This window comes from Crinia signifera, chromosome 12, assembly GCF_055691185.1.
Source record: "Crinia signifera chromosome 12, ASM5569118v1, whole genome shotgun sequence".
In the NCBI taxonomy this organism is placed as follows: Eukaryota; Metazoa; Chordata; class Amphibia; order Anura; family Myobatrachidae; genus Crinia; species Crinia signifera.
Genome location: NC_139228.1, coordinates 34,820,991 through 34,873,948, shown reverse-complemented (window position 1 = coordinate 34,873,948; position 52,958 = coordinate 34,820,991). Strand labels below are relative to the sequence as shown.

Genomic DNA, 52,958 nt, shown 5'->3' with positions numbered 1-52,958 from the left:
GTGCCTAGCTGCCGCAGTATACTGACCTGAATCTTACAAAATACTTACCTGATCACTGCCTGGATCTTGCTACTTCTTGCTTCTTGCTGTGACTTCCTGTGCTGTGTTGTGCTGCTGCAGTGTCATTGAGTATAGATAGAGAGATAGAGAGAGAGAGATAGAGAGAGATAGAGAGGGCTAGTGACAGAGAGTGCTATATTTTGTGCTGCTGCAGTGTGATAAAGTTATAGATAGAGAGATAGAGAGAGATAGAGAGATAGAGAGATAGTGACAGATTGTGCTATATATTTTTTATATAACTGACTGCTGCCCCCCCTTTTGTGCTGATCAGTATAAATTAACTGATCAGCAACTTTTTGGGGGCGCAGGGTTTTATTTTTATATAAATACCTGTCAGTGCTGCTGCTGCAGTGTCATAGAGTGAGAGATAGTGAGAGATAGAGAGAGATAGTGACAGAGAGTGCTATATTTTGTGTCTGCTGTCCCCCTTTTGTGCACCCCCAGCAACTTTTTGGGGGTGCAGGGGTTATTTTTTATATATATATTACTGTCAGTGCTGCTGCTGCAGTGTCATAGAGTGATAGATAGTGAGAGATAGAGAGATAGAGAGAGATAGAGAGAGATAGTGACAGAGAGTGATAGAGAGTGCTATATTTTGTGTCTGCTGCCCCCGCCTTTTGTGCTGATCACTATATCTGAGGTGATCAGCAACTTTTTGGGGGTGCAGAGGGTTTTTTTTTTATACAGTATATACCTGTCAGTTGCTGCCAGTTGCACTGTCAGTTGCACCAAAGGTTGTGCACCTGCTGCCCCTCACTGGTAATCAGTGTCGCATCACTGATCACCTTTTTTTTTTTTTTGAGGGTACTGTGGGGTCTTTTTTTAATTTTTTTTTTTACACACACTGTGATTTTGTGGGTGTCCTGTGGCCACTGTGCGCTGATTAGTGACGTACATCACTGATCAGCTTTTTCGGCACAGGGTTGATCTATTTTTTTTTTTTGATCAAATTCCTGTTGCCTTTGAGCGCTGTTCAGTGACGGACGTTACTGACCAACATCTGTGCTCAATTTTTGGCGCAGGACCTTTTTTTTTTTTTTTTTTTTAACCCCTTCAATTTTTTTTTTTTTTTTAACCCCATCAATTTTTTTTTTTTTTTATTGGAATCAAATTCCTGTATAAAGTATTTTTTTTTTTTCTGCACTACATACACACTACACACTACATACCCCCCTGGTTGAAATAAAGTTTGTACCCCCCCTACACTATACACGTGTTGAAACATTTCACTACCAGAAACACAAAAATAAAAATGGCATCCCAAATGTCATCCCAAATGTCATCCCAAATGTCATCCCAGTCATCCAGAAGAATGTATTCAGCGGAGGAGGCATATGCCATGCTTGCCTCTGACTCTGACACAGCCAGTGAGGCAAGCGGGGAATTTGAAGGATTCATCTTAAGCTCCTCTTCCTCCTCTAGTGATGAGGGACCCCCTCAAAGACGCCCCCGTAGAGCAGCTGAGACCCCCCCCCCCAATAATTGATCTCGTATGGACCCCACCACCAGACAATTTTGAGCCCCAGGTTCCTGAGTTTTTAGCCATGCCAGGAATCCAATTTGATTCCACAGGTCTCAGAGAAATTGACTTTTTCAAATTATTTTTCTCTGATGATTTTATAAATTTAATGGTGGACCAAACTAATTTATATGCCCAGCAGTTCATTGCTCAAAACCCCACGTCATCATTTGCTAGGTGGACCCCTGTAGATGCAGTAGAGATGATGACGTTTTGGGGTCTGGTGTTTCATATGGGCATAGTAAAAAAGCCAGAAATTAGGCAATATTGGAGTACAGATGTTCTGTACAGCACCCCATTTTACCGTATGGCCATGACTCGGGCTCGTTTTGAGATGATCCTTAAATTTTTGCATTACAATGATAATGCACAGTGCCCACCCAGAGATGATCCCACCTTTGACCGGCTATTCAAAGTCAGGCCGGTCATTGATCATTTCAGTGCCAAATTTGAAGAGATGTACATACCTGAAAAATTTATTTGTATCGACGAGTCCCTTATACATTTTAAAGGAAGGGTTAAATTCCGCCAGTACCTTCCCAGTAAGAGGGCAAGGTATGGCATAAAAATGTATAAGCTGTGTGAAAGCACCACAGGGTACACCCACAGGTTTAGGGTATATGAAGGGAAGGATTCAAGAATTGAACCGCCAGAATGCCCCCCCTCCCTCGTAGGTGTTAGTGGAAAAATTGTCTGGGATTTAGTGCACCCCTTCCTGGATAAAGGTTATCACCTCTATGTGGATAACTTTTACACTAGCATCCCCCTGTTTAAGGCCCTTGGTTCAAGAGGTACAGCAGCTTGCGGTACTGTGCGTAAGAACCAAAGAGGCCTCCCAAAAACGCACATTGCCCAAGTAATGAGAAGGGGTGAAAGCAGGGGAATATGCACCGAAAATATGTTGTTGGTCAAATATAAGGACAAGAGGGATGTCCTTATACTGACAACAATTCATGGAGACAGTACCACCTCCGTCCCTGTACGAGGTACCAGTACCCACACCTCAAAACCTAATTGTATCCTGGATTACAATAGGTACATGGGCGGAGTGGATCTTTCAGATCAGGTACTGAAGCCGTACAGTGCCCTGCGGAAAACAAAAATCTGGTACAAGAAGCTGGCCGTGTATATCATCCAGATGGCACTGTATAACGCTTACGTGCTATTCCGTTCTACCAGCCAGAGGGGGACATTTATGCACTTTCAAGAGGAAGTCATAAAGGGCCTAATATTTGGGAACCAGCAGGCAGAGGGCCCCAGTACTTCTAGTACTGGCCCCCGTATTGTACCAGGGCAGCATTTTCCTAACGAAATCCCCTCCACTGCAAGAAAGGGCAGGACACAAAAAAGGTGCAAAGTTTGCTATAAAAAGGGAATAAGAAAGGATACTATTTTCCACTGTGAAACTTGCCCCGACAAACCCGGCCTATGTATAAAGGAGTGTTTTAAAATATACCACACATCTATGGATTATTAGGTTCATCATTTCACCGTGCTTCGGGGGTCTTGCTAATGCCACATAGCACCCACCATTCATTCCACCAGAATCTGAGCTGCAAAATCCAAAAATCACTCCTTCCCTTCTGAGTCCTGCCATGCACCCAACTGGTATTTTTTGGTCACATATGAGGCATTGCCATACTCGGGAGAAATTGGGGCACAGATTTTGGGGTGCTTTTTCTCCTTCATACCTTCTGAAAATGAAAAATTTTGAGCCAGAACTGCATTTTTGTGTAAAAAAATGTAATTTTTCATTTTCACTGCCAAGTTGTATCAAAATTGGTGAAACCCCTGGGGGTTTGAAATGTACACTATACCCCTAGATGAATTCCCTGAGGGGTGTAGTTTGCAAAATGGGGTCACTTGTGGGGGGGTTCCACTGTATTGGTGTTTTGGGGGTCTTGCTAATGCGACATAGCACCCACCAACATTCCACCAGAATCTGTGCTGCAAAATCCAAATATCACTCCTTCCCTTCTGAGTCCTGGCACTTTTTGGTCACACATGAGGCATTGCCGTACTCGGGAGAAATTGGGGCACAGATTTTGGGGTGCTTTTTCTCCTTCATACCTTCTGAAAATGAAAAATTTTGAGCCAGAACTGCATTTTTGTGTAAAAAAATGTAATTTTTCATTTTCACTGCCCAGTTGTATCAAAATTGGTGAAACCCCTGGGGGTTTGAAATGTACACTATACCCCTAGATGAATTCCCTGAGGGGTGTAGTTTGCAAAATGGGGTCACTTGTGGGGGGCTTCCACTGTATTGGTGCTTTGGGGGTCTTGCTAATGCGACATAGCACCCACCAACATTCCACCAGAATCTGTGCTGCAAAATCCAAATATCACTCCTTTCCTTCTGAGTCCTGGCACTTTTTGGTCACACATGAGGCATTGCCGTACTCGGGAGAAATTGGGGCACAGATTTTGGGGTGCTTTTTCTCCTTCATACCTTCTGAAAATGAAAAATTTTGAGCCAGAACTGCATTTTTGTGTAAAAAAATGTAATTTTTCATTTTCACTGCCCAGTTGTATCAAAATTGGTGAAACCCCTGGGGGTTTGAAATGTACACTATACCCCTAGATGAATTCCCTGAGGGGTGTAGTTTGCAAAATGGGGTCACTTGTGGGGGGCTTCCACTGTATTGGTGCTTTGGGGGTCTTGCTAATGCGACATAGCACCCACCAACATTCCACCAGAATCTGAGCTGCAAAATCCAAAAATCACTCCTTCCCTTCTGAGTCCTGCCATGCACCCAAATGGTATTTTTTGGTCACATGTGAGACATTGCCGTACTCGGGAGAAATTGGGGCACAGATTTTGGGGTGCTTTTTCTCCTTCATTCCTTGTGAAAATGAAAAATTTTGAGCCAGAACTGCATTTTTGTGTAAAAAATGTAATTTTTCATTTGCACAGCCCAGTTGTATCAAAATTGGTGAAACCCCTGGGGGTTTGAAATGTACACTATACCCCTAGATGAATTCCCTGAGGGGTGTAGTTTGCAAAATGGGGTCACTTGTGGGGGGGTTCCACTGTATTGGTGCTTAGGGGGTCTTGCTAATGCGACATAGCACCCACCAACATTCCACCAGAATCTGAGCTGCAAAATCCAAAAATCACTCCTTCCCTTCTGAGTCCTGCCATGCACCCAAATGGTATTTTTTGGTCACATGTGAGACATTGCCGTACTCTGGAGAAATTGGGGCACAGATTTTGGGGTGCTTTTTCTCCTTCATTCCTTGTGAAAATGAAAAATTTTGAGCCAGAACTGCATTTTTGTGTAAAAAAATGTAATTTTTCATTTGCACAGCCCAGTTGTATCAAAATTGGTGAAACCCCTGGGGGTTTGAAATGTACACTATACCCCTAGATGAATTCCCTGAGGGGTGTAGTTTGCAAAATGGGGTCACTTGTGGGGGGGTTCCACTGTATTGGTGCTTGGGGGGTCTTGCTAATGCGACATAGCACCCACCAACATTCCACCAGAATCTGAGCTGCAAAATCCAAAAATCACTCCTTCCCTTCTGAGTCCTGCCATGCACCCAAATGGTATTTTTTGGTCACATGTGAGACATTGCCGTACTCGGGAGAAATTGGGGCACAGATTTTGGGGTGCTTTTTCTCCTTCATTCCTTGTGAAAATGAAAAATTTTGAGCCAGAACTGCATTTTTGTGTAAAAAATGTAATTTTTCATTTGCACAGCCCAGTTGTATCAAAATTGGTGAAACCCCTGGGGGTTTGAAATGTACACTATACCCCTAGATGAATTCCCTGAGGGGTGTAGTTTGCAAAATGGGGTCACTTGTGGGGGGGTTCCACTGTATTGGTGCTTGGGGGGTCTTGCTAATGCGACATAGCACCCACCAACATTCCACCAGAATCTGAGCTGCAAAATCCAAAAATCACTCCTTCCCTTCTGAGTCCTGCCATGCACCCAAATGGTATTTTTTGGTCACATGTGAGACATTGCCGTACTCGGGAGAAATTGGGGCACAGATTTTGGGGTGCTTTTTCTCCTTCATTCCTTGTGAAAATGAAAAATTTTGAGCCAGAACTGCATTTTTGTGTAAAAAAATGTAATTTTTCATTTGCACAGCCCAGTTGTATCAAAATTGGTGAAACCCCTGGGGGTTTGAAATGTACACTATACCCCTAGATGAATTCCCTGAGGGGTGTAGTTTGCAAAATGGGGTCACTTGTGGGGGGGTTCCACTGTATTGGTGCTTGGGGGGTCTTGCTAATGCGACATAGCACCCACCAACATTCCACCAGAATCTGAGCTGCAAAATCCAAAAATCACTCCTTCCCTTCTGAGTCCTGCCATGCACCCAAATGGTATTTTTTGGTCACATGTGAGACATTGCCGTACTCGGGAGAAATTGGGGCACAGATTTTGGGGTGCTTTTTCTCCTTCATTCCTTGTGAAAATGAAAAATTTTGAGCCAGAACTGCATTTTTGTGTAAAAAATGTAATTTTTCATTTGCACAGCCCAGTTGTATCAAAATTGGTGAAACCCCTGGGGGTTTGAAATGTACACTATACCCCTAGATGAATTCCCTGAGGGGTGTAGTTTGCAAAATGGGGTCACTTGTGGGGGGGTTCCACTGTATTGGTGCTTGGGGGGTCTTGCTATTGCGACATAGCACCCACCAACATTCCACCAGAATCTGAGCTGCAAAATCCAAAAATCACTCCTTCCCTTCTGAGTCCTGCCATGCACCCAAATGGTATTTTTTGGTCACATGTGAGGCATTGCCGTACTCGGGAGAAATTGGGGCACAGATTTTGGGGTGCTTTGTCTCCTTCATTCCTTGTGAAAATGAAAAATTTTGAGCCAGAACTGCATTTTTGTGTAAAAAATTTAATTTTTCATTTTCACTGCCCAGTTGTACCACAATTGGTGAAACCCCTGGGGGTTTGAAATGTACACTATACCCCTAGATGAATTCCCTGAGGGGTGTAGTTTGCAAAATGGGGTCACTTGTGGGGGGGTTTCTAAATTTTAGCATCTTATAGTGCCTAGAAACCTACATGGTGCCTAAAAAATAATCTCATAAAAAGGAGGCTCCAAAATCAAGTAGGTGCTCCTTCTATTATGAAGCCTGTGGTTTGGTCAACGTGTACACTAGGGCCACATATAGGATATTTATGAAAACAAAAGAATTGGGGGAATAAATTTTTAGTCACATTTCTCTAGTAAAATCTACTCTGTTCCTTAGAAAAATGTATTAAAATTGCAAATCTGCAAAAAAAAATGAAATTTTGAAATTTCACCTACACTTTGTTTTAATTCCTGTAAAACACCTAAAGGGTTAACAAACTTCCAAAATGCTGTTTTGAATACTGTGAGGGGTGCAGTTTTTGAAATGGCATCATTTATGGGGGTGTCTCACATACAAGTCCCTCAAAGTCACATCAGAACTGAACTGGTCCCTAAAAAAATCAGTGTTTGAAATTTTCTTGAAAATTTGAGAATTTGCTATTCATATTGTAAGCCTCCTAGTGTCCAAAAAAATTAAAAGGAAGTTGAAATAATGATGGAAACATAAAGTAGACATATGGTCTATGTTAGTTATTAACTATTTTGAGTGGTATGATTATTTGTCTCACAAGCAGAAAATTTAACATTTTGCAAATTGCTAAATTTTCCATTTTTTTACGACATTTTGGTATTTTTCACAAAAAAACACAGACTGTATCGACCAAAATTTACCACTAATTTGAAGTACAATGTGTCACGAAAAAACAATCTCAAAATCACTGGGATAAGTAAAAGCAAAAAAAAGTTATCCCCACTTAAGTGATACATGTCAGATTTGAAAAAAAGGGCTCTGTCAGGAAGGCAAAAACTGGCTCTGTCAGGAAGGGGTTAATACCACATTATTAAGGGATATAGTGTACTGATGATTACACTCCACATTAACTGATAAGATCTCTGTAACTGAGAAAGAGGGTATGTAGGTCACTCTGTGTCACAGGTGCCATCATACAGTATATCACTGCTAGTGTGCCTCAGCAGAATCATTTATTACAGCATATAGCGACTGACAATAAATATAAGCTTGCACAGTGAGGTGTTATAATTTGACTTATATCGGAGTGTCCTGTTATAAATTCAACATACAACTGACAATTGTTGATCAAAATAAATTATTTAATATCTTTGCAATGACTACACACAGATTTTCTTGTACATAACAAATTAGGTGAAGTTATACCTCTCCTCCCATTCCGCCAGACGGCCACTCTCTGTGAAGGGAAGGAAACAATAGGTTTCACGTTTTAATGACAAGATTCAAAATATACAAAGAAGAAACACAGAATGACCCTGCACGTGTGTTTTTAACAAGCGCTGTATTCACTATTGTCAATGTTCTATGTAGTTTGTCATATTTCGCAGTTTTAATACAGGCCAAATAAAAGGTATATTTTAGGTATGTGTTCTTTCTTTCACTGGTGCACCACACAGTGACAAACCATTTCCTGTCCTGTTTTGATAAATAACAGGTGTAGATAAGATCACCAACAGGTCAAACATGATATAGGGAGGAATTAATATCGCTTATAGAAGGTAATATTCAGGGGGGTAACTAGAACTTGTGGGCCCCATAGCAAAGTCTACATTCCCCTCCCCTTACCCTATTAACCCCCTGGAATGAGAGACAAAAAGAGTGAGAGTGGTGGAGCGTCATTGTCAGGGAGAGAGAGAGAGAGAGACAGTGTCAGTGAGAGAGATAGAGAGCAACAGTGTCAAGTAGAGAGAGACAGTGCCAGTGATATTAGAGAGCAATTGTGTCAGGGAGAGAGATAGAGAGAGTGCCGGTGTTATGGAGAGAGACAGGCAGTGACAGTATCAGTAAGAGCAATATAGAGAGAGAGTACCAGTGTCAGGGAGAGAGACAGGGAGTGACAGTATCAGTGAGTCAGATAGAAACAGTGTCAGGGAGAGAAATAGAAGAAGTGACAGAGTCAGGGAGAGAGTGTTGGGAAGAGAAAGCAACATTGTCAGTGAGAGAGATAGAGCGACAGTGTACGGGAGAGAAATAGAGGGAGCAACAGTGTCAGTGAGAGAGATAGAGCGAGTGTACGGGAGAGAAATAGAGGGAGCGACAGTGTCAGTGAGAGAGATAGAGCGAGTGTACGGGAGAGAAATAGAGGGAGCGACAGTGTCAGTGAGAGAGATAGAGCGAGTGTACGGGAGAGAAATAGAGGGAGCGACAGTGTCAGTGAGAGAGATAGAGCGACAGTGTACGGGAGAGAAATAGAGGGAGCAACAGTGTCCGTGAGAGAGAGAGAGAGAGCACGATAGTGTACGGGAGAGAAATAGAGGGAACGACAGTGTCAGTGAGAGAGATAGAGAGAGCACTTGCTGCACCCTCTGTATTTTTGCCACTAGAATACTAATAAATAAAAAATAAGAGGGTAAGGGTTTAATGCTTTAATGGGATTTAATGAAGATGAAGGCTTGTGTTTTGAGACTGAGGCGCTAATACAGCTATGCCCGCAGTTAACCGTAAATCGCAGATCCTGAAAATCCTACTTGGAATATTGTGGCTGGTATCAGATCCTCAGACCAACAGAATATTCCTTAGCAACATGAAATCCAGAAACACAGTGTGATGGTTACAGTCAGGCCTGGATGCGGGGTGGTCTAAGCACACAGCTGTACCTGGCTCCATTCTTCTAGGGGTCCCTGGTGAGCATCACAGATAGCCCAAGTTCTCATCTCACTGCTGCATGCAGAACACAGGAGGGTACAGGGCCTGTCTGGGAGAAGCTGTAGCGTTATTGCGGTGGTCACTGTACTAAAGCATGTTTATTGTAATGCACATGACATCATGACATTACACAGTGCAGCCCTACTGACAGAGTAGGGGACCAGCTGGCGGAACACTGTGCAGCCTAGAGGGATGATGTGGGGACTGACTGAAGGTAAGATGTGGGGGTTGCAGACAACTGGCAGCTGAGAGACACTGGGGAGAACCAGGATGGGGCCACCTAAAAAAATGGGTGTACTGGGACCCATGATTTCTGTTGGTGGTCCTGGCAACAGTACAAAAAACACGCTTGGTTTTTTTGCTGTAACTTGCTGATGACTGTTTAACCTAAGGATAATGATCTAGATAGAATATACAAGTTGTAACTTGTCTTTTCACATTCTCTCTACCAATATGCTTAACTAATCTATTATTAAGCAACCTATTCCTTTTTTACAGTTAGAATGTCATGTTTTGTAATGATTAAATTAAGATACAATTTATTGATTTAAAACATACTTACCTACCTGTCCCAAATATCGAGTCCCCCTCCCAGGCCCCCTAAAAGGGTGGGCAATCCTCCTGCATTTAGCAGTGACCTTACATTCTTTTGCAGAATTTTAGCCACATAGCGTGGCTAAAATTATGCATATTATGATGTTAAGCCACGCCCCCTCCACGCACACCCGCGAACCGTGGTATTTCCTACAATGAGGGCGGGGCTTGATGCAAAGCTCTGTCGCTGCCGACCCCAAGAGCGCAGCTGAAATGTCGGCAAGTATGATTTAAAATAATATCTATCTCTGTCTATGAGTTCAGTCTTAACTGAATTACAGGTCAAAATCGCAGTTATAGCTAATACAATGTAACTGTGGCTATATACATATATACACATACATACAGCATTGGGCCACCTATAAAGCCACAACTGAACAGGTGCCTTCACAAACAATGTAGATAGATATGGGCAGGTGCGGTACTCTGTCCATGTAAAAATATACTCAAACAAATGGCATACAAATATATATTGTGTCAGGGACACTAGGATTTCCCTCTTTAAACAATTAACAAAAGTTGAACATGGATTCAATTCCAGGTTTTGGTTGAGGCCAGGAATGAATTGTAGCCAAGTTGATCAGTAGTACCTCTAAGCTGCCTTTAAAAATGCTGTCTGTACACAGGGTGAATGCTCCTGATGCTGGATAAGCTGGTCAGGTAACAGGCTGGGAGGCTGGGGTTTTGCAAGGAGCCTGATGTTTGAATTTTGCCCTGTCTATATGAATGTTGTCACAATCTCTATTTATCTATCTTTAGCACCACCCACTCCTGAAGAGCCACAAATCATGGCATTTACTGTAATGGCAATGATACTTGATTATGTCAGGCTTCGCCCCTGCCACACCTGAAGTGCAGAAGAGAGTCTCCTCTCTGGACTTTTTGTGAAGGGGAGAATAAAGAAGTAGGCAAGTATGATAGAAGCAATCAAATATGATGGCAGATTTGACCAAACACAAGCACTGTGCAGCGTTTATTTTATTGTCTTGGAGGAGCCAGTAAATATCCCCTCTATTTAGAATGTGTTAGAATGTTTGGTACTTGTTTCCTAGCACGGCCACAATCGCGTCCATCGTGTACCTTAAAGTTAAGGTACACGATGGACGCGATGGACCCGATTTCCTTTGAAATCAGGTCCATTTTGCCCGCAAAGGCAAAATCGGGGGCATCGCGTCGGTCGCGTGCATTAACATGTCCCCCGACGCGACCGACGCGATGGACGCGATTTTGCCATAGGCTTCAATGTTAAAATATTTTTAACATTGAAATCGGGAGCATCGCGTCGGTCTTGTGCCATTATAATGGCACAAGATGAGATGGACTTGATTAAGTCCATTTTACATAGGAAACAATGTGAAATGGGCCAATATGACCCATTTCACATTGTATATGGCCCCGTCATGGTGTAAAAATAACGCAACCCCATTGTGAGCGCCACCCCACGATTGATGCCAACCCGAAGCGTGGCGGTGCGCGTCCTCCGACCTTTTCATACCCCTACTATCCACGTTGGCGTGGAGTTGAGAATACAAAGTGCGGCGAGCGCAGCGAGCCACCGAGCCGGAAGCGTGGCGAGCGGACGCGTATACCTGTGAAGTTATACGCGTCTGCTCGCCACGCTTCGGGCTCGCCACGCTTCTCACCTCCACGCCGACGTGGATAGTAGGGGTATGAAAAGGTCGGAGGACGCGCAACGGCCGCCCCTCGCGGGCTCGCCACGCTTCGGGTTGGCGTCAATCGTGGGGTGACGTTGAGGGGGTAAAATTGGGGGTCTGGGGAATACTTTACATTGAATCCAATGTAAAATAGGGTCCCAGGGGCCCTATTCACATTTGATTCAATGTAAAAATCGCGTTGATTGCGTCGGTCGCATCGCATGCGATTTGGTCGCATGCGATGCGACCGACGCAATTTTTCAGACACGATCACCCCGATACAAATCGGTGTGGCCGTGCTAGGAAACAAGTACCGAATGTTTGGATCAATAGCTAATTAACAGCCAGTCATTGGGCCCAAATAAGGTGTTAGTAATTCATTATTAATTAAAGTGAATAAAATGCCCTGCCCCAGCCAGAGCGCAACCATGTGCAGTGCACAGTCACTGTGTTCAATAGTAAATGACATCCATGAATCTCATGAATAAAGGCCCCCACACACTGAGCTGATTTTGTCCGATTCCGATGATTTTGACGGCCCAAATAGGGTCAGTTTGATGTTCCCTCAGGTGTGATGCTGTGGTCAGACCTGCTGGCTGTCCGACCATGTGACCTTGGACCTCCCGGCGGCGGGCCGGGCGGGGGGCAAGGTTGTATAAGATCCATGACAACAAATTGTGTCCCGGGCAGCTCGCGGGGTTTCGGCTGGCTGTACACTGCTGCGAGACTGGTTGAAAGAGCTTGGATCCGGCCCTGGCCATTGCTCTCCTTTGTGATAGTTTGCTATGTTAAAACATCAATAGTTGGTCTGATGTTCTAAAGTTGTCGAACAACAGGTTTTCTTTTTATTGTTTTGTCATCGGTTTTAAATATAGTAAATGGTCAGCTCGGATTCAAAATCAAAACCGATCATTAGTAAATTTACTCTACATTGTAATTTCCTAATTCAGAGTCGGACACAGATTTTAAACTTTATGCTAATGTGAGTTATCTGCACAGATTGAAGCCGGTGCTGCCCACTGTTTTTCTACCTGTTATCATCATTATTTACACATAAATACACCTTATGTTGGGTGCAAACGATACGTCTGAAATAGGCCACTTCCGTCCACACGCCTCAAACAAGCACGGAGGTCAGGCTACTTACCCGAGACACTCTATCTATCTATTTCTCAGACGAAGATGTCAGCATTAGTGCAGAGGACATTATCATTTAGTAATGTATTGCTGCACATTGGTTTATACGTCTACAGCAAAGAAAGATTTCTGGTGAATTTCACCACACATTCTTCTAGTCTGGAAAGATAAAGAAGTAGCTGATAAGAGTGCACTGCTTGCACTTATTCCAAGGTTAAATACCTCAATATGCCTTATCAGCAACTATTAAACATGTCATTATCAATAAGAACTTAAGGGGTGTACAGACGGTGCAAGGCATGGGTAATTTTGACATGGCCGATTTTGACTAATGTGTCCTACTATGGGGTGATTTTGGGGCATTTTCTAAGCGATTTAACTAGATCCCTTAGAAAATGCCCCTACATTGCTCCGTGTAGCCATAGCGATAGGTCCCAGATTATCTCCCACCAATCCCTGACCTTGCAAAACCTCTTAACCTATACTGTTCAATTTGAACCTTCACCTCTGTATTGTCCTATAATTTCCATGTGTCATGGCCTGACGGTGAGCTGGAGGCGGGCACGGCTACTGACCGCGTTGGTCACATCGGTCCCTGCGCCTTCTGGGTGTGCGGCTGATGGGGTCCGACAGGTGGACATCACAGGCGGCTTCCAGGGCTCTGGTGGGTCCATCAGCGGGTACAGCGCCTGCTCCCGGGACTGTGCGCCACCATCTTGGTCATGTCATGTGACTGGTGGCCAGGTTTTCTTATCCTCTCTGTCTGAAGTCTGAGCCCTATCCCTGCGGTGCAGGGGGATTAAAGATCAGCAGCAGGACTTCCTCTGGACTGGTGCAACTACTATGGGGTGTATTCAATGCCGCGGTGAGCGGCCAGCGAGGGGGTTAAACATCGAGGATTGCAGAAAACCAGCGATCCTCGCTGTTTAACCCCCGTGCCGGCCGCTCGCTCTATTCAATGTTCTGGGGAAATCCTCGCTGTCACAGGACGGCGAGAATTCCCCAAAACAGCAAGACCCACGGCTAATGCAGGAAACTCGCTGTATTTAGCCGCGAGTCTCGCTGGTTCAGGAGCCGCATACGCCAATTCCCCCTCACTCAAAAAATGGAGCGAGGGGAATTGGCGTATAAGGGGGCTGCGTTGAATACTGTCAGGGTGAGTGGTGACAGCGAGCAGGAAGCTCTGCTCACTGTCGCCACTCACCCACAGCATTGAATACCTGCCTATGTTGCAGGTTCATGTTGCTGCAAAAGCAAAAGTCTATTCTGTTCAGTCCAGCATGCTCCCAGAACCAGCCCAGTCTTATTCGGTCCTAGTCCAGTTCCAGCAAGGTTCCAGTCGTTTCCAGTACCACGATTCTCTGCCTGTGCCGGTCGCTGCTAGTTAGTATCCGTTCTGTTCCAGTCCAGCACTGGTCCAATTCCGATCTCCGGCCGGTCCTCTAGCCAGCTCCAGTCTTCTTTCTGCTAACGCCAGGTAGACGTAACCAGCTCCGGTCACCCGTGTCCCAGTGGTTCCCGGTTCTGTTCACCGCCAGACGGCTTTCAGTTCCTGTTCCTGGAGTCCTAGTTCCACCCTGATCTCTTTACTGTTAGTAGCTGTAAACAGGGAACAGCCTGAGTACTGCAACCTGTGGGTACAAGCAACACTGTCTCCACGCAGTGGCCCCACACAAGCTTGTACTTTTTTTTTTTTTTTTAAATACTTACAGCAATGTGGGTCCAGTATTTGTACCGGTGACAATATTATCAGCATTTCCATTTTACCACTACCTTTAATCTGATACATCCATGCAAGTTACCCAATACTTGCATCCTACTTCATAATGGGCCTGATTCTGGTTCACTCGCAAAAGCAAATTCTCTAAAGGACAAAACCATGTGCACTGCAGGGTGGGCAGATGTAACATGTGCAGAGAGCGTTAGATTTTGGGAGGTTCCCAAGCGGCTCACAGGCGACCGGCTGAGCATACACTGGTGCGAGAAATCGCAGTAGTGTATCATGCCCAGCTTAACTGTTTACATGTCACCTAACTCCTGGTTATGTCAAAGCTTTTTTTCCCCCTTTAATATTTAAAATGGTATTAACTGAATTCAGCATTTACATTTTCTAAGAACATTTGTTTGCACTGAACTAGAAGGAAAATGAACACAAAAATAAAGGTGCGTCTTTAGTGTTAATTACAGTTAAAACATAAACTGATAATTAACTGCCCTGCTATAATTACCAATAATTGGTCTGTTTCTACACCTGTATTCTTACGTTTGCTTTGAAGACATGGAAACAAAATGGATTTCTTTGAGCTGATGCCATGGGAACTATCCGTGGAGAAACAAAAGGTTTTCTACCCAATAAGGTAATTATACCATATTTCCCCATTCAGCTAATCCATGAACCAGGCCAAAACAAATTCACCCATAGGAACAATAAGATATCACATTGCTCCAAAGGCCCCAGTGCAAGAAGTAGGACAAGTTAAGGTGCATACACACAGGCCCTCACTCTGATTGGTTCGCTCCCCATTCGCACAGGGGAGCGATCTTGTGCAACTGTGCATGCACATAAACATCTATTCGCAAGTGCAACCTCTTATGGGGGCTTATGTGGGGTACACACCAGGACGGTATGGCCCAAAACAAGCCAATTTAGATACAATCTCAACTGATTGTATGTAAATCGGCCGTGTTTTGGGTCATTTCGCTGCCCTTTTGATGCAATCCCGATCCGATGCGCGGTCCCGCGGGTCGGTCGGTCTTTTCTGGGATCCTACCTGCTGCAGGTAGGATCTCAGAAACGACCATTGTAGCGGGTGGGGGGCGCGATCGGATTGCGATCACATTAGGGGCATTTTCGCGGCGGGTCGGCGGCTCCGTCAGCTCGTGAGCGGGTCGAACGTTCCTGTGTCGACCCGACAATTTTTCACACCCCCACCCCGGCCTTCTGGCTGGGGTCTCTTTAATTAGTATTTCTTTTCCCTTCTCACATTTGTCACTTTTCCATTAGTTTTGTCATTTCTTTTCCCTTCTCACATTTGTCACTTTTCCATTAGTTTTGTCATGTTTTTTCTGGGCTGTGTGTACGACCCTTATTGGCTACCCACTCCTCCTGTACCAAAGCTCTCTCCTTCGGGGGAGAGCTGCGGTCCCCGATGGAGACCCCGAGCCACAAGATGGAGGGAAGCTTATCGAGGGTATCTCCAAGCTTCGGCGCGGAGGACCCACCTGTCCTAACTCTTCCGGGGGTTGAGGGAAGAGGTTCTCTCTGAGCTTCGGCGAGGACCCACCGATCCCTATTTTCCCCTCTTCGGCCATTTGGCTGAGAGGGGTTAGGGGAGTAACGGGGCCTTTCTCCTTTGGAAGAGGGTCCATACATACGTACGCCCCCTATGCACAATTTAGGTCACTGCACTGGGTGTTGGGGCACCACTCAGCTCCACAATATTTATAAAAAAAAAATATGCTAGCGATATGGTTAACTATATTGACAGGTTCCTACAGCGTCACATTAGGAAGAAGTTGCACTGTTATATTAGTGTTACTGAGTGTTCTGGAGCAGTTTAGTTAATGCTATCCCGGGGGAAGCCATTATTATAATTATTTCTAGTGGGAATGTCCTGACTCCCACTAATAACAGCCCTCAGGCCAGGGTTGGAGAACAAGTGGGAAAAGCAGAAGCACACACTGAGGTAATAACGGGGGATGATGTGGAGGAGGCCTCCACGCCCCGTGTCACACGCAGCATCATCCACCCGTGACAGCGGCAGTCACATGACCTCCCCCCTCCCAGGCTGTGGCCAGCCCCGTCCCCTCAGCAGCGGCAGCGTGTCCCGTGCTGCTGGTAGTGACAGCAGCGGCCGTGATTGCGGGGGGATGCGGGACGCCATGGCGGCGGCGGGTTCCGGGCTGCAGCGGCTGGCGGACTACCTGCAGGACCCGGAGAAGGTGGCCCGCTTCCAGCAGCTGTGCGGGGTGCAGCAGAGCTCGCCCTCCCCCGGCTGCAGCACCACGCACCCGTCCGAGGCAGAGGACGGAGACGGAGTCCGGCGCCGCGCCAACCTTCACCCCAACGGGCTGGAGAACGGAGCCGCCGGCGAGGAGAAGAAGCGGCCGCGGCGCCGGAACTCCCTGACCGGGGAGGTGGGCCAGCAGTTCACCATCCGGAACCCGCTGCTCTATTACCTGTTCAGCTTCGGCACCGAGCTGGGGAACGAGCTCTTCTACATCTCCTTCTTCCCGTGCTGGATCTGGAACGTGGACGCGTCGGTGGGCCGGCGGCTGATCGTCATCTGGGTGTGGGTGATGTACCTGGGCCAGTGCGCTAAGGACCTGATCCGCTGGCCCCGGCCGCCCTCCCCGCCCGTGCTCAAGCTGGAGGTCTTCTACAACACGGAGTACGGCATGCCCTCCACACACGCCATGTCCGGCACCGCCATCCCCCTCTCCCTGCTGTTGCTCACGTGGGGACGCTGGCAGGTAATAATACCCTACTCAGGGGCTGATGAGAGGCAGACTGATGAGCCCCGGGGGTCATTGCTGCTGAGGGCAAGACTGAGAGTGTTCTGGGGTTCATTGCTGCTGAGGGGGTTCCGGGGTTCATTGCTGCTGAGGGGACCATGGGGTAATTGCTACTGATGGGCCCTGGGGAGGTCATTGCGGCTGAGGAGTAAACTTAGGGGGGTCAATGAGTCCTTGCTGCTGAGAGGCAGACTGAGGGGCCCAAGTGGGTCATCGCTACTGAGGGCAGACCTAGGGGCCCAGGGGATCCTTATCACTGAGGGGCCCCGGTGGTCATTGCTGCTGAGGGCAAGACTGAGAGTGTTCCGGGAGTCATTGCTGTTGAGGGGACCATGGGGTCATTGCTACTGATGGGCCCTGGGGAGGTCATTGCGGCTGAGGGGTAGACTTAGGGGGGTCCATGGGTCCTTGCTGCTGAGAGGCAGACTGAGGGGCGCAAGTGGGTCATCGCTACTGAGGGCAGACTTAGGGCCCAGGGGATCCTTATCACTGATGGACCCCGGGGGTTATTGCTGCTGAAGATGTTCCAGGGGTCATTGTTGCTGAAGGAACTATGGGGTCATTGCTACTGATGGGCCCCGGGGGGTCATTGCAGCTAAGGGGCAGATTTAGGGGGTACCAGGGGTCATTGTTGCTGAGAGGAGATTGAGAAGGTTCCAGGAGTCATTGCTGCTAAGGGGCCCAGTAGGTCACTTGCTGAGAGGCAGACTGAGGGGATTCGGGGGGCCCTTGCTGCTGAGGGGCCCAGATGGTCATTGGTGTTGAGAGGGCAACAAGGGGAAGGGGGGCACTTTGTCCAGTGAGTCATTATTGCTCTAGATCCAGAACTGCATTTTAGTGCAATAGCAGAAGGTTATTGAGACAAAAAGTTGTCAGATCTATTTGTGTGTAGGGCTTGCTGGGCATTGTAGTTTGCACATCTCTTATATATTTAGCCAGATCTGTCACTCAACCCCTGTGGAGAACGTTCCTGTGTAGAACAGTTTCACTTTCATGTGTCTGACGTTCCACCCCCTTGACATCACCTCCCCCCGCCCAGCCAGGGCTACAGTACACGCCCACCATCCACCATTACTCCACAGCCACCATCCACCATTACTCCTGCACATCCCTACCCTCTGCCAGGACCCCCGCGACCCCCCTCCCGCGATTCACGGGACCCCCCGCGACCCCCCCCTCCCGCGATTTGCGCGACCCCCCCCTCCCGCGATTCGCGGGCCCCCCTCCCGCGATTCGCGGGACCCCCCACTCCCGCGAATCGCGGGAGCCCCGCGACCCCCCCCCTCCCGCGAATCGCGGGACCCCCGCGACCCCCCCTCCCGCGAATCGCGGGACCCCCGCGACCCCCCTCCGGGAGCTGCATACTGTCCCCCACCCTCCTCCAGTTCTAGGGATGCCCATCGACCATCAATGATTTTCAAATAATCGATGGTTTATGGCCGATGTTGAATACTTTTGCCATCAATGTGGGAGGACACTGCCCTGCCTCCTGTTCTCCTGCCCCGTAACTTCCGCCAGTGGAAACCCGCTCACCCTGTGTTGCCCACATTCCCCTATCATGCTTTACCGCCCAGCCTCCTGCTCTCATGCACCCTAACTCCCACCCAGTCGGAGGAGACACTGACTCCTGTATTTCTGTGCTGCCACGCTGGACCCTCACCCACTGGCAGAAGCTGCACAGTGTCCACCACCCTCTTTAGTCCCCCGTATGCCCACACACCCCTATCACTACCCAGCTTCCTGCTCTCCTGAACCGTAACTTCCACCACTGGGTAATCGCTGACGCTGTGTTGCCCACATACCCCTATCATGCCTCATATCCCAGCCTCCTGCTCTCATGCACCCTAACTCCCACCCAGTAGGAGGAGACACTGACTCAGGGCCACCGTCCGGTACTCCTGTGCTGCCACGCTGGACCCTTACCCACTGCCAAAAGCTGCAATACAGGGCATCTTTCATACAATTCTAACCATATTTCTCACAATACAAATGTTCACAAATTAAGGGGCGTAGCCCCTTACGCCGGTGTGAAGAGCGCCCGTAGGGCGCGATGAATCACCTAGTATCTATATAAGTGGTGAAGCTGCAATGGCACCTATAGCCGGTTTGTTCCTAAATTGTCACATCTTTTGCGAACAGGTTGAGCAGATGTATTTGGTTGTTTTTTTTGTTGAGCGTTTCCATGATCTTCATCGGCAACATTTATAACAAGGGGCCATAGATTCCGCCCCACAGTACAGCCATGTGTTACCATGTGATTGTCTGTGTGTGATTATCCGTAGGCAGAATTTCCAGGATCTGCACCCATCAGATTGGAATTTGATCATACAACGTGGTTTATGGCCTGTCTATGTTATCGTTAAGAGTGAAGATAAATATGTCAATCTGAACACTTGGCTTAAAGTCTTAATTCTTGAACAAATGTTTTGGAGCAGCAGAAATGTCACCCTTTGCGTTCCTGTAAGAAGCAATGCTTCGAGGCATGGTGTTTGATTGTATGATAGATTACCCCAAGGTCCGAATTCTACCTTTTAAAATTCATGCTGGAATGAATTTTTAGTTCATATTTATTTATGTTTTTGACTGGCATATTTACAACACTAAATCCATCAGATTTTACGGTACTTGTGTAATATCTGGGCGCCCGATGCGATTGATTGTATGCCTTAACTGTATGCCTTGATTTTTCCATAGGATTCAACGTTAAATGGTCCTGTTCTTACCCCCACTATCCAAGTGGGTATGGAGTTGATTTTATATAGCGTGGCGAGCGCAGCGAGCCACCGAGCCCGAAGCGTGGAGAGTGGATGTGGATTACTTAAAATGTATTCCGCGTCCCCTCGCTGTGCTCGCCACGCTATATAAAATCAACTCCATGCCCACTTGGATAGTGGGGGTAAGAACAGGACCATTTAACGTTGAATCCTATGGAAAACTCGCGTCAATCGCATGCGATTTGGTCGCGATGCGATCAACGCCATTTTTCCGACCCGATCAAAAAATCGGGCGCCCACATATTACACAAGTACCGATTTTACTTGTGCCTCTGTTATACTTACATTTTGTTGTTGAGAATAATGGACCTTTTCAGGCTTCTAGTATTAAATATATATGGATAATAGAGAGAATGGTACTTGTTTCCTAGCAGGGCGCCCCGATTTCCTACATACGCTCAGTAGTTAATGTAGTTAATTTATTCACTGCACCCTGAGTGAAATCGCATCGCATGGCCCTTTTTTGTGGCGTGAGATGCGATCTCAGTAGTTCATATGGTAAAACACCTAAAATAGCACCACTCTCCACGTCACCCCGAAGCGTGGCGAGCCCTGCGAGGGGCGGCAGAACGCATCCTCCGACCTTTTCATACCCCCACTACCCACGTCAGCATGGAGTTGATTTTATATAGTGTGGCGAGCGTATGCAGATTACTTTACATTTATTCCGCGTCCCCTCGCGGGGCTTGCTGCGCTCACCACGCTTCGGGCTCGGTGGCTCGCTGCGTTTGCCACACTATGTAAAATCGACTCCACACCGACGTGTATAGTGGGGGTATGAAAAAAGGTCGGAGGATGCGTTCCGCTGCGCTCGCCACGCTTTAGGGTGACGTGGAGAGTGGTGCTGTTTTAGGTGTTTTACCATATGAACTACTGAGATCTCATCTGCGATACGATTTCTCTCAGGGTGCAGTCAATAAATTAACTACTGAGATCACATCGCACACATCCCAAGGCACAAAAAGCCATGCCATGCGATGTGCGATGCGATTTCTCTACGCAGAATAGCCCACTAAGCAAATAGCTTAGTGGGCGCCCTGCTAAGTATCAAGATAATTATTTAATTCCTATAGTTGAGTGCACTGTTGTGCAAGTTTGTTCTTGTTGAAGTCTTTTCCATTTCCACTTACTGTTGCAGTTTATTTTGATTGTCAGTAATTTAGTGGTGATAAGATGTGGGTCCACTGACCTTTGTCATGTGATTCACTCATTGTTTCTAAGGATTTATGCTTGTACAGTATAAGTAGCTTCGTATGCAAGATTTTTTTTTGATCTACAGTATTAAACATCCATTTAAGATTGCAGCTGTATCTGTAGCCCAGTGTATAGGAGATCTTTACCAGGTGGCACCTTATACCCCTTTTACACCAAAAACCCTAGTCCGACCCTGGTCTTTGAACGCTGGAGTTTCCAGGGTCTGACCCTGCTTTATACTGCATTTACACAGCACTTCGACCTGGGTCTGCACCATTTACACTGAACCTGGGTCAGCCCTGCCTTTCCTTGTTGATATATATATATATATATATATATATATATATATATATATATATATATATACTAGGTGATTCATCGCGCCCTACGGGCGCTCTTCACACCGTCGTAAGGGGCTGCGCCCCCTTAATTTGTGAACGTTTGTATATGAGAAATATGGTTAGAATTGTATGAAAGATGCCCTGTATTGCAACTTAGGTGTCCGCGAATCGCGGGAGGGGGGGTCGCGGAGAGTGCCGCGAATTGCAGGAGGGGGGGTTGTGGGGGGGGTGGATGCTGCGAATCGCGGGAGGGGAGGGATTGCAGAGAATCGCGGGAGGGGGGTCGCGGGGTGGGTTGCCGCAAATCGCGGGAGGGGGGTTACGGGGGCGGGGGTTGCGGCGAATCATGGTAGGGGGGGTCGCGGGGGGTGTGCCGTGAATCACGGGAGGGGGGGTCACGGGGTGGGGTGCCGAGAATCGCGGGGGTGTGTGTGTGTGCCGTGAATCGCGGGAGTGGGGGTTGCGGGGGGGGGGGGTGGGGGGGGTGTGACGCGAATCGCCACAAGAAAAAAATCAACACAGAAAGGTCAACACATGTAAATGTTGACATAAGTGTGGCACTTCATTGGTGTCCATGTCGACACATGAGAATGAATATGAAAACATTCAAAAAATGAAAAAAAAAAACTTCAAAAACTCATGTCAACCTTTTTCATTGTCGACCATAGCCGTGCCAGTGTTTTGCATGTGCCATTTAATCCTGGGGCTGCCGCGAATCGCGAGGGGTGCCGCGATTTGCGGGAGGGGGGGTTTGCGGGGGGTGGGTCCCGCGAATCGCGGGAGAGCGGGGTTCATGGGGGTCCCGGTGGGGGGTTGCCGCGAATTGCGGGAGGTGGGGGGTCACGGGAGGTGCCGCGAATCGCGGGAGGGGGGGTTGCGGGGGTGTGTGACGCGAATCGCCACAAGACAAAATCAACACAGAAAGGTCAACACATGTAAATGTTGACATAAGTGTGCCACTTCATTGGTGTCCATGTCGACACATGACAATGAATATGAAAAAATTAAAAAAATTAAAAATAAATCTTCAAAAACTCATGTCAACCTTTTTCATTGTCGACCATAGCCATGTCAGTGTTTTGCATGTGCCATTTAATCCTGGGGCTGCTGCGAATTGCGGGGGGGGGGGGGGTGCCGCGAATCGCGGGAGGGGGGTCGCAGGGGGGGTGCCGCCAATCGTGCAAAGGGGGGTCGCGGGGGGGGGGGGTTCTTTTTGCCGCGAATCGCGGGAGGGAGGTCGCGGGGGGGGGGGTGTTTTTTCCGCGAATCGGGGGGGGGGGTCACGGGGGAGGGTTTGCCGCGATTCGCGGGAGGGGGGGGGTCGCGGGGTGGTCGTTATGCCGCGAATTGCGGGAGGGGTCGTGGGGGGGTTCTTTTTGCAGCGAATCGCGGGAGGGGGGGTCGCGGGGGTGTTTTTGCTGCGAATCGCGGTAGGGGTGGTCGCGGGGGAGCGGGTGTTTTTGCCGCGAATCGTGGGAGGGGGGGGGCGCGCGGGGGGGAGGTTTTGCCACAAATCGCGGGAGGGGGGCGCTCACCTGGTGGCTGTGGAGTATTAGTGCTGGGCAACATGGGAAGGCAGTGGGTGTCTGGCACTGTCTGTGGGCTCACTGGGCTGGTTCTCTGTCACATACCTCCCAACATGACCCTCTCCAGGAGGGACACAATGCTCTGTTTCTAGACTTCCCCTTAATGTATGATTGCCATCACCTGTTTTAAACAGGTTAATTTCTCAGAAAGGTGTTCAGCACAGATGAAGGCAATCACACATTAAGAGGAAAGTCCAGGAACAGAGCGTTATAGACACAGACACCCACTTTGAGTGACAGATGTAGCCAAATATATAGGAGATATATATATATATATATATATATATATATATATATATATATATATATATATATATCTCTATATATATCTCTATATATATATATATATATATCTCTATATATATATATATATATATATATATATATATATATATATCTCTATATATATATATAGACTAGGTGATTCATCGCGCCCTACGGGCGCTCTTCACACCGTCGTAAGGGGCTGCGCCCCCTTAATTTGTGAACGTTTGTATATGAGAAATATGGTTAGAATTGTATGAAAGATGCCCTGTATTGCAACTTAGGTGTCCGCGAATCGCGGGAGGGGGGGTCGCGGAGAGTGCCGCGAATTGCAGGAGGGGGGGTTGTGGGGGGGGTGGATGCTGCGAATCGCGGGAGGGGAGGGATTGCAGAGAATCGCGGGAGGGGGGTCGCGGGGTGGGTTGCCGCAAATCGCGGGAGGGGGGTTACGGGGGCGGGGGTTGCGGCGAATCATGGTAGGGGGGGTCGCGGGGGGTGTGCCGTGAATCACGGGAGGGGGGGTCACGGGGTGGGGTGCCGAGAATCGCGGGGGTGTGTGTGTGTGCCGTGAATCGCGGGAGTGGGGGTTGCGGGGGGGGGGGGTGGGGGGGGTGTGACGCGAATCGCCACAAGAAAAAAATCAACACAGAAAGGGCAACACATGTAAATGTTGACATAAGTGTGGCACTTCATTGGTGTCCATGTCGACACATGAGAATGAATATGAAAACATTCAAAAAATGAAAAAAAAAAACTTCAAAAACTCATGTCAACCTTTTTCATTGTCGACCATAGCCGTGCCAGTGTTTTGCATGTGCCATTTAATCCTGGGGCTGCCGCGAATCGCGAGGGGTGCCGCGATTTGCGGGAGGGGGGGTTTGCGGGGGGTGGGTCCCGCGAATCGCGGGAGAGCGGGGTTCATGGGGGTCCCGGTGGGGGGTTGCCGCGAATTGCGGGAGGTGGGGGGTCACGGGAGGTGCCGCGAATCGCGGGAGGGGGGGTTGCGGGGGTGTGTGACGCGAATCGCCACAAGACAAAATCAACACAGAAAGGTCAACACATGTAAATGTTGACATAAGTGTGCCACTTCATTGGTGTCCATGTCGACACATGACAATGAATATGAAAAAATTAAAAAAATTAAAAATAAATCTTCAAAAACTCATGTCAACCTTTTTCATTGTCGACCATAGCCATGTCAGTGTTTTGCATGTGCCATTTAATCCTGGGGCTGCTGCGAATTGCGGGGGGGGGGGGTGCCGCGAATCGCGGGAGGGGGGTCGCAGGGGGGGTGCCGCCAATCGTGCAAAGGGGGGTCGCGGGGGGGGGGGTTCTTTTTGCCGCGAATCGCGGGAGGGAGGTCGCGGGGGGGGGGTGTTTTTTCCGCGAATCGGGGGGGGGGGTCACGGGGGAGGGTTTGCCGCGATTCGCGGGAGGGGGGGGTCGCGGGGTGGTCGTTATGCCGCGAATTGCGGGAGGGGTCGTGGGGGGGTTCTTTTTGCAGCGAATCGCGGGAGGGGGGGTCGCGGGGGTGTTTTTGCTGCGAATCGCGGTAGGGGTGGTCGCGGGGGAGCGGGTGTTTTTGCCGCGAATCGTGGGAGGGGGGGGGCGCGCGGGGGGGGAGGTTTTGCCACAAATCGCGGGAGGGGGGCGCTCACCTGGTGGCTGTGGAGTATTAGTGCTGGGCAACATGGGAAGGCAGTGGGTGTCTGGCACTGTCTGTGGGCTCACTGGGCTGGTTCTCTGTCACATACCTCCCAACATGACCCTCTCCAGGAGGGACACAATGCTCTGTTTCTAGACTTCCCCTTAATGTATGATTGCCATCACCTGTTTTAAACAGGTTAATTTCTCAGAAAGGTGTTCAGCACAGATGAAGGCAATCACACATTAAGAGGAAAGTCCAGGAACAGAGCGTTATAGACACAGACACCCACTTTGAGTGACAGATGTAGCCAAATATATAGGAGATATAGATCTATATAGATATATATATATATATATATATATATCTATATAGATCTATCTATATAGCTTGCAGGGGGTAGAGGGGGGAAGCTGTCCCCGGGTGCTGTGAGGGTAGAGGGGGGAAGCTGTCCCCGGGTGCTGTGAGGAGGAGGGGGGTCCCTGAAGCTGCTGAGGGGAGAGGGGGTACCTGTCAGCTATGATTGCCGGCGCTGCCGCTGCTGTATCTCCCCCCCGGCGGCAGGTCCTTGCGGCGGATGGACAGTCAGTGTCGGCGGTCCTGTCAGCTATGATTGCCGGCGCTGCCGCTGCTGTATCTCCCCCCGGCGGCCGGTCCTTGCGGCGGATGGACAGTCAGTGTCGGCGGTCCCTCTGGCGCAGGGGAAATAGTACTATTTCCCCTGCGCCAGAGGGACCGCCGACACTGACTGTCCATCCGCCGCAAGGACCGGCCGCCGGGGGGAGATACAGCAGTGGCAGCGCCGTGTCAGGCTGGCCGCTGACAGGTACCCCATCTCGCCTCAGTAGCCGCAGGGACCCCCCTCTTCCCGCAGCACCTGGGGACAGCTTCCCCAGCGCTGCATGCTGTGGACCCGCTGCGGGTGCCTGGACCCGCAGCGGGACCATTTACACCGCCATTTACACGGGTCCCATCCGGGTTCTACCCAGGTCAGGACCTGGGTAGAGGACCCGTGTAAATGGACACGGATACCCCCCATTTACACCGCCGAGGATCCGGGTCTGACCCGCCGCTGACCCGGATTTTTCGGCGGTGTAAAAGGGGTATTAGTGTAAAGTGCTAACTTGTTGTCCTTAAAACTCTGAACTTCATAAAATTAACAAAACCAACAAGAAAGCCATGACCTGCATCCAATTAGCCACGCTAAGTATTCTCCCGAACAAAGGGGCTGGTAACGCAATTTATGATCGATTTGCATTATCAGCCTATTCAATAAGCAGATAATGTAGTGAGGCATAATCCTCAATAAGTGTCGATTTGGGGCTAATTGGATAACTTTGGCGAATCTATTCGCAGTGGTAAATTAGTGCAGCTAATTGAATACCTGCCTAAATAATATATTCCTCACTGTTTAGAAGCGGTCTTCTTTGATACTTGTGCCATATACAGTAGTAATGTGGTCCAGGGCAGCTGACACAGGGGCATTGGAGAATGCTTTATTTAAGGCCTGTAAAGGTCCATACACACTGGGTGATTTTGCCTAGCGTTTATGGTGACCGATGATAGGGAAAATCGCTGGGCTGAAAAACTGAGCGTTTTTTTTACCTGTTTTAGTGATTTTTTTGCAGGGGTCGGGTAACACCAGCAGATGAGCGGCGGGGCTTGCTATGACGCGGGAGCGTGCATCAGCACTCACTGCTCATTGCTGCCCTGTATACACTGGATGGCTTTCAAGCAGAAAGCAGCTCAAACAAGTAAACTGTGCTGCTTTTACCTCAAAGTTACCCAGTGTGTATAGGCCTTAAGGCTCCCTCACAGTTGTTTAGGATGGGGGTTCTTAACTCCAGTTCTCAAGTAGCTCCTACAGGTCGCAGTAGTGTACATTGATTTTATAATGCAAAGGTGAATTAATCTATATTCTAGGGTCAATATTTATTCCACCTGCTACAAAAGATAGAAATCTTGAAAACATGACCCGTTGAGAACCAATATTCTAGGAGTTCATACATCAAAGATGTGTTTTTACAAGGTCACTCAGAACCCTATTCCACTAGCTTGAATACCTCATGTGCTACATTTGGAGTACAAAATTCAATTCATAATCTGCTGTCCGTATAGAATGGAAAAACACTTATTCATGTTCTGACCTTAATACTACCTGTCCCAAATGTTGTGCACTTGATTGTGACTTTTGTCACTTGATATGGGATTGACTGAGCGTGAACACTACAGACTTTATAGAGGTATATGTTTTGTTTCATTGGCATGTTTATTAAGCCTGGTGAAGTGATAAAAGGCTTGGTTTGAAAATGACGGGAGGTGATCGACTGCTACGTTATCACTGGAAACTTTATCACTTCAACCCCCCAACCCCCCCTGTCTTCATTAATTCGGACTTTCAAGCTTTATCAGATGTACTTTTCCTGTCTAACTGAAAATAACAAAGTGGCAGATTTATAAGCCTGGTGAATGATAAGAGTCTGGTGATAATGCAGCAGCCAATCAGTGCCTAACTGTCAACGTCACAAGTTTGCCGTGGCAAATGACAGTTAGGAACGGTTTGGCCGCTGCGTTATCACCAGCCACTTTATCACTAAGCCAGACTTAATAAATCTGCCCCAAAGTTCGCAAGAAAGGCTCTAGCAAAGTTTTGCCATTGGTCTGTCAGTCTCTGGAAAGATCCAGAGACTTTCTTTAGATAATAATGACATATTCACATAGGAGTATAAGGTTATGGATGCAGATCGCACTTTGAGCTCCAGTGCTAAGGTTCCGGGCACAAGTTTGTCTGTATGTGACCCAGGGCAGTGGTTCTTGAAAGCTGTCCTCAAGGAGCAATAACCGGTCCTGGTTTTAAGAATATCAACGGCAACACAGATGGTTAAACCATATTCATTCACTGCGGTACTAATTATCACCTGTGACAAAGCAGGGATATACTTAAAACCAAGACCACTTCTGCTCCTTAAGGACCGAATTTAGGGACCACTGAGCTAGGTTATTACCTGGCACTACTGACACTTTCTTGTAAAGCAAGAAGAGAAAAAGGATGTCACTTTGTGATGCACCGAAAAAAAGAAGAAATTTTTATTAATAAATAACCTTTATTTAATATTTCTTAAAACTTTTGGCAAAAATATAAAAGACACAATACACACAATAGACATAGACAAAAGTAAAAAAGGATAAAGATATCCTTGACTCCGTGGTGTCCCACTTCACAATATTTATATATGTTCAAGTATCGGTACTTCAATATGTATTTGGTGCATTCACTGTTTCCACAATGGTAACTGGATAATATTTATTTTCCAGTTTTCCAAAATATTAGCGGTATCACTTTAGGTACCTATAAGGTTCACAACAATTTATATATCAATTTAGTCTGTGGCGTGAGGGTAACCTAAAAGTATGTGGTCTCACCCAACAGACTGATATACTTAGAACCTATGCAAATGAGCTTGTTAGTGGCAAAAGTATGCACAAGTAGGTATAAATGCCAGAGATAACAAAAGGCTGTGTTGCCACTACGGTACCAAAGACGGTACTAAAGTGAGCGGTACTTTTAGTACTTTAAGTCCGGTCTGTGTGCCGGAGCAGCGGGATTTGTAGTGAGCGATCGAGACACGCTATGTCCGCTCTCGTCACTCCAGCTGAAAATAATACAGCCGGTTTGCACTACACTGCACGTGGGGAACTGAATCAGTCTGTAGGACTGTCAGCCCATGTGCTAGGCATCAGATCTGCGGTGCGCACCGCGTCTGCCTGCCGGATAGGTGCTCGAATGCACGCCGCTGTGAGTGCCGCTAATAGGAAAAAAACAGATCAAAATGCATTCATGGGGGGAAAAGGAAGTGGGAACACACTGCGGAGTGTACGGTCGGCGTACGCTTCGCCAGTAAGCTTCGTCAGGACCACCTGAGTGTTTGTCTGGAAGCCCTTTAAGTACCTGCCCTATAATGCATATTCATGAACCTCATTATCGTTAACTCTATCACCTGGAAGTCAATTGGCCAGGGGAGAGTTTTGTCAGTTCTACAGCTGATCAATGTTGTAATGTGGGACTTCTGTGTTATCATTTTAGATTTATTTACACATCCTTTTGGAGGAGACGAGTTTTTTCTCTTTTTAAGGGAATTTGTATATATTTGTATACCTTTTTAATAATGGAATTATATTCTTAGTATGATACTAGAGTTCAAAATGTAGTTTAAATTTGGCCTATTTTAAATGATGGAAAATATGGTGAACCAACACAGTGTCATGATCGGCCACCGTGTCGACTACAGTTAAATAGTCATGCATGTAATGAATTTTTATTTTATTAAACCAAAACATCCAGTACCAGAAGTCATCGGGATAATATATAATTGTTCCTGAATTGAATCATTTTTAAAACGGTTACCACTTTATTGGTTATAGTAGGCATTATAGAACATAGAATCTCATATTGTGCATACAAAGAGGTCCACACATTCCATTCCATATGCCTATATAGTACTCCAAGGATTATGTCGATGGTGTCAGTGTGGTGCTGCGACAAGTTTACAATGACATATCCATTAGTTCCATGTTTTGGTCGACACGTCGACTTATAAAGATTTAATTATTGAACATAGATCTGGTGGATCTGATAGTGTTATGGTCTGACATTATTGTACTTCTTTTCTCTATAGTTAGAATTGTGACCAGCACGGTAATTCTGACACAATTAACCTGTGTCATAATTTGAAAACCTTGAAAAATTTCAAAAAACTTACCAAAAAATAAAAAATGAGTTGGAAGGTATTGAGAGGGAAGTGGTCAGTCGGAAGAAAAACAAACTCCAGAGGGATCTCCATGATTTTCAATCTAATAAAATTTACAGATGGAATACTAACAGTAGGAGACAACCTATAAACAACATGGGTGGGTACACCACTTCGGATATGGACTCATCTGATAGCGAACAATCAGATATATCCCATCAGACAAGACCTAGACGGGATTTTTTAGGGGTCAGTCCCAGGGATCTCAGAGAGAACCTGGGACACGACATAGGAGGATCAGGAGGGGTAAGAAGGCCCAAAAGGGGGCCAAGAGACTGGAGAGAGGATCGCAAGGACACGAGACGATACAAGAAATAGTACCTAGTGATACCTTGCGAATCATTAATCTCACAGAACATGTTCTTGATGAGGCCAAAACATCGGTCCTCAACAAAGGCCTAAGCTTTTCCCCTACCAAATCCCTTGACCGATTTGAATATCAAAAAGACCTAAACCTCTATGTGAGGAAATTACTATTAAAGAAATTCTTTACAAAAAAGAAATCGGACTGTGCAACTAACACACAATTCCCTATAATTACCCAGGATGACCCGTCACAACCACACATAGATAAAATCTTTGACAAGTGTGATATGGGTATCCTGGATATACTAGAGAGTCTGTCTGATGATAATTCCAGTGACATGAGTGATATTAACATCACACCAGATCCTAGTACATCAGTACTAAGAAAGAAATCTGTCTTCCTACCAGATATCTCCATTTGCCCACAAGCAAAAGTATTTCTTGAAATGGTCACTAAGGATCTTGACCAAATTGAATGTAATAAACGACACTTGAGGTTTGAAGACAATCTAAGCCTCTCAGAAAGAGCAGCATTAAAAGAAATCAAAGAATGGGATGACACCATTGTCAAACCCTCAGATAAAGGGGGGAATGTGGTACTCTGGTCAAGAACTAAATATACAACCGAACTTGACCGTCAACTGAAGGACAAAAAATGTTATAAAAAACTAACATTTAATCCAACTGAAAATTACCTTGAGAATTACCAGAAAATGCTACAGCAAGCAAGGGACAATGGAGTTATTACTAAGACACAATATGAATTCCTAATGGTTAAGCATGTTAAGATTCCCACTTTGTATCTACTCCCCAAAGTGCATAAGGATGAGATCAACCCCCCTGGAAGACCCATAGTGTCTGGCATAGGAGGGTTGACAGAAAAAGCTAGTCAATTTGTAGACCATCACTTGAGGAGATTTGTCACCACCCTCCCCTCCTATGTTAGAGACACTATGGACGTCCTTAACAAAATACAGGACATCACCCTCAATACAGGTACCTGGCTCATCACCTGTGATGTGGAGAGCCTGTATACCAGCATCATTCACAAATATGGTATACAGGCGGCGGAATACTTTCTCAGTATGGAGAAAGATGAACCCATCCACCACTTCATCATTAAACTCCTACAATTCGTCCTGACCAAAAATTATTTCGTCTGTGAGGACCAGTTCTACCTCCAGGTACAGGGGACCGCTATGGGGAGCACGTGTGCTCCGACGTACGCGAACCTGTACCTGGGATGGTGGGAACGTGAGAGGGTCTTCACGGAAGACCATGAAATGTATACTCAACACATATTGGTTTGGTTGAGATACATAGACGATTTGCTGATTATTTGGGAGGGCGACATATGTCTATTTAAGAGATTTATATACATGCTGAATAAGAATGATTTAAACCTCACTCTCACTTATCATATGAGCCAGAAGGAGGTGGAGTATCTGGATCTCCGTATCATCATTGCACCAGACGGATCAATAATAACAGATATGTTCCGTAAAAAGACCTCCACTAACTCTCTTTTACACAGAGAAAGTGCCCACTTCCCACCTGTAATTAAGGGACTCCCCAAAGGAGAATATCTGCGAACCAGACGTAACTGCTCTCTGGACCAAACATATAATGAAAGAGCAGACGAACTGGATTCCAGACTTATCAACAGGGGATATAGCAAAAGATCGATTAACAAAGCCAGAAAAGAAGCACAGAAACTCAAGAGAGAACAACTTCTCATTCCCAGAGACAAACCATCAGAGCAGACTGAGAAGATACGCTTCATAGGCACATTCTGTAAGGAGTGGCGTCAAATACAAGGAGTACTTAATAAACATCTCGACATTCTTAAAACGGATGATGATCTAAAAGAAATCTTGGGAGACCGGATAGATATTAGTTGGAGGCGTAGTAACAATTTGAGGGACATATTGGTCCACAGCCACCTCGAGAAAACCGTCACACCAAAGATTAACAAAAAGGGCTCATTCAAGTGTGGCACCTGTAGAGTTTGCGCTTACATGGTGCCACATGAGATGTACACCGACAAATTTGGCAAGCTCCGGAAGATACAGGAGTATATCACCTGCGATACGGCAGGGGTGATTTATAATCTCGAGTGCCCCTGTGGCAAACTTTACATTGGCAAGACGCGAAGGCCACTCAAAAAGAGGATATCTGAGCATCTACTCAGTATCAAAAATGCAAAAAGGGATAAACAACAATTCAAAACATTGACCCCAGTAGCCAAACATTTCCTGAATTACCACCATGGCAGCCCAATGGGCCTTAAGATATATGGGATGGAAAAGATCACTTTGAACATCCGTAAGGGAGACTGGGATAGGGAACTCCTGAGACACGAAACTAGATTAATTTTCTTGATGGGATCAATGTCTCCAGCAGGCCTTAATGAAGAGAATAACTACACTGTCTTCCTGTGACATTCTTGAAATATCATCATTTATATCTCATTCTGATTATGATCTGTGAAATAATATTCCACTTAGCACTTATAGCAAGCACTAAATGATTTCTCCATTTGTTTTTTATTCCCCTTTTTTCTTCATATTTTTGTCTCTTTAGAACCTGTTTTTTATATGTATTATCACTCTCCCACGACACAAATATATGTGGTTATTCCTCAATAACACCGCCTCATCATCCTCTTCACTTTTACATACATTTTCAATGTGGGAATTTGTCTCCTCCCACACAAAATTTAGCTTCACTTCCACATTACTTTTAAACACCTATAAATAGGCGCTCGTCATATTTTGGATATTCAATATATGATTGTACTTAAACACAACTTCCTATCAAACACCCATCACCATTTATATTTGGGTCACGCATGGCCCGCCCCCACTGTGTTGCATCAAAGGGATGTGTGTCTAAATATATCATACATGCCCCGAGATGCACTCCGGTGTGTGCGGACTATGCCTGTCCTAAACAGCAATACACCTTTGAATTTTTTTCAAATTAGCACCTCACACCATATAATATTACTATTTTCTGCTGTCATTACAACCTTACTCCCACTATATTCTATCATCCATATTATCTCAACCCTCCCCGTCACTGAACACTGTGAATTCACAATGCGTCATGAAAAATATAGTCGACACCATACAAGATTATGACACAGGTTAATTGTGTCAGAATTACCGTGCTGGTCACAATTCTAACTATAGAGAAAAGAAGTACAATAATGTCAGACCATAACACTATCAGATCCACCAGATCTATGTTCAATAATTAAATCTTTATAAGTCGACGTGTCGACCAAAACATGGAACTAATGGATATGTCATTGTAAACTTGTCGCAGCACCACACTGACACCATCGACATAATCCTTGGAGTACTATATAGGCATATGGAATGGAATGTGTGGACCTCTTTGTATGCACAATATGAGATTCTATGTTCTATAATGCCTACTATAACCAATAAAGTGGTAACTGTTTTAAAAATGATTCAATTCAGGAACAATTATATATTATCCCGATGACTTCTGGTACTGGATGTTTTGATTTAATAAAATAAAAATTCATTACATGCATGACTATTTAACTGTAGTCGACACGGTGGCCGATCATGACACTGTGTTGGTTCACCATATTTTCCATCATTTAAAATAGGCCAAATTTAAACTACATTTTGAACTCTAGTATCATACTAAGAATATAATTCCATTATTAAAAAGGTATACAAATATATACAAATTCCCTTAAAAAGAGAAAAAACTCGTCTCCTCCAAAAGGATGTGTAAATAAATCTAAAATGATAACACAGAAGTCCCACATTACAACATTGATCAGCTGTAGAACTGACAAAACTCTCCCCTGGCCAATTGACTTCCAGGTGATAGAGTTAACGATAATGAGGTTCATGAATATGCATGATAGGGCAGGTACTTAAAGGGCTTCCAGACAAACACTCAGGTGGTCCTGACGAAGCTTACTGGCGAAGCGTACGCCGACCGTACACTCCGCAGTGTGTTCCCACTTCCTTTTCCCCCCATGAATGCATTTTGATCTGTTTTTTTCCTATTAGCGGCACTCACAGCGGCGTGCATTCGAGCACCTATCCGGCAGGCAGACGCGGTGCGCACCGCAGATCTGATGCCTAGCACATGGGCTGACAGTCCTACAGACTGATTCAGTTCCCCACGTGCAGTGTAGTGCAAACCGGCTGTATTATTTTCAGCTGGAGTGACGAGAGCGGACATAGCGTGTCTCGATCGCTCACTACAAATCCCGCTGCTCCGGCACACAGACCGGACTTAAAGTACTAAAAGTACCGCTCACTTTAGTACCGTCTTTGGTACCGTAGTGGCAACACAGCCTTTTGTTATCTCTGGCATTTATACCTACTTGTGCATACTTTTGCCACTAACAAGCTCATTTGCATAGGTTCTAAGTATATCAGTCTGTTGGGTGAGACCACATACTTTTAGGTTACCCTCACGCCACAGACTAAATTGATATATAAATTGTTGTGAACCTTATAGGTACCTAAAGTGATACCGCTAATATTTGGAAAACTGGAAAATAAATATTATCCAGTTACCATTGTGGAAACAGTGAATGCACCAAATACATATTGAAGTACCGATACTTGAACATATATAAATATTGTGAAGTGGGACACCACGGAGTCAAGGATATCTTTATCCTTTTTTACTTTTGTCTATGTCTATTGTGTGTATTGTGTCTTTTATATTTTTGCCAAAAGTTTTAAGAAATATTAAATAAAGGTTATTTATTAATAAAAATTTCTTCTTTTTTTCGGTGCATCACAAAGTGACATCCTTTTTCTCTTCTTGCTTTACAAGAAAGTGTCAGTTTTGTCTTAAACCTATGTCCCGTGATAGCACACCCTCAATATAAATATTTATGAATACAACATCAGTATTTTTTGGGGGGTCAATCGATATCAATTTAATGTAAATTTTTCCTGTGCGATTAACCCTGTCCTTCTTTTGCTATTACCTGGCACTGTTTTGGTAAATTGTTTTATAGTCCACATTGAACCTAACTGAACCATCTTTCCTGGAAGATACTGGCTAAACTCAAGGCCTTTAGGATTTCCTAAATGCCTTCAATGTTCTGGGGCATACACACAGGGCAATTACACCCCAGATGGCTTAGAAATGAAGCAGGGATTGCTCTGTGTGTATGACCCCCGGCGATGCATGGTCCTGCGCTTCGCAAATATCTAGTCATCGACCGTGTTCTCTCTATTGAGAACATGGGCAGTGACAGATCGCTCAGCACTGTGTGCTGAGCAGTCTGTCACAAGATCGCTCAGCACACTGCTCCTGTCTCCCTGTGTGAATGGGGGATAAGACTATTTATTTTACCAGGTTCTTCTTAAGTATATGAGGCATTTGGTAATATGGTTCATGCAAGGCTCGCAACCAGTACATAATGGTTGGCAAAACTATTAACCACAGGCTAATTGTATAGGGTTTGCTATTGGGGGCAATCATGGCATCAGTAGCTCCTTTTGTAGATGTGAGCTTGCTTTCTCTTGGTTGTTCCCCCATTACTTCTAAGCAACATTTCCAGCTGGAAGTTCAGACCGGCTGCTCTCCCACTGGAGGCAACTTGTATACAGCAAATGTCCCTTTCCTAAAGTGTGTCCATAGGGGAACTCTGCTGGGATGCTGTGACCATTTGGGTAGAGTCCTGCAGCATCTCATCTATGAGCACCTCTGAGTTTTTTGAGCTAGGGGGAATCGGCGTATGCGGCTGCAGAAGCAGCGAGGCTCGCGGCTAAATACAGCGGGTTTGCTGCATTAGCCGCGGGTCTCGCTGTTTGGGGGAATCCTCGCCGTTCTGTGACAGCGAGGATTCCCCCGGAAAGTTGAATTGGGCGAGGGGGCTAAACAGCGAGGATCGCTGGTTTTCTGCTATCCTCACTGTTTAACCCCCTCGCCGGCCACGGCGAGCGGCATTGAATACTACCCAATATACGGTTGCAAATATATCAATTCTAACAACTGCAATCGCATTGTTGGGCAATTCTAATGATCAAACTTGGACAATCACATTCCTGAAAGTGATTACACATTTTGATCACTCATGTACCACACACAGAATAAGAACTGAAATGTTAGACCATAGCACATATACACATTGCTTGTGTTTGTGCATGTTAGGAAAGACCTGCTGATAACTGGACGGTTCACACAAGGTTAATGTATGAAAAATCTGTAGCTGTCATTGTAAGCTACCAGTACAGAGGTACATGTAAATGTGACAGCTAATAATGTATGTTTTCAGAGTGCTTGATATTTATAGGTGTAGTTTATAAATAGGGTCTTGGAATGTGCCAAATACTATTTTAAACCTCTCTTGAATTGGCTTCACTTGATGTGCTCGGTGACTTCCTTGTGTTGCTACTGCACGGATGATTTGGACGAACCAAACGTTTTTGTGATACGGTCACTAGGTCGACATAACGGAAGGTTGGCAACTGCTTAGGTCGACATGGGGTTTTTCACGTTTTTTGGGGGGGAATCGACATGTGCTGACAGGCAGTATTTCATGCCCTACCATCCACTAGGGCATGGTGGGAGAATAAAATAGCTACGTTTCAGTGACCTTTTGAATGTTGACCTTTCCCATGTTAACCCAATGCTTATGTCGACCTAATGACCCTGTTGACCTAGTTGCTGTCTATCCAATGATCCATACCCACGTTTGAGTGTGGATCATTTGGTCCACTAGGTCGACATGAGGTTTTTCCGGGTTTTTTTTACCCAGATGTCGACATGGACACTGAAACGTAGCACCCCGTCCACTCGCATGATGCCTTGATACACTGGGTGCACTATTCTCCCTCCACACCCTAGTGGATGGTAGGGCATGAAATACCGCCTGTCGGCACATGTCGGCTCAAAAAACAGTGAAAAACCCCCATGTTGACCTTTTGACTGTCGGCCTTGCTCATGTCGACCTAATGACCTGTCGACCTTTCAACATGTTGACCTAATGACTGTTGACCAACTTGCTGTAGATCAAATGACCGTTTCCCCCACGTTTTCTCAGCTTAGTGAGGTTAGCAGATTACTTTATTTGACACTTCCTACTTCTCTAATTTATTTTGGGGTTCAGAATTCAACAATAGCTAAGTAAAGGAAAGCTGAGAGGTTGAAATAAAAATGATTGTGTTCACTCCAGCACCTTGCAATTTTAATTTTGAAGAGCAAAACTGTATACATAATGGACCGTATTCAAATATCATATCGCTCCTGATCTCCCGTCTAAAGCGACGAAAGATTGTGGGGTGATACACATTTTTATTTTTTTGCGCTCATTAAGGTATAGCCAGGCTTAGCGGATAAAAGCGGGCAAACTAATGGGCAGGCTGCAAAAAGTCTCATTTGAGCACTCAAAAGGGACATCGCATAGTACAAAACCGAGCCGCAGAAAACGGAGCGTGTATGGGCTCCTTTTGATTTATCTCTTGTTAAAGCTTAACAAATCTGCCCCAATGTATCTCTACAGTAGCTTTAAACTTACCTCCAAAACACTGAGAAATCCTGAGCTGAAAATACTATGCAACTTTACACTTTTTTTTTCGCAAGCAGTCTGGATCTGACCAGGCTTGCCCATTCCATCTGTTTGTTTTTTAGTCTGTTCTCGTCAGCCTTACTTGTCCAAACACAACTCGGTATGTAAATGAGAACTGTGAACTGAGCTTTGGAAACTCGTGGTGAACTGCCCATGTATTCTTTGAAATGTTCATAGCTTGACGGTAATTCTTAAGTCAAAAAAATAAATAAAAAGGAACATATAATGCAAACCACGGCGGTTTGCAAACACCCCTTTAAATAAATTAAATTCCTTGTACCCCATATTAGTTGGGGATTGATATCTCCACTAGTATTGAATTGGTTACATAATGGCGTTTTCCTTCCCAGTTCTGATTGTGTAACATCATCTTGTTGTTGGTGTTTTCAGTCTTGTAAACCTGATGATTCACAGGAAACCTCAGTTTTTGGTTACACTGCTTGTTCCTCTTTCTGCTTTTGTTCCTCCATATCTAAAACTGCTAACATTGCTTAATACAAATATGCTGAAAACTATTTTTCACTTCCTTGCCTACGAAATGAAACATAATTGAGCTGCAAAATCTTGAGATCAGAATATTAAAATATTCACTTTCTTAGAAACTGTCATATATCCTTACAAAGAAATAAGGATCAAATATGGTTTGAGGTAACATGTTTAAAAAAGGTGCAGACTGGATGGGCCAAGTGTTTTTTATCTGCCATCAAATTCTATGTTTCTATAGGCCAGGGCTTGACAAATTTTTGTAAAATCTACGAGCCAGGAAGAAAGTGTAGGAGCCAGACAATCTAAAAATAGGGGAAGTGCACCTAAATTTTAAAGCACATAAAATATTATGCTTGTTGTGCCTGGGATTTATATGGGGCTGCTCTGTTGAAATATAATAGTTATGGGGGTATGGATACAAAGCACTGATAATAAGGATGGGAGGGAGCGAGGGTAAGACAAACGAGGGAGAATGAGGAAGAGTTTGGGTAAAAGGTAAAATTAAAGGTTAAAAAAATAATAATAATAAATAAAAATGAATAAAATTAAAATGAAAATAAAAATTAGTAAAAATTAAAAAAATAAACAAAAAATATACAGAGAATAAATACAAATAGAAAAATGAATAAAATACAATGCAATGAAAATGTTATGTTTACACTCTTTTGAGTAATGTGGGTTGGCCTGGACCGGGTTGGAGCTAAGTTAGTTTCTTGGAAGTCTATTGTCCGTGGTGGGTGCAAATAGCACTGGGTGAGCGTTACACTAACTGTCCCTTACTTGCTGGGAAGGTGTAGTGGTAAACAGTCCTGTTCTGCCGCTGTGATACACTCGCGGCTCTCCTCTCTCCACACTTGCGGTGACTTCCGTTTTCTGGCTCCGTGCTTCCGGTCCCGGCTGACCTCGTAACCAACGCATTTCGAGCTGGGCTGAGTAAGAGCCCAGCTCGAAACGCGTTGGATACGAACAGGACTGTTTACTACTACACCTTCCCAGCAAGTAAGGGACAGTTAGTGTAACGCTCCCCCAGTGCTATTTGCACCCACCACGGACAATAGACTTCCAAGGAACTATCTAAGCTCCAACCCGGTCCAGGCCAACCCACATTACTCAAAAGAGTGTAAACATACCATTTTCATTGCATTGTATATTATTAATTTTTCTATTTTTATTTATTCTCTATATATTTTTTGTTTATTTTCATTTTTACTCATTTTTATTTTCATTTTTATTTATTATTATTATTTTTTTACCTTTTTATTTTACCTTTTACCCAAACTCTTCCTCATTCTCCCTCGTTTGTCTTACCCTCCCTCCCATCCTTATTATCAGCACTTTGTATCCATACCCCCGCACCTAAATTTTACACTGTAATGCCTACCTCTAAAACGTACACTCTGTGGGGTCCCGGGGAACGAGTTTGAGAACCTGTGACTTAGGATATAAGTTCTCAAATTCTGTCCCCAGGACCCCAAGAGTTCGAAATAATTAGTGGACCTTTTAAAATGTGTTCGTGAATGAGTACACCTGTGCACCTTCTGGGTGACCTGAAAACCGTAAACTGTTTGGGGTCCTGAACGCTAAGTTTGAGAACCACTGGACTAGAGTTGTTACTTGTTCAAATTAAAACAACTTTATGTACCCTGCTAATGGGTTCCTTATTATCTGGTTGTTGGGACGGACTGACTGTCACACAGCTGATACCCCTTTCAGACAGAAAAATCCCCAAAACCCAGGTATTTCCCGGATACAAAAACCCAGGTACAACTAGGCATCAAGGGGCTGTCCCCCTTTCACACAGGAGCAAAAACCCGGGTATTTCCTGTGTCGACCCCTTTCAAAGCCGGATTTTTCCTGCAAAACTCTGTGTGTCATAAGAATAGGACCGCTTTAAAGGCACACAGAGATGAGGTCATCAAAAGTGGGTGGTGACTGCTCACTGCATTGCATTAACCATGGCATGACACAAGGATATGTTGTAAACAAGTTTTGTTGTTTTTATATACTGGAAGGTACATGTTACCTCACATGGTATGTCAGTATATTTGCAATGTTTGAGTACACTGTGTCATCTTTGACTGTCCCAGTCATCTGTTTGCCGATATCCTCCTCCCCTCTCACTGCCAGCAGCTCTCACCTGTTGCTTCTACCAGTGGGCCATGCTATCCTTTTTTCAGCTCCCTAATGACCTCAGAGGCCAGCTCCATTGCCATGCCCTCCCAGCCAATCAGAGAAGCCTATCCTCACAACCAATCAGCCAGCACCCCACCAGGAGAGCCAATCAGTGCCTAACAATGTGTAATAATCCCAAAAACCCGGGTCGTTTCCTTTCAGACAGCCGGCGACCTGGGTTTTTGGAATACAGACCCGGGAAAAACCCAGGTAAATACCTGGGTCGAAGTCCCGGAATTTCAGACCCGTGTTGACCCTTTCAGACAGAAGAAAAACCCGGGTCGACACGGCAAGAGCAGGGAAACTCCTGTGTCTTTTTTTCTGTCTGAAAGGGGTATGAATCTATTCTATTCGGCTATATGTGGGTGGCTAAATTGGAAACAAATCTGTGCACTCCACGTTTGTCTGCATGGACTGGATTACAGATAAAGCGCACCAATTACCCTTCTGTCATAGTTTGGAAACTTCTGCATGTACAAGTATGAATAAAACATAATGTATGAGGCGCTCCACTGGTTTTTGTCATTGTACTATTAAAAATTTATATTTTAACCAGTGACTAAGTGGCAGGTGCATCAAACTTACAAGAGGGATAAAGTGCAAAAGTTGCCCATAGCAACCAATCCGCTTCAGGTTGCTACTGGCTCCACGTTATCTCTCTTAAAGATTTGATACATCTAACCTTAATGACAAAATATAAAGTCCATCAATATTTGGCAAGCTAGCCTGTAATATATTACTGGAATATTAGAGTACTTGTGGCACCTCTGACTTGGGGTCCAATGTGTAACTCCACCAAACTTAACTGCTGTCCCTCCAGTTACTCAGTCCATCATAAGATCTGCAGGTGCTGTACATTGTATGCATGCCCCCTGTGTGCAGTCCCATTCACATCAATTGTTTCACGCTTGTATACCGTTTTATTGAGCTTGTTCTCTATTAAATAAAGCAGTGCAGATACAGTATGCCCGGATATCTTATGATGGGTGATCAGAATGGATCAATATTTCATTTAGGACATACATTATGTGTCAATATTCTGTGTTGTGTACTATAATACTGTCATACTGGGATGGGAAACGTAGGATTCACACCGGAAGCTACAGGTATAGCAGAGTCCTCTGAGCCTGTGGCTTCTTAATGTTGGCCATAGACTAGTGCGATTTGGTCACTTTTCATCCGATTGTGACGGATGTGGACAAGAAATCAGATAAATTCTGTTTCCTATTCCGATCTGATGCACGGTCCCATGCGCACCAGAGTCTGAGATCAAAGGTGCTTCATGTAAGTTATATCGGATCGGACAGCCTCCGGCAGTGGTGAATGGGATCGCATACAATATATTATGTGCAAAAGGCCCGCATATGACCTATCGTATGTGATCCAGATGCCGCGGTGTTCCCAGGAGGTTCAAGAGCAACTGGCTGCGACTTCTGCCCTCAGAGAAGTCAGAAGTAGTGTAAGACAGTACAGTCCCTGTAGGATATCTAACCGTTCGACACTAAGGGCCTGATTCAGAGCAGCTTGCTGGTGTTCGGAACTCAGCTAGCAGGTTAATGCTGCCCCGCCAATGAAACGCCTGTCAGTCAGGCTGCGAGCGCCTTGGCGACATTTTCAAAAAGGCACTGGCAGCCGAGCCCTGCACGTGCGCATTACTGAAAATGCACATGCGCCTAGGCCCATCAATGGAGAGGGGCTGAATCGGCCCGTACTGTTGTGTCTTATTTAGATGACCAGGTAGACTTGCTTCTAAAAATATTCTGTATTGTAATTTTTATAATTCGCTTAACTGTTTATTTTTGTCCCCATTTAGTATCCATTTGTTTATGGACTGTTACTCGCTGTGGGCTGGTGCTGCCTGGTGTGCCTTAGTCGTGTATATATGGGAATGCATTCCATTTTGGTAAGCTTAACAATGTGAATTTATCGCTTAATACAAGTTAAAACAATCAATCTAAATGGTATTATCATGTTTGTTACAGTAAATGTAAAGAAATGGAACTTTTGTCGATGATCGCCTTATAGGGTATAGTCAATGACTTTTCAATGAATAGGCCGGCGTGGGAGTTAAATGAAGAGGGTCGCTTGTTTTCGGCGATCCCCGCCGTTTATCCCCCTCACCGGCTGCATTGAATACAATAGATAGTGTTACATCGTCACTGAGACCACATTCACCCCACCCCAGACTGGCAGCAGGATGACTCATAAGTGTTGGGGCGGGATATTCTTGGGAGTACATAAAAGATTTTGCCTTGCAAATGAAACTAATTAGCTGCCAGATTACTAGATTCCCTGTACATTTATAAGTGTGTGTATGTGTGACATTGCTAATGACTGTTATCTTAATTAGTAACGCGTCCTCTGCTCCATTACACATAATAAGGAAAGTTAATCTCTGAAACCACATCCTTTTATGAGCGTAATGCTGGAAATATTATTGGTGGTACTTGTTTCCTAGAACGGCCAAACCGTTGTTGATCGGATCGATCGCATCGCATGCGACGCGACCGACACGATGGTCCCGATTTTTACATTGATTGAAATGTGAATAGGGTCCCTGGGACCCTATTTTACATTGGATTCAATGTAAAAGTCTCCCCAGACCCCAATTTTAACCCCCTCAACGGCACCCCACTATTGACGCCAACCCGAAGCGTGGCGAGCGTACCGAGCCCGCAAGGGTCGGCGGTACGCATCCTCCGACCTTTTCATACCCCTACTATCCACGTCGGCGTGGAGTTGAGAATATAAAGTGTGGCGAGCGCACGCGTATACCTTCACAGGTATACGCGTCCCCACGCGGGGCTCGCCACGCTTCGGGCTCGCTGCGCTCGCCACACTTTATTTTCTCAACTCCATGCCGATGAGGATAGTAGGGGTATTGAAAGGTCGGAGGACGCTCGCCACGCTTCGGGTTGGCGTCAATCGTGGGGTGACGTTCACAATGAAGGGGGGGGCATATACAATGAGAAATCGGCCATATTGGCCCATTTCCTATTTTTTTCCCGATTACAATGTTAAAAATATTTTAACATTGAACCCTATGGCAAAATCGGATGCATCGCGTCGGTCGCGTCGCGTGCCATGTTAATGCACCCGACCGACGCGATGGACCTGATTTTGCCTTTGCCTGCAAAATGGACCTGATTTCAAAGGAAATCGAGTCCATCGGGAGTAATCGTGTACCTTAAGTTAAGGTACACGATTACCCCGATTGTGGCCGTTCTAGGAAACAAGTACCTTATTGGTTTTATTGTAGCCCAGTTTCATAGATCAGGTTACCCCAAAAAGGATTTTTATATTGAAATAAACAATGAGCTTAATTTTAAATCTCTGCCTCAGTGGGGATTGACGGGTGTATTCAATGCTTTTTGCGAGCTGTGACAGCGAGCAATCAGCTTGTACAGTTTGCAAGATCAGTATTCATCTGACCCCCTGCACACACTGTTTCCCCCTCGCTAGGTTTTTGTAACAAGGGGGTAATGGCATGTGCGCCCGCTAAAACAACGAGGCATTAGCTGTGAGCTTCGCTGTTTGGGGGAATCCTCGCCGTCCTCTTGACAGCAAGGATTCCCCCAGAACGTAGAATAGGGTGAGCGGCAGGGGTTAAACAGATCGCCGTTTAACCCCCTCGTCGGCCACATTGAATACACCCCTTAATGTTCCTCTTGCTCAATTTTGTTTTTAATTACATTTACACTTACAGGACTGCTCCAGATCTACGGCTGCCCCTGGTACCTAACGAGAACTCCTTTTCCCCATCCCATCAGGCCGTGTCCAGGCAATGCATAATATAGTGCATTTAGGCTATTCCTGAATCCAGTGACCTCTTGATGTTTGTTACAACCTATTCAGTCTTTTTAATGCAGGAAGCGATTTAACAGTTTGTCTTAAAAAAATTTAAAATACATTTCCTCAACATTTGTTTCTTTTTGTCTTCTTGCAGGATGTTATCGCTGGTGTCTTATATGCAATTCTCATTCTAATAGTCTTCCATCCAGCACTTGATGTCATTGACAATTTCAACCTTACTTACAAGTATGCCCCATTTATCATCATCAGCCTGCACCTAGCCCTGGGCATCTTCTCCTTCACACTTGACACTTGGAGCACCTCCCGCGGAGACACGGCTCAGATTCTTGGCAGCGGTGCCGGAATTGCCTGTGGGTCACATGTGAGTCACTTACTGGGTCTCCTCAAGGAGCCTTCTCCCGACATGCTGCCTTTCACTATTCCTCCATTCACTGTGCATCTACTCGGAAAGGCCATGCTGCGCGTTTTAATCGGACTCGTTGTTTTATTGCTGATCAGAGCAGTCATGAAGATGGTTACCATTCCTCTGGCTTGCAAGGTGTTCGGCATTCCCTGCGACGATATCAGAAAGGCAAGGCAACGGATGGAGGTGGAATTGCCGTACCGGTATCTTACCTATGGCATGGTTGGATTTGCCGTCATGTTCATAGTCCCTTATGTATTTTATTGGGTAGGTCTCCTTTGATCGTGAATTCCTCTCGGTGTAAAAACATGGCAGAGAAGGACCGCTCAGAAATGGCAGGTTGATAAGCCTGGAGGTACTGAAGTATCCTGGGAAGAATTATCTCGGGAGATTTGGAAATGAGGAGTTGGAAGCTCAGTCAGACTTGTGGTCTCCCATCCATTCATCAAGCGCATCAGAAAGCAGATTTCGTTTGGGCCAAACAAGCAATAAAATGGTCCATTATGTTTTCATTTAGACTGCAAGCTTAGATTTTTTTTTTTTTTTAAATATATATATTTAGGTACGGCTTGCTACTTGTGCCTTTATTTTCCTAAAATCACAAGCGCCATGTATACTGTGATTTTAAGGGCAAGCATCCAGAACCTAGTTTGAACCCGGAAAATGTTTTTACTCCACAATGGTAATATTCGCCTGTTTCTATATGTAACGTAACACAGGTCTATCTTGAGAGACGGCAATAATTGGGAATGCGTCTTTCAGTTGTCATTTTAAAAAGTGTTCTGTTTTATTTTGCCTTTCGAACGTTGGTTACCACTACGTAGCTTAATCATTTTTGTTTTCTTTTATTTGTTTGTTTTTGATGAAGAGAATATTAATTGCGTAACTATGTAATGCAATGCTTTGTTAACGTTTGCTTATGTAGCCTAGTGATTCTGCTATTTCAAGCTAATGGAAAACTTCATACAGCACAAATTACAAAGCCTAATAGTCCAGGTAGTTCTTTCCTTAGGCAGCGTCTATATAGGTGGTTGTGTGGCCAGGGATGAGCCCCCATCACACAGTGCAACACATTTATGGTACGTTATCCTTGCACTCAATTTGCATGAAATGGAGTTAAAGGAAACTATTGGTCTCCTGTTCTGAAAGTCCCTATTATGAGGGAACCCATAGCCTGCACATGGGCTGCAGCAATATCCTTAGGAAGGTGGCGGATAATGTCACAGGAGACGAGTAATATCACGGACGCATGATAACTTTCCATTGTCACATGATCTGTATCAGTAGCTGCATTCTCAGGATAATTACTGCCTCCACTGTGTTCTAGTCAATGGGTAAACTAGGTTTACGTTTAATCCTCTTGCCTTGTATGGATACCCTACAGCATGAGCGAATCTGCAGTTACTAATAAGATATCACGTTTTTGGGCAATAATCAATGTCGTCGGCAAGCATGGTTTGTACGGTGAGGATGGCTTTTTTTTGGGGGGGGGCGAGGAAAGCCATCCTCGACGTCCGCTCACTGTATGCAATGTTCTGGGGAGGATTCCTGGGAACAGCTAGGATTGCCACAAATGCAGGGAGCCCGCTGCATATCGCCATTTTGACAGCCGCACTCGCCGTTTCCTCCTTGCTAAAAAGAACCAGCAAGGCGGAAACTGCAAGGGGGGGGGGGGGGGGGGTCAGTTGAATACTGACGCGTGAGCTATGGCGGCGAGCTATCGGCACTGCCCTTTTGGCATTGAATAAACCCCAGTTGCACCTGTTATAGACTAACTGACTAGACTCTTTTTTACATGTTATATTTTAATGAATGTGTACAGGGCTTTTATTATTACATGGGAGTGTAATAAGCACATAGATGTCATTAGCATTTGCATACCTTTCATAATGTTTAATGCACATTTATAGACTTCTTTCTTGTTTATAGCAATTTGTCTTGTATTCATTTCTTGAGACGTTCCCAAACAAAAGCCTATTTATTCTCCTATTTGGACATTCAAATTTACAAAGTGTTAACGCACTATTTCCACAAATGTTTATGTCGCGTGTACGTTGTATTTATCAGCAAATTGTTTTATAGTTGTTCATCAAAAAGGCAGTCTAAAAGTTTAACATTATTTTAAAGTTTTAAAATGTATGTTCGATTACAGTTCTAATAAATGCACTAATCTGCAAGATCTTCTGCAGGAAATATCAATAATATGTATCATATGAGATTATACAGTGTAGATGCAAAACTATTACATTTCAGGGCGTAAATATGAATGTTTGCTACAATACACTAGGTGATCATTAGGTTATGAATGTTTTACACTGCGCAATGTTCTATTTGAAATAATATTTACACCAAAAGTTAATTCTGAAGTTTAGGTAGAGTACATTGATAATAAAAGTTCAACTTGCTATGGGTACTTTTAGTGCCAGAGGACCCAATGGAAGCACACGCACACTCCATTTGCAGCCATTGAAGGCTCTGGCAAATGGAGCATCCACACTAAAGGCCCCCATACGTGACTAGGCAATTGCCTGTTTGAACTCTTTACTGCAATTGTGGCGATCAATCGCAGGAAAAGAGCCCCGGTGAATGACCGCAGGTCCAATGTGATACTCGGTCCTGTGCACGTCGTAACGGAGCCTGCGAGTTGCTCCGGTTGCGGAAGCAATCTCTTGGCTTGCTTCTGAGCCTTGCGGGCTTGGCTAGGATCGCAGGCGGTAAAGCGCATGTAAAAGGACTGCATGCGATACTGCCGCCCGGGAAGGCCCAAGGCGGCATAAGGGGGTATTGCCAACGAATTCTACCAGGGGAGAAGTTGCGACATTGTATGGCCACCTTAAGAGCTGTTTCTATTTTTTGACACATACTAACATGTTCCGCTGCATTTAAGTTTTGGGTCAAATAGTTATTTTCAGGTATTGTAGAATCAAAATGATGCATACTTCTTTCAGAACGGGGTGCACAGAATCAACTACATGAATTCCACAAATGGATCCCAGATAGACTTAGCTTCCATGAGATCTTGTACTCCTGACCATCAATGGGCCTTCATGCAACATTAACATAGTTATGTAATCAACATCCCACATCCGAATGTCCAAGTGTGGGTGTCCAATGTCAGTGACCAACTGCATTTTTGAGAGCCTCCTATTGTTGTCCTGTTTTACCTCACCCTATTAATGTGGTGCATTGTTGCTATTTCAGCCAGAGAAATTCAGGATACATACAATGTTACTGGAGTGAATAAATGTTTGGTATTCAACAAATGCAGTTGGTTTGGCAAATAGAGATCGGTGCCAGTATTGGTGAAATCTCTGCCCGTCGTACATTTCCTCTGTTAAGCTATAAAATGGCAGTTGACGATTTCTTCAACCCAATCTCTGTTCCATGGATATTGGAGATTTCAATAATTACTATTGATAGTCACTAAAAATGAATACATTACCTTCCTCCTTTTTTCGTTTAAGCGACCAAGATTCCTGGCACCCATGTGACTTAATATAACACAGCTGGCACACACATGTGTAATGTATGCAGGTCAGCATTCCAGTTTGCCTTTAATAGTAGCACTTACAGTATATGTGTATATACCTCCTTAATGTCGTGTGCAAAAAAAAAAGCATTTCTCTGTAATACAATTATGTTGTAAATTGCTGATTTGAAGGTACAAGATAAAATCTTTAAAATAATATTGTATAAAAAAATGATTTTGCAAAGTATAATCTGTGTTTATGTGGGATCTTGTATCCAGGAAGGAGAGAACCATTCACTATTGCTGCTGTTGCTGGGTTTTATCCTTCCCACGGATAAACCGTTCTACCAGCGGTTACTAGAACTGAAAAGTAGTGGGTTTGTTTCAGGTTGTTTAATGCATAGTTCTCCAAACTACAGGGGGCACTAAGGACCCTGTGCGTTCCAGGTAATTGATCCCATGCTAATAAATGTGTGTATATCTGCAAATATATAATATACTAGTAAGCCCGCTCGAAGCTTATGCGAGCACTTCTCGGCAAATTCGGCCCGCCCGGTGTCGTGATGATTCGCACTCGGCGAATCATCCGCACAAATCGGGGGTTAAAAGGATCGACCCCTTAGTGTTAATTAAATATTAGCCCTTTGAGTGTGACGTGAATTTGTCAAAATAGGTGTGAAAATTGCAAAGCAAAAACATTTGTATTCATCAGAATATAGGAGAGAATTTAAAAAAAATTATTTTATTTTGCACAACATTTTTATTTGAATTGATATAACAAATGTGAGCGACGCCGGCATTTTAGCTGCTATTTTGCACATCTCCTCACAAAGATGTTGGCACTCAAAGGGTTAAATTATTCTCCCCTACAGCTCACTTTCGCAGCCATCAAGTATCAATCACTCCGTGCTGGCATGCATGTGTATTTCTAGTTAGCTTAAATATTAAGGCATAATCTGTAATGGATATATTTGCTCTTCTGTGCGAATAAGCCTTTGTAAAGTTCGGGTGTACATTAAATACTCTATTCCTTAGAGCTGTATCCAATTACCTGCGGTCATTGACCGTGGGTAATTGCTTCACCCGGGACTATCCTCTCAGCCCCTAAAGGATCAGGCAGGTGAAAAACAAATCTTGAACAGTCAACCTGTTCTTGAGAGGACAGCGAATATATACAGGATTCACTGAACCGGTGTGTTTTAGGGAGAATATAATAAAAAAAAAAAATTATTTTTGGGGGGTAGAATTGAATAAACATTCTTCGCAGAAAATTGGATAAACCCCATAGAGTTCATCTGATTTTTCCCAGTTCCAGTCCTTACGGAACCTTAGTATCGCATAATGGCATTAATTAGCAGCACCTGTGGATCTGTTAGTCAGGCAGTAATGAGGGCACCTGTTCATGAACTAGGAGATTTGTAAACTATCGAGTGAGGACTGGAGTTGAAAAACGTTACTGGAAAACATAGTGGCAATAATGGAAAAATCACCTAAAAATGTCCTAAAGTAAAAATGTAAAGGTCCTAAAACTATCCAGTAATACAGAACCTTTCAGCTGATATCAGGTGGGCCAGAATTGGCATCGGCTTCAAACAGTTTTTATAATGTCACAGATTTGTGATCTTAAAATTTCCATTCTGCATGATGACAATCCCAACGATTTTCTGTACAAACATTAGCATGTTGGTTACTGGTGTGGAAGATCCAGTGCCTACGCTCCTCTTATGAATGCCCGCAATCTGACTGCTTGGTCCGGCGCCAAATGCCTCGGTCTTGTCCAAGTTATCCACTCACCCGTACAACGCACTGTGATAGTGATTTAGTTGCTTGGGTTAAGCGGCAGGAATGTAGGTAGTGTTCCCAGTATGACTTTGTATGTGCACAGAAGTCCTGGCAACTACTGTCATTTATATTTAAGATGACATCACAGATTTCCCTGAGATCACCATGTATGTTCTGTAGATTGTAGCAAGTACCTGTCCCAAAGTGATCTAATGGACGTTTCTAAACAAATCGCATCTTTTTAAAATATTTATAAAGTCCCAACAGCATTTACCATTTAAAGTTACTTCATCCATTACTGCTTCATGCTCAGCAGCAAGCAAAGTACCAAGTACACCCCATGTGTATTTACATGAGACCTTTCCTATGACATTTTTGTGCATGGTTAATATATAATTGCAGCCATGCCACTGACTACACATTGGTGAGGTGGGAGGTTCTGTAACTAGATTTGTGTTTTTACATTTTCTTTAAGTCAAATATTTACCAGGGATTGAGCCCTCAGTCACGGATAGACTTTTATTGCACAATTGCTAAAAACGAATTGCAGAATGGGCTACTAAATTCACATTCGCGTGACTTTAAAAGTCTATTTATGTATCATTAAACAAGGCAGCTGCGAACAATGGGTTTTTTATTGCTTGGCTAATCCCTGAAAATTGCACTGTAAATGCCTTTCACTTGAATAGTTGCCTATGATAGTAAATATCATACATAGCATTAAGAATGATAAACTTTAAGGCCTTCATTGCCATTGTCCCTTATATATAACTTTACATTGTATTCTGGCTTTTCTTCTATACTGATGCTTTCACCACATATATCTAATCCAGGGATGGGGAACCTTCGGCCCGCCAGCTGTTGTTGAACTACATATCCCAGCATGCCCTGCAACAGTTTTAGCATTGCCAAATAGCAAAACTGGAGCAGGGCATCCTGGGATGTGTAGTTGAACAACAGCTGGAGGGCCGAAGGTTCCCTATCCCTGATCTAATCCATATATTCCATATGATTCTGTAAACCATGTACGGAACTGCACTATTTTAAAATATGACATCTTTTTTTTAGATTTGATTTTACCTTTGACATCATCCCTGATTTGGGATCATTTATGGATCACAGCATTTACTAGCACCCTTCTTCCTGCGCATTCTTAATAAAGAGGGTAATTCTGGTCGACTCGCAATAATGCGGTTTCGTCCCCGTCCCGATATTTTGGGGACTGCGTATGGTCTATTATGTGCAGCCCCCTTTGCAAATGGCTTCGACGACTTGCATAGTCACCGAGCCATTCGCAAACATCGGGGCGGATGGGTACCCCCCAATGTTTTATGGGCGTCCCCATGGAAACGTAGGTACACCGATGCCTGCCAGGAGCGGTTGGCTGATGTCACAGGACGTTCACCATCTTTGGCCAGCTGCATGCAAATAACAGTCAGTTTCCACTGACTTCTGTTTGCGTAGGGAGGAGAATTCATTCCATTCATTCAGCGACCATCGAATGATTTCTCCTGCAGCGGAGGCATGCAAGGGGATGTGTTTTCATTCCACATCCCCTCGCATGGTACTGAGGGGAATCGGTGGGTTGGAGTCTCAGGTACTCAGGGGTAGATTTATTAAGCTCTGTGAAGTGATAAACTGTCTGGTTTTTATCACCGGCCAATCAGCTCCTACCTGTCATTTTTCAAACGAAGCCTTTGGCTTCACAGGTAAGAGCTGATTGGTCGGTGATAAAAACCAGACAGTTTATCACTTCACCGTGCTTAATAAATCTGCCCCTCAGTGAGCTGCGATGTTTGCAGCTTTTTGAGAAAACCAGAATCGGGGCAAAATTTTCTTCAACAAGACAAAAGTCTACATTCAATGATTTATGTATCTGTGCTCTAATGGTAATTACCAAGAAACCGCCCTGCAGCAACTTCTTACTGCTCGTATCCTGCTCCGGCAACATGTTTAGCATAAGCTGAAGTATTTCTGCAGCGGATACTGTAACCTTAGTATTTTTGTTAGAGCGTAAACCAGCTTGTACCAAAACGACATTGTAGGTAAACGTTTGTGTTCTTGCACAATTGGCACATCTTCGTTTGTACATACTACTATTTCTGACGGAACTCCTTTTCTTCCACAAAACTATTCATACAAATATACTGATAAAACCGTCTGAATTAACTCGCTCCTGAAAATAATCATTGTTTACACTTTTTGTTCGGGTTTTGTTTGTATGACTGCTTGAGTTAAAGTCAATAAAAGAAAATCTAATGTCTCCAATGACTCATTTATTTTTATTGCAAACCTGTTTTAACCCCTTCACAGTACAACATTAATATCTGTAACTTGTACAGTATATACAAACACCCCCCCCCCCCAATCATACACTACCGTGAATTATCACAGGTGATACCCCACAGGGAAACCGACGGACTCCCGGGCATCAGGATTGCAAACAATACACTGTGGCCCTGATTCTGGTTGGCTTGTTAGCTGCTTTGCGAGCCATGTAATGCCGCCCGTACCAACAGCCACACCCCTGCTACTCAGCAAATTTTCCAACAGCACTGCAAATGTTTGTTTTGTATAAACATCCATACACAGGCTTGCGTGTGGGCCTGAAATCACTTCTGTAGCAAGATCTAAGCCAGTCTCTGCTGACTTAGAGCGGCGTCCTGGTCTGCCAGAATTGGGCGGGCAGTTGATGTCCGGTGATGTCAGCTGGCTGCCCCTGTTCGCAAGGGGGAAGGCCAGCATTTTTCTGGGCACCTGCTACACGCACACACTCCCCCCCCTTTCCTCACTGCGAGCGCCTTGGAGACTATTGAAATCTAAATTGCAGTGTGAAAATAAAGCAGCCAGGATTTACCCTGCACAGAAACAAAATAACTTACTCAAATCGAAATCTCTCTGCATCTATTACACGTGCACAGTGCTGCATGGTTTGGGCCAGTTGTGTGCTTTATTGTTTGTTTTGCTAACCAATCTAAATCAAGCTAAATAAATAAGCACCCTAAATCAGGCATTAATATTCATTATTTGTATAAGGCAAAGACTTCTACCCAAAAAGTGCTTTTTATAAATGTGTTCATTTCAGAACATGCAAGATCTGGATATTGGTTACCTCTTAGCCCCACCACTTGC

The 52,958-nt window shown here is 45.0% G+C and overlaps 1 protein-coding gene across 1 annotated transcript; it reads left to right on the top strand.

The window, feature by feature from the left end:
• The first annotated feature begins 16,365 nt into the window (after positions 1-16,365).
• On the top strand, positions 16,366-52,089 carry SGPP1 (sphingosine-1-phosphate phosphatase 1). Its single transcript, XM_083167192.1, has 3 exons — positions 16,366-17,156; positions 42,173-42,262; positions 44,306-52,089. Exons 1-3 carry the CDS (start codon positions 16,383-16,385, stop codon positions 44,855-44,857), a joined length of 1,416 nt encoding a protein of 471 aa, XP_083023318.1. The 5' UTR covers positions 16,366-16,382; the 3' UTR covers positions 44,858-52,089.
• The last annotated feature ends 869 nt before the right edge of the window (positions 52,090-52,958 follow it).

Excerpts from the sequence above, each read along its gene's own strand:
- SGPP1 (XM_083167192.1), top strand. The coding sequence starts at position 16,383 with ATGATGTGGAGGAGGCCTCCACGCCCCGTGTCACACGCAGCATCATCC. Across the intron at positions 17,157-42,172 it reads TCACGTGGGGACGCTGGCAG|TATCCATTTGTTTATGGACT; the intron begins GTAATAATACCC and ends GTCCCCATTTAG. Across the intron at positions 42,263-44,305 it reads TGGGAATGCATTCCATTTTG|GATGTTATCGCTGGTGTCTT; the intron begins GTAAGCTTAACA and ends GTCTTCTTGCAG.